This window comes from Suncus etruscus, chromosome 12, assembly GCF_024139225.1.
Source record: "Suncus etruscus isolate mSunEtr1 chromosome 12, mSunEtr1.pri.cur, whole genome shotgun sequence".
NCBI lineage: Eukaryota > Metazoa > Chordata > Mammalia > Eulipotyphla > Soricidae > Suncus > Suncus etruscus.
In genome coordinates, this window is record NC_064859.1 from 50,086,826 (window position 1) to 50,158,914 (window position 72,089).

Here is a 72,089-nt window from a genome sequence, read left to right on the forward strand (position 1 = left end):
ACATGCAAGGCAAACGCCCTACTGCTTGCACCACCCCTCTGGCTCCATCTTTCTTATATTTTTATACTAGTTGTTTCCTGGTTTAGTTTTAAAATTCTTAATCTTAGATATTATTCCTTTGTCAGATATATTGTTCACAGTTAATTTCTCTCAGCAGGATGGCTTTTGATTTAGTTTATTTCTCTGTTAAGACATTTTTTAATTTAATGAAGTACTATTTGTTTATTATTGCTCTATTTTCCTTTGTGATTAAAATCAAATCTCCAAATATATCACAGAATCCAAAATATAGAGCACTCTGATAAGCTGTGGTAGAAAAATTGGAATGCTTCATTGCGTCTGGCAAAAATGGAAGTCCATTCTCTTCACTAGAATTTTCCTGACATGATTTGACTGTGATGATGACTTTTTTTTCCTTTCTGTAGTTTGATTAGAATAGCAGTTAAATTCTTTCTTTGGGAGGGGTTGGGCAACATGCAGAGATGCTCAGGAGTTACTCCTGGCTCTGTGTTCAGAAATTATCCTTGGCAGTGCTTGAGGGATCATATGGGATGCCGGGTAGCCGTGTGCAAGGCAAATGCTCTCCCCACTGTGTAATGGCTCTGGCCCCGAAGAATAGCAGTTAATTTTTAAAATATTCTTTCTGAATAGAATGCTCCTTTTCTGTTGTGTTTACACTGACTTCTATTGTTGATATAGAAAGTGTTTATAAAACATGTTTTGTGTTTTGTTTGCTTGGTCCACATCCAATAATGGTCAGAAACTGTTCCTGCCTCTGTGCCTATATATATATATATCCCTGCAATGGTCAAACACACTGTTCACTGTTATTTTTCCAGTTCCCAAGTGCATATATAACAGCTCTCTACAATTTTGGATTTCACATATTTCATCACTCTGTTAACTTATCATGTCCAAGGTTTACCTTATTAATTAACTCTTCACTACTTACAATCCTACTTATATTCTATTCATTTATGTGGTTTTAACTTCTCTACTTTTATGATGGATTGGATATAATATAAGGTTGCTTAAGAAATCGGTGGGCACTTCTCTTTCTTTTTTTTACTTGTGAATTTAGTGAATTTATTTATTTTAATTATTTTATTTCAAGAACTTGCATCACAGAGTTGACATGGTTGACAACAGTACATTTATTTCCAATAAGTGAGAGCAAAGTTACTTAAAAAAGGAAAAAGAATAAAAAGAATAAAAAAGAGAAAGGAGAGGCTGAGCTATATAGCACATCAGATAGGACCTGAGTGCCACCAGGAGTGTCCAATAAGCAAAAAGTAAATTAAAAAAATAATAGAAGTATAGTTACAAGCAAATTTGTGAAAATTATTATATCTCCAATGAGGTCAGTAAGACATAGGTAGAAGGTTTAGTAAGTTCATTCTTACTGCTAGCTGAACATACTGTTATTTCATTTGTTTCACACTGAGTGACCTCAGCTACACATTAACATCTAAACATCTAACTTCTCTGTGGGGATGACAGCATCAAATATAAAACTGTCCAGGAACTCAAAGCACTGTTACAATATTGCAGCCTTTGTGGGTGTGTTCTCAACTGCCAGGTCTCCCAGGAGTAAGAGAATGGGAAAAGCCCTGGTGATATCAGCTCAAATATTGGCAAACCTGGAGTTTGGTCAGATTGGCATTTCTATGAGAATTGTTGAGGAATAGTGAAATAAAGCCATAGGCAAAGTGGTGATTATAAATGATGGGTGCAGCAGGCATGAGAACATAACCACCCTCTACTCCAAATGATTGCCAGCTTTCAGTTATGTAGCGGGTGTACCCATTTTGAACAGCTTCGGTGACATCTCTTTTGAGAACAGAGAGAGTCTATGGAGCAAGCCAATACAAACAATTTTTGGGCCCTTTTCCATGGAGGAAGTGAGGTATCTGTGTTCATGAAAACCAGAAGTGTACAAAAATACTTTAAACATGTGACACAAACTACTCTATCTTTTTTAGGTTTATGAAGGGGATGGGCTAGGACTATTGGAGGGAACCTTGAGACATTAGGGAAAGGACACTGACACTGGTAGAAGGTGCAGATTTAAAACAGTTTTCTTGAAGCTTTGTTATTAGCAATATTGTAAGTTATACAACATAATACAATTTTTTAATTTTTTTTCTTTTTGGTTTTTGGGTCACACCGGCAACACTCAGGGGTTACTCTTGGCTCTACGCTCAGAAATCACTCCTGGCAGGCTCTGGGGACCATATGGGATGCTGGGTTTTGAACAACCGTCCGCCTGCATGCAAGGCATCTGCCCTACCTCCATAATATCTCTCTGGCCCCACAAATTCTCTTAATACAAATTAGAAAAGAGAATTAGTTAGCTTAATATGCAAGTAATTAAAATATATTATTAGTGCATTTCATTTCTTTTGTTTTTCTTATCTGCAATTGAAGTAATTGATGATATTATAAATTATACTTTTGAATAGTCAATGCCATGTTATAGTTTTCAAGTATATTACACTTTTACAGAAACTACAAACAAGAAACTAATATGTAAATAATTCTATGCCAGGATAAATTTTAGAAGGATAAATGTTGACAATATGATATACACGTTATGAATTGTAAAGAGAGTTAGATTAAGAGTAGTATTGTTTAAAAAGTATTTGCATATAATCTCACACCACAGAAACTACAGTTATCACAGAGAATAAGATCTTCATGTGCTGGCCCAGATTCAAAGAAAAGGGATTCTCATTTATTCCTGATGGAAATGCAGACTAATACAGCCTTTTTGGAAAACATATAAATATTCATCAATAACTAGAAATGGAGCTTTATTATGATTTAGCAATAGCAATTGTAGAAATATAACCTAGCAACTCCAAGAATGCCATGCAGAAAAGTCCTCTGCATTCCTATATTTGTCACAACACTATTTACAAAAGGTAAAAACTGGAAATAGCCTATGTTCTCAAGAACAAATGAGTAGCTAAAGAAACCATTATTTATCTATACTATAGAATATTACACAGCTGTTAGGAAAAATGAAGTTCTAAAATTTGCTTATATTTGGATAGATATGGAGATTATTATGCTGAGTGAAATGAGTCAAAAGGTGAGGTATAAACATAGAATAATATCACTTATTTGTGTGATATAAGAAAAAAATATCCTGAAGCAATAGAGATGAGGGCCAGAAGGACCAGTCCATGGTAGGAAGCTGGTCACAAATAGAGCAGTGCAATTAAGTTAGAGAAGGGACCACAATAACAAAGATAGTTAGAAGTGATATGAATAATACATACTCCTTCATTAACAGTAGTGCAAAACACAGTGACAAAAAAGGGAAAAACTGGAAGAGGGAGAAAGAGAAAAAGAGAAACTAGAGAGAAGTAAAATGTCAGCTTTGAGGCAGATGCGGGAGGGAGGAAAATGGGGATAGAGCTGGCGGGAAATATGTACTAGTGAAGAGTGATGTACATTGTATAAATAAAAGCCAATCCCAAATTATTTTTAATAGTTTTACCTTTTTCTTATAACAATTTAAAATATTTTTCTAAAGTAAATTATTTTATCCCTCATATGATAACCCACTAAGTCTAGAAAGACATGTGAATATATGCATAAGAAATGCAAAAAACAAACACTGGAGTAATAATCATGAAGTTTCCATTTTAATGCCATTAATTTGTATATGCCAACATATATTTTATAAAAACCACACATATAAATTTGAGCCCTCATTTAATATCCATGAGACTCAATTTTCCCAAGGCAGAAATAAGAACTTAGTAAATACAAACAAGTTTTTTTCTAACATTTTTCTAGTCGTTTTAGCCATTGTTCTCAAAATAATATATTTTAATTTTGAAATTACTATTTTAACATAGAAAAAAAGCAATGTATATTTTATTACTTTTACATATTTTGAAATAAAATTGTACTATGATAAATTATAATAAAATATGTAACAAAATATAAATTTACAATAAATATTTAATAGCAGCAATTAGTAGTTCCATATAGAGAGCTTATTTTTTTCTGTCACTTTTATTGCTATGTCTAACAATGTTAACTCTTCTGAACACGTTTTGAAATCTTCATCTCTATTAAATTATTCAGCTGTCAATCTTTTATAATATTTATTGTAGTTCAAGTAATATGGTTAATCATTTTTACCAAAAAACCTAAAGTCTGTTTGTTTTGAACCAACTAGACACACAAAATTTTTATATTTATTGTAGATTCAAATTTTATTGCAGTTCTAAATACATTAACATGTAATTTTGTTTCTGTATATTTATTAAAAATGAATATGAAAGCAGGTACATATACTGAGAGAAAAATTACTTTACTCCTGTAAAATTGTTTTCATTTCTCTTACTTCCCATTCTATCCTAATTTTTTTCATCTTACTTCCACCAAAAAATAATACTAGTAAGGTTTAGTGATTCCTAGTAGGAAAAAATGTAGTTGCACATTCAAAGTTCTCAAACTAAAAAGCTATCAATACACTATGGCAGGTAGGTTGTTCCAGAAGAAAATTGTTTGTGTGCCTCTTAAAAGAAGAACAATGAGCAACTGTGAAAAGAAAATTCTGTTCTTATAAGTAACCATATTTATCTTTCTTCAACAGAATTTTTAAAACTAACTTTAAAGCCAGGCTTAAATTTATTTCATGGGCTTTTGTATATTACATAATAAACAGAAATCTGTTATTATATGACAGAAAGGCTTGACAATATCATGCCAACTTCAAGAAAATGTGAAGTTTTTTTGCATTTAAATCACATCTTACTTGTTCTTCAACAACTTTATATGTCTATTTGCATTGTCTTTTAAAATCTTGCTAAATATACAATACCATATGTAGCTAATCAAAGCTAAATAATGAATTTAAGATGTTATAGTAAAGTATTTGTAAGACTAAAATGACTCTGGGAGGCCTTAACATAAAATGGGGTTGGACATAAGTTTATGATAAAGAACATCATTAGACATATATTGTCCTCTCTGATACTTACATATATATGATATATTTTAAAATTTATTAGATTAGTTTACATATAGATAAATTTAAAGATAAACCACTTTTTAGAAATATCTAATTGGCTCAGATAAAAAATTTAAGTTAATTTTGATATGAATGCCTCAAAACAAAGCAGAATTTACCCTAAGAAATTTCAATCTGAAAGTTTAGAAATAAAGCAATGGGGGGAAAATAAGAATGTGGTATACTGGAGTAGTATAAAGAAATGGAAAAATTGTATAGAACATAAAATCCAATATCCTGCATATTCTGCTGCTTACAGAAGACCCACATCAAAATCAGTGCTAAACACAGGTTTAAAATAAATTGTCAAAAATATTTGTATAATATAATAATTTATTCATAAAAAGCTTTTATTAGTTAAATGTTTTTTAAATTTTAGGTTACATTCTATAGTGTGGGGCTTCCCCTCTACGATGCTTGCTATTTATTCTAGGTGGTATTTAAGAATCATATGTTTGTCAGAACTTCAACCTGGGGGACAAGCAGTCCAGCTCTTTGTGCCCTTACTTTGTCCTCATCCTCTTCTTTGATTAAATAAATGTTTCAACCAAGGAGTCATAAAAAAAATTTACCTCATCATATTAAAAGACATACAAAATATATTCATGTATACGACAAATAGTCAATGTTATAGAACTGAAAGCTTTTTAAGATCAGTTATGAGACAAGGACACTACTCTCCTTGCTGTTGTTCAATATAGTAGTCTACGTCTTTTCCACACAATTAGACAGAAAAAGAAATAAAAAAGGTTCCATTTAGAGCCCAATAATTTAAAATATAAATTTGCAAACAATGATAACATAGAAAACCTGACTTTAATTAAAGATGATTAGATGATTAAAGATGACATAAACCAATAAATAGCATATTAGAAAGTTTATATATATATATAAATCTATATCATTTCTATATGTAAACTAGAAACTAGATTTAAAAAAGACCCATTTACAATGCTTCTAAACAAATCAAGTATTAGACTCAAGAAAATATAAATGGAAAAATATTCCATATTCATGGATTAGCAAAATTGGTATTACTAAAATAACCATTCTAATCCAAAACATTGAAAGTATTAAATTAATTCCAATCAAATCTCTAATGGCATTCTTTGAGTAGATCCTAAATGCAATACTAAAAGTTGTATAAAACCTCCTTCACAAAAATTAAAAACAACCAAATATTCAAAGCTATCTTGATAAAAAATAAATATGGCAGGGATTATATACCCCAACTTTAAATTATACTTCAATTTAATACCAATACAAATAATGTGTTATTAGAATAAAAACAGACATACCACTGAGATAAAATTGGGTGTCTAAAGATAAATACTCAAATATATAGATATATAATTTATTACAATGGAGCCAAAAGTATAAAATAGAGAAAGAAAATTGTCATCTACAAATGATTTTGAGAAAATCGCAAAAGCATGAAATTGGATCATTTTCTCACACTGTGCACAAGTTAACTCAAATGTATTAGAGATTTATGTGTTACACCTGTATCCATAAAATATTTTGGAAAAAAAAAAGAAACAGGAAAACACAACCATGATAGGGATTACTTTATTTGGTATCTTTGATAATTCAATTCCATTAGCAACAAAAACTAAAGCAAATTTCAACAAATGCAATGTATTAAACTAAAAGCTTCTGCTCTGTGAAACTCATAGGAATGAGAGGGAAATAGTTGCACAATATTCTGACAAAGAATTAATACCTAAGATTATTTTTAAAAATTCAACAGTATTTAAAATGTTTAAAAATGGGAGTGAACAAAATACTAATTTAAAAACTTTTAGATGATTAATTGGGAATTTGAAATTATAAAAAACTTATCACTTATTAACCAGGATAATGCGAATCTTAAGTACAAGATCTCACCTCATATTAGTGTGAATGGCTTAAAATAAAATGAAGTGACAACAACAAAATAAATCAGTGCTACTGTGACTATAAAGGAAATGGCAATCTCTTTTTCTGTTGATTTTATTTTCCATGAAAAAAATGTATTTGTTCTTGTCATACCAGGTGGTGCTCAGGAGTACTCCTGGCTCTGCTTTCAGGAATCACTCTTGGCATTGCTCAGGACCATATGGAATGCCAGGGATTGAACTCAAGTCAGCCACATGCGAGGAAAAAGCCAGCACTCTGGCCCCAACCTTAACATTTTTGAAATATGCCTTTTACAGTCTTAGGGATACACAATGGTTAGGGCATTTGCCTTGCATATATGGCCAGCCAGGGCTCAATCCCTGACTCAGTATGATTCCCAAGCATGCCAGGAATAATTGCTGAGTGCAGAGCCAGAAATAATCCCTGAGGGTAAACAGGTCTGGACCACAAACCAAAAACCAAAACATATATATTTATGTGTATATATTATAAATAATATATCTAATAGCAAAACTTAATACTGTGCCTTAACTTTATGAGTGAAAATTTATGAATTATTAATTATTCTCGGTCTTATAAAATTTCTTTAAATTATGTGCTTTGGTTTAGTAATTTCACATTTATTTTTAATAATTTTAAGGAACATAAAAGGCATATTTAATGAAATTGTATTGTGTATGCCATATAAAAATCTAACCCTATTAATCTATAATGAAATGGCATCAAGTGTATTTGTAACACTCTATTACAGTTTGTTGTATTGTAATTGTGTTAATCTTACATTATTTATTACCCTGTGACTAGTGAAAGTCACAAGTACAAATGTTTGACTTTAATAATTCATAAATCATTATTATATTTTCATATTTTCCACAGTTAAAAGAAACAGCTTGCTGAATATATGTGAAAGTATTTGCCAGTAGAGATTTAGAATTATTATTAACTCAAGAAAGCCTTTAAACGGAAATAGGAATCCTTTCATTTAACACCTAACTTTTGAGCTATGTGTCCTGGCAACCAGAGATTAAATGTGTAATTTTGAGGTTGCTAAGCAACATCTACTAATGAGCTTCTGATTCTCAAATTTCACAGCGAGGAACATGAACATATAAGATACGCACCTTTATTTTCAAATAAAGTATTAATTATCTCTAAATTAAAAACAAATATTTTTTTAACCAGGGAAGATACTTTAAATGTGATGTTTCCCCATGTAAATTGAAGAAGTTTGAATACTGTGTGAGTCTAGCGATCACATTATATTCTTGGCGAATACTTGATCAAAAAGTTCACTTGGATTCTTCCCACTATAGATGTGATTTACTTTGAAGCCACTTACATATTCAATAATGAGATGACCTTATTTCCCTGTTTTCAACGTATCTGTCAAAGGAAGAAACAGTGCCCATGCCTCAAATTTAATTTTGTTAAGTTTTTACCAACATTGGTAGTACTCACCTCATCAATCAAGCAAATTGGAATAGTTTTCCCAAGTTTTGTTACTTTCCCTCTATAGTTTATGCAGTGTTTGGGTATTGTGCCTGTGTATGTGTGTGTGTGTGTGTGTGTGTGCACGTGTGTGTGTTTATGGGTGCATTTATACCTTGTAACAAAGCTACAACTGTGTCTCTTCGTTCTAACAATTTTTACTCTAAAAATTAGCAACTTTGTATAATTCTTCATACAGGCAGTATCTCAGGAATCACCTGAACTCTGAATTTATTTGTTCGTTTGTTTTGGCAGTAAAAACAGATTTCATTCAACAGTACTGAGGAAAGGGAAGGAAGGAAAGAGCGTTAGGTGGTCAAGGGAGTTCAGGTTTCTGCAAAAATAAAGAGCCCCAGTGCACATCCCAAAATTAAAGCATTAAAGTCCATCTTTCATGATAGAAAAGAAGGACAACATGTGTTCCAGCACTGTGTTTCTAGGTAACACATGTGCCTGAATTCTGAATATCTTTATCAACTCATTTTATGGAATATTGTAAATAATACTTTAACTTATTTCTTTGATAAAACATGTTTTATAAGGGTGAAAATGTTTATATATTTGAGGGATACAAATATCAAAACTACATGAATTATAGAAGTGCATCTCTGCTTCTCAATACTAATACACAATGACTGTTTTTTACTTGTGATACCAAAATTATAAATATATTCTAGAGTTTTTGTAGGTTTTATAATGAGATATTTACTCACTTGAGAAATCCTTCTTGTCTTATGTAATAGTATATATAAATATACATAATATACAAATATAATATATATAATTAATATAATATATAATATAATATAATATAATATAATATAATATAATATAATATAATATAATATAATATAATATAATATAATATACATAAATATGAATATATCAATGCTACATTTTAAAGATATACATCCTTGTGAGAAAAATTGTAAAAGGAAAAAGAAATGATTCACTTACAAATATGCTTTCTCATTATAGGTGCTGTTTTTCGTTTGGTTGGTTGTTTTTTGGTTTGTGTCACACTTTGTATTACTTGGGTTTTACTCCTAGCCCTGTGCTCAGGGTCTATTCCTCATGGCATCAGGGAATCAAACTGAGGGCTGGAGATCAAACTCAGGTTGGCATTTGCAAGGCCAGTGCCCAACGTGCAATGCAATACCTTCAGTCACTTCAGTATCAGTGCTCCTCAAATAGAACAGCTTTCAATAGAAATACTGTGTCTAAAGTAATTGTTTTCTAGTCCAATTAGCATGTTAAATCAGTCACATTTTATTTTTCTTATGTAAGATGTAAGAATTAAAAGTGTCCAATTTACTAGCTTATATGCTATAATAGTACAGTAAAACAAAGTATACTATCCACAAACTGAAACAGGAAAGAAAATGAAACTCTTAGACCTGTTATGACTTTAAGATTCTTAGTGGAGGGCCCAGAGCAGTGGAGCAGCAGTAGCGTGCTTGCCTTGCAGGCAGCTGACCTAGGACAGACCACAGATTGATCCCTCGGTGTCCTATATGGTCCCCCAAGCCAGGAGCGATTTCTGAGCGCATAGCCAGGAGTAACCCCTGAGCGTCACCAGGTATGGCCAAAAAAGATTTTAGTGGAAAAAAGAGCATTTCTTAAGTGATCCATCATGTGTACACACAAGTTATTTGACTATCTAGTGAATTTTATTAGTTTACATGTCCAAGTATGTATATGCTTAATAGAGTAGTATACAGGCATCAAAAACTTACTAGTCTCATAATATTAAAGAAATAATGATAATGAATCATGATTTAAATATGAATGTTCTTATTTAAGAAAAACTACCGGTATGTTAATATTAGAAATATAAAAGGAAAAAGTTTAATTTGGAGTAGGAACATTATATACATAAAATTTTATATTGCATTGTAAATTAGTTTCTAAATAAAATGTATTTTAAAAATTATTTGACATATAATCAGCATGTCCAGTGAGATTTAAGAATTGAGGGGCCGGAGAGTTAGCATGGAGGTAAGGCGTTTGCCTCTCAAGCAGAAGGTCAGTGGTTCAAATCCTGGCATTCCATATGATCCACTGAGCCTGCCAGGAGCAACAACTGAGCACTGCTGGGTGTGACTCAAAAACAAAAAAAATAAAGAAAAATTGTTATCATTTGCATTATTATAACCTAGATTTCAGCACTATTAAATGAACTGTGAACATATGGCTTTAATACCAGGAAACAAAATTGCAAACTAATTAATTTATATACATTTCATATCTAAGTTTTATATCTAACATTTATATAGGAATATTTATGCAGATTACTGATCTGATACAACAATCTTTTGGAAAATAGCCCACTTGTAAAACAGTAAGTTTTTCAGGACTAACTTCTAGAACCTCTTCGTACTGTGTCCTCCTACCCCAAATTATTATATCTAGACTTTTGCTCAGTACCCAGCTTTTCTGCTCTTTGAAAATAATGTTATATTTAAAATATGAAATATTCTAAAACATTGGGTGGGGTAATTTCTTTCACATATCTGACAGGAATTCAATACATTGCACCTTTATAATCCCTTCAGAAGTAATCCTTGAGTGCAGAGTCAACCGCAACACCACAAGCTATAAACCAAAAAGAAGCAAAACAATTTTAAGATGAAAGTCAAATAACTTAAATTAGAAAAATACTTGAATTTTAATTCAATCATTATGCAATTTCTTACATTTTCCTAATATGTACCCATGAAACATTCGTGTTCCTATTATTTTGCTTTTTAATCTTCATACCAGAATAAAAATTGGTTTGCACACCTGCATTTTAGCAATACAATATTCTGAATTTGAATGTATGTCTTCACTATATACCTTTACTAGTTATTTCACATATATGTTTGGAGTTTGTTTCTAAGTATTTATTTCTTTATTTAGCAACTTAGATGTTCTCATTAACATGTCAGATTAGGCATATCTAGTGTTGATTAAATGCTTCAGTTTTTGTTTACCAGGGAAGATTTTATCACCCCATTTCTGAAAGACCATTTTGTAATCTAACCTATTTGTAGTTGACATATTTCTATTAATTTACAACAAAATATAAAGAAATGCTTCTGATTGACAGAAAATATTCACAAATTATATACTCAACAATAGATAAAAACCCTATATATGCAATTAACTCATAAACCTCTACAATAAGAACAAACAGCCTAAGTAGTAGATGTCTTCCAAAGAAGGCATCCAAGTATTGATAGGCACATAAAAAATTGTGTAGCACCTTTTTTTAGGAAAAATTAATTTGTTAAACATTTTTTATTCTAAAATAATCAATGATCACAGAAATAAAAAATTCACCATTGTGAAAATGACTAATTTCTAAAGACAATATTTAAAAAGTATAATACTAATAAATTATGGAATAAAAGAAAATAATTTGTACTTTTTCTGGGTATGAAATTGGTGTAGCAGTAAGTAGAGCAATCTTAAAAACCAAAAATATGAATTCCATAAAAAGTTACTATCTTACATTACAGTATTTATCCCTCAAAATACAAAAGTAGTATGTCAAAGAAACATAAATATACTTATATTTACTTATAATTATTTGAATATACATAAATAAAAACGTCCTAGTGTCCATTAACTATTTAATAAAAAAGATTTACACAATTGAATATGGCTTTCTTATTTTACAAAATTAAATTCTGACATTTTTAAGAACAAATATAAACCAGGAAGGTTAATTATTTCAATTAGTAAAATATTCCAGAAAATACAAACAAATGACATTATTTTATTCATTTGTGACATAAAATACATAAACTTTCAGAAAAATACAAAGGCTGGGAGATATTAGGAAGGGATAGAGGGAATGATAAATCAGGAACAAAGAAAAAGTAGTTGGTCAAGGACATTATAGGATTTATGTGGTGATACATTATATATACCCATGTTGATTTTGATAATACACTTAAAATATAAAACAATTGATTATTTTAATTTAAAGTCAAAAAATTTAATACAATATTCTAAAAATAATCATAATACATGATTTTTTACTTGAAGGTGATCAATTATTTCTACAGATAAAAGGTAGCATGTCTTGGAAACAAAATAATTTTCAGAAAAATTAACATTAAGAATAATTTAAACACAAGTTTTCTGGAAGTAATTATTTGTCTATTCTCTGAATAAAATGTATACCTAAACTTTGTTTAAGACATAAAACTGAATAATATGCCGAGCCATTGCTTTCAAAATTTCATTTAATAATGACTTAATGTAGAGCATAGAAGTTGGTCTTCTGGGCTGGAGCTTTAGCACAGCGATAGTGCGTTTGCTTTGCACTCGGCTGACCCAGGACAGACTTTGGTTCAATCAGAGCCCTATATGGTTCCCCAAGCCAGGAGTGATTTCTGAGCGCATAGGCAGGAGTAACCCATGAGCATCACTGAGTGTGGCCTACTCCTTCAAAAATAGGGGGAAAAAGAAAGAAAATTCCCATGACCAATATCCCAAGTGTCCTTCCTCCCCACCCCACACTGGCCTGTACTGTAGACAGGCTTTCTACTTCCCTCATTCAGTCATATTTTGTTATGATGGTTCTCAGTGTAATTATTTCTGTGACTGCACTAAACGATCCCTGTGGTGAATTTCATGGAAATTCATGAGGATGTTGCACTGGTGAAGGATATATATATTAAAAAATCAAAAAAGAAAAAAAAAGAAAGAAAAGATAAGGCCTCCCAATTCTTATCACAGGCTGTGTTCTTTACACTGACTGTATAGAAAGAGGAGGTACAGTAAATGCACCCCAAATACACCTCAACCCAGTCCCTTTGCCTGGTCTGTATTGTGAATTGGGGGAACAAAAAAAGAAAGAAAGAAAAAAGAAGTTGGTCTTCTCTATATTAAATTTTAGAATCAAATGTGATCATTAGTTTTTATTTCATTTTACTTTATTTGTTTATTTTTGAGGCCACTTCTAACAGTGCTCAGGTTTTTATCCTAGCTCTATATACTCAGTCTGCACTTATTTCTGGCAGGGTCAGGAGTCCATTTGGGATGACAGAGATCAATCTGAGGTCAGTTGTGTGCATGACCTACCTGCTGTACTATATCTTCCAAGGTTTGATGTTTATTAAATTTTATTGATAATTATAGTCTGACCCCAATTTTAATTTAGTTACCTGTTAATGTTTGGGATGAATATGCTTTTGTGTTTTGATGAATTCATATTGTATATTTGTTATAGTTGAAATTTAGAAAATAGATTGTCATTTATAGAGAAAATAAAAGAAAAATGTAGACATCATTTCTGGACAATCTGCACAAATTATTTGCTGAATGAGCTACATCAGTAAGTTTATAATTTAAAGTCAATTATGTCTGTTGAAAACATTTGATGTGAATTTTAGGAATTAAAAACATTCTGAACATTTATTTTTAATTAGGAGAGGAAATTAAAATAGCCTTTATCACAATGCTTCTCAACTTTTTCTGACCAGAGGTCCATTCCAACTTAGTTTTATTCCCATGAACTTCCAGACCTACAAGTTAATACTCTAGCCTAGCTGTATGGCCCCATTTAACTGATTTTTCACCTATGGCTACCTTATACTATCTTGTACTCTTACTAATGCCCTATGAAATACCTGGTATTCATCAAAGAAAATTAAAATAATTATGGATAATACATGTCATTATGTATTGCATGATGATTTTATGGCACTTTAATACTAACAATAAAATTAGTAAACACAGTATCATAAAGAACAAAAGCCTTACCTCATGGATAAATCAAAATTAAATATCAATCCTGAATTTCTTTATCAGTACCAGCATTGAATTTGTGTGTGTGTGTGTGTGTGTGTGTGAGAGTGAATTTTTGGGGGTGGGTAGGGTGTGTGTGTGTGTGTGTGTGTGTGTGTGTGTGTGTGTGTGTGTGTGTGTGTGAGTATTTCGTTGACTTTCAAACCATGATAAGCTCAGAGCTTATTTACATCTGGCTCCGTACAGGGAGGATTGCTCCTACTAGTGCTCTGGGAAACAAATGCAATGAAGGGATCATCTTGAGGTCACCACGTAAGGCAAACTCTTTACCTTGTGTATTGTCTTTCTGACCCCGAATTTAATTTCTAATTCCAGTACAATAAAGGTAACTAATACATTGGACTCTTATTAAATGAAAATTTGAGCTGCAAACTGAAGACAGACCTCAAAATTCCGATAAAAAATAAGATAGAAAAAAATAGCAAATTTGGAAAATAAATAAATAATAATTTCTTGTCCAATAATTCAAGTGGAAAATGTATTTAAATCAAGTTAGAATTCAAAATAGAGATATTCCCTCAACAGGATTTAGTGTTTCAACTTACAATACTTGAATGATCAGGAACATTTCAAGTCCATAAATAAGTTTAAAATGTGCTGAGCATAGTAAATTTTTGTCTGTGTCCCCCAAAAATGTAAATCATCTGTGGAGAAAATGACACTAAAATGGAATCCTCCAGGCACTAAGTTCATGCAAGCACAAATGCCTGTATGTGTTGTTATGTATGTTGAACATATTTGCATACATTACAACATGAATTAACTTATTATTTATTTGAAATTCATAGAAAATAAATGAATGAAGAAATGTGCTTCATATTTACAACCTTAAATCTGCACGATTTGAAATATAAAATTGTTAAGTTGAGGGCCAGAGAAATAGTACAAGTTTTAAAGCTTGTGCTTTAAACTCATTGAACCCCAGCTCAATTCATGGTGCAAAGCATGATCCCCTGAGCACTGCAAGGGATGATTTCTGAGCATAGAGTCAAAGGAAGTCATGCACACTGTCTTGGCTCCTCAAAATGCTTTGTTGAATATATTTTATTGAAAATCTGAGATTTAATATATGTGCAAAATAATAGGAATCACAACAAAGTGATGGACATGCTATTTTTTTTACCAGATAACAGTTATAATTTTAAATATTCCTCACCTTATTTAAAATTATAACTGTTATCTGGTAACACCACCAACCTCCATCCCACCTCTTCCCCCCTTCCAAACCACCCCTGCTACCTTGACAGGCACATTGCAAATTTCAGTGGTTGCAGCTTAGATTTCAGCTTTCAGATGGTTGAGTTTGTGATTTGTATGTAGACATATTGCTCTCCCACATCACTAGTACCTAACTTCTGTCCCTTCATTACTTGCATTTGTCATCTTTCTGCCTTGATTTCTTTTCTTCTCTGTTATTTTTCTAAAAATGGTACAGAGAACAGGTGTTTCTCTATGATGATGACCATCACAAACTTAGAAGACTTTGGGAAAAACAATTCATTTAGATTAAAATTATGAATACACATACTAAACACTATAAGGAAATATATTCTTTAAATATTTATCTTTATAATAGCAAAGTGAATATTTTATTGAGGATATAAATCTGTGTATACAAGCATTAATAATTGATTATAGTATATATTTGAAAGCACAGAAAATGTTGAACAAAAAAACAAGTAGTGAAAAATAGTCTCTAGTTTTGGAGATCTTTGGGGGTAATTTATTTTATATTAATAATAAAGGTATCTAGGGCCAGAGAGGTGGCACAAATGGTAAGGCTTTTTGGCTAGCACGTGCTAACCTACGTCAAACTGTGATTAGATCCTCCGGTGTCCCATATAGTCCCCCAGGGGAGATTTCTGAGCACGTAGCCAGGAGTAACTCCTGAGCATCACCGGGTGTGGCCCAAAAAGCAAAAAATAGTATAATAATAATAATAAAGTACTCACTACACAAGTTCAAAAATCCCTCCACCTCTACTTCCTCTGTAGTACACAAAATCTTTCTTCATACTGGCCCCAATTTCTATTTAGAAATTTTTGAAATGTTCTCATAGTGTCAGGTGTGTTATCAATAAACATTAACTATACTATTGCCCTATGACTTTTAATTTTTAGCTACTCTGTCTGGGAAAGTTTTAATAGCAACTAATATACGTAGTATCCTTATGCAGCTGGTACTGCCCAATACCAGGAGCTGCTGGAAAAATTTTAAAGGATGTTAATAGTTTTAGATATACTTATGCAACACTATCTTTTTGTTAAGAAAGGTAAATATCCAGGAAGAGAAAACAAGTGATTATTTATTTTCTGTAGAGCTAACAATAGTCAACACATTCGTGAACTTATGAGAGCAATAGAAACTTCTATGTTCCATCTGCTAGGCCATGTGCACTTTGAGGCACCCATAATAGTGAAATATTTGACAGTACATACTGTTATTACTATTATTATTTTAAAAAGTTTAAGATATATTATTAACAAAATAATTTACTTGTGTTGTTTTATGAATATGTAATTGCTTAATACTGGCAGGTGCTGAGTTTCTCCATTGTTTCCATAAGTAGGAGAGTGATGTTAGATAGGTTTAAGGGATTTAAAGAGACTGTAGTAAGCTAACAAAAATGTGCTTTCCATAATTACTATCTTTAAAGGCTACATAATTAAATATAAAAGCTTATTACTGAAAATAACTCTTCTTAGCATAAATCATTTTCTGAAATGAACACATATAATCTCTCATATTCCTGTTTCCCATATTCTTTCACTTATGATCTCTTTCAATTATTGACATGTTTGATGTTCTATGAATTTACTTAACCGGATAATCTTCTTGATTCTAAATTATTTAACCAATTCTGCATGCATAATATATATGTAGAATTAAGGAAATATTTAACTGTGTCTGTAAGTTTTTACACAAATGCCAAAATGTCATTTGTTCTTATTAATAAATTTTACTAACTTTTTTAAAACTTCTATATAATAAAAATATGCATAAGAAAACAATACAACAATAAATAACACATATAAGATAAATGTATACTTTTAAATCTGTGCACAACACTTTTTTTATAAAAACAGGGAAAATTAAGAAATCATAAAATATATAACCAATTCTATCAAACCCAAATATAATCATCTAATAGTAATAAATGCAGGGGACATCTTGTAAGTGTGAAGACTGCGATAAAGATAGTTGCAAGAAAATTATTTAGATAACAAAACTTGCTACAACCCCTAGAATCTACTTTGAAACATAAATCATCTCAAATTAAGTATTAATCTGGCATTGTATTGATTTTGGGGAAGGGATTTAATTGGAAAAGTATTTAGAAAATATTAAACAAAATTATAGTATTTCTAAGTATGTTTAACATTCTATTGCTGAATAAACATTTGTGTGAAAGTTAAACGCGTCAAGGACTATTAAATAGACATTGATAATATACATAATTTAGAGCTTTCTCAAATAAAGGGCTTGTGCTTATCCACTGATATAGCAGAACAATGATTTATACAGAACCTCAGATTAATTTATTTCTCTCAGCAGTGTCTCAATTGCTCACTCATGAAATTTTTTAAGCCTTTTTGGATTCATCAACTTCCCCTCCTCATAATAGTTCATGGAAAGAAGCTGATAGACTATTAGACTTATATTCATTAGAATAAAAATTTCTTCTTCAGATATTTCCATTTTCAATTGTCATACTTTCAATTTCAGGCTAACTTTATGTTTTAGTTGAGAATATCATTCTCTACCAATAGAACAAATAAGTATACTGTTTGAATTATAAAGAAACATTTAGTGGGAAAAATAATCAACACAAAAGTATAAGTAATCAATAAAGAAATTTTATATTTCACAGTTACTATGTGTCAATACTATTACAAATTCCTATAGCCATAAACTATCTCATAGATTAATAATACATTTTAAATATCTACCTTTAAGTTTTTATAGGTTTCTTAACAAGATATAAAGACAGTCAAAAAATATGAGTTTTAAAAAAACAAGCAGCTTATTTATGAACAAACACTTCTTTTATTGAGTTATGGTCAAGAACCATAGGGATATAAAGCTACTCCAAAGAAAAAGAATGAATAGAGCCATTCTGTAAAATGGGCAAACTACATAAAATAGATACTTTTTTGAGCTAATACAGGCATTAACACTTTTGCCTATCTTTATTGCAACCCACCTTAGTTTTGTCTCTGGCACTGAATTAGATACAAAAAATGTCTGCCAGGTGTTAAAAATTTTGGGCACAACCCAAAATTAGACTTGACTTATTTTGGGTTAGGCTAGAATTTTTCACCCAACCAAAAAATGAAAATTAGACAAAGATTTAGATGAAGGGAATCCAGAATTATTTAGATAAAGGGAATCCAGAATCCAATAACTAAAATAATTAAAGACCATTTTTGAACCCTTCTAAACACACTGAGATTATACCATATTACATAAATACTTTCATTAGAATAGTTGATATTTTGGTAAAAAATATATATATATTTTGCAATATGTCTTTTTCAAGTTATGGCCTATCCTCAACGCCATAAAATTAAATACCAAAACTTACCTATAACTGCTATTCTACTCCCATCATAATAGCATAGATTACAATATTTTATTACTTAGAGTTCAGTTTAATATGTATATTTTTAAATTGGATCAAATAGACCAAGTAGAAAAGGGAAATTATTTTGTAGAACTTAAGTCGAAATGAATATTTGTATACAATAGTGTTTAAATTAAATCTTCATTAAGGGGCTGGAGTGATAGCACAGCTGTAGGGCATTTGCCTTGCATGGGGCTGAACTAGGATGGTCCTGGGTTCAATCCCTGGCGTCCCATATGGTCCCCCAAGCCAGGAGCAATTTCTGAGCACACAGACAGGAGTAACTCCTGAGAGTCACCAAGTGTGGCCCAAAAGCAAAAAAAAAAAAAAAGTCTCCATTAACTCCAAATCTAATGAGGGAGGAAAGTTGGTTAAAGTTTTAGAATTTTAAGATTGATTATCAAATGTAGGGGGAAGTTATATTTTAGAAAACCCCAAACATTTAGAGGTTAAGGTGTCCAAGAGAAGGTAGGTAGTAAAGAAAGGGGCTTTTAATGCAATTTATGGGAACACTGATGCCTACTCAGGGAATACCCTGGAGTGGAAGCCCTGTATACAGTTTCCTATTTGTCACATTTCCTTGGTGATTTCTCTCCAATTACTGTCATGTTTTCTTTGTCCTCACTGTAACTCTGATTCAGGCCCATTTACTTGGAGCTGGACTCTGATAATCAACATTATTTACCTAATATGAAAAATAAGAAAATGTCTGTCTCATGATAGCTTTGAAAATTATACGATATTTTAAAAGAGTTTAGTAAGTTTTCCTCTCCTGTCCAACATAGTAATGAGGAAACTCAAGCCATTAGGTCAATATACATTCTCATAAATATAATTAATTAGAATCTGATGAACTTATCAGACCTGATATATATTGGACAATCCAAGGGATGTTCCACTTTTTAATGATATCTTTTATTTATATTATTCCCAAGATAATTTGAAGGAACTGAAAAATGAACAGTAAACACTGCTTGGGATAACTCTTCATGTGCTGCCATATTTTTTGGGGGGGCAATAATATATACTCCAATCAATGAGGACATGTGTTATAAAAAGACACACAGTGATAGTTTAGCTAATTTGGCATAAATATAACAAATCATAATGTATAGTTTAGAGATGTATATTAATCAGGCATTGCTGAACACTACACAGTCTGGTCTTTTTAAGAAAAGCAACCATAAACCTATAAAAACATATTTTGAGATTCATGGCTTCTGTTATGATTCCATTATTTCTCATGTCCAACAATGTCACTGAAAAATATTAAAATAATCTTTAGAAATAAGATTATTTCTGTCTAACTACATTTTATTCTTGAAAAGCTGCATTTTGTTAACAACAAAAAGTGAACTCTTAAAATTTACCTTAGTATAAATGAAGCTATATGCTCTGAGTCACCAACATTTCAAAGAAATGTTAAGTTCATTCCATCCTGTCATATAGAATCCAAAGTTTCGTTGCATTATATACTTGGTACTGTTTCATAGCTCTTTTGTTTGTTTTCGTTTTGTTTGTTTTTTTTTTGGTGGGGGTCACACCCGGCAGTGCTCAGGGATTACTCCTGGCTCTATGCTTAGAAATCTCCCCTGGCAGGCTTGGGGACCATATGGGATGCTCGGTTTTGAACCACCATCCTTTTGCATGCGAGGCAAACACCTTACCTCCATGCTATCTCTCCTGCCCCGTTCATAGCTTTTAATGAAATTTCAAAACAGTCTTTTTAGCTTGTCAATGTATATGAAAAAATGTTTCTTTTTTCTATATTTCTTTTGAAAAATGTTCAAATGCATTTAAAAATTGGACAAGTAAGAAATAATTTTAAAAATAAATAAAATTATGATTCATCAAGTGGAGCATACAAAAGCATAAGTATGCTTATAATTAATGACATGTTAAACATTTGGATAATGTTTAATAATAAACATTCAATAATCCTATAAAATATTATTTGTTTATCACCATACTTTTGATAGTGTCCTAAATCTTAAAAATCTTTTCACTAAAGCTCGTCATATATATAAATACAGAGGATCAATTTTTATTGCCCAAAAGAATGTCTGTCACCTTACTTACTGTATATCTTTTTGAAATATACCGTCCCACAAAAGGAGACTCTGTGTTCTCTATAGTTTACATTGCATGGCTTAGGGCCAGAAAACTAGTGTGTTCAAGTGATGAGGCTCCACCTCTGACCTGCCTTCTAGGCAGCTGCTCTTTGTATTGTCATTTTTCTTGTTTTACAACTCCCAGAAAAACCTTACTGACCAGACGAGGAGTTTTGACATTTCTCTGACAGCTTATATCATTTAATGTTCATATGAAAACTCTCCTATGAGTTGTTACGGTATTAATATATTTATTTCACATAGATCTTCTACATTATTAGTTTAAACTTATTAATCTTTGTGGATCCATATGCCATTTGTTTAAATGCCAATATTGAAAAATGGCAGTATTAGTAAACTTGTACATAAAGTAACTTTATAGTTTCTGAAGAAAAGCCACGAGGTGTCAGCTATGTCATGGAGTAGATTATTAATATAGGAGTAGTCGAGATAAAGTGCAATTTTTTTTCCTGCCAATGCCACTGATATCTAGTCTATAACTCTGAAATTTAGCAAAAGTGAGAAGAAGCAATTGGAAGAACAAAGAATTAAAAAGATTATACACCTCACAATTCACATCTTAAGACTACAAAGTTACAGGAGAAGGGACAAGTCATCTAAGAAAGTGTTTTTTGTTTGTTTGTTTGTTTGTTTTTGGGTCACACAGGCCAGCAGGGGTTACTCCTGGCTCTATGCTCAGAAATCACTCCTGGCAGGCTAAGAGGACCATATGGGATGCCGGGATTCATACCACCATGTTTCTGCATGCCTTACCTCCATGCTATCTCTCCGGCCCCTAAGGAAGTATGTTTAAAAAATAATTCTACCTCAACCTGATAAATGGAATCTGTTTGGAGATATACTTGTGGTTCTCATTCTCTTTCTTAGAAAAAGCTATTTTGTTTTGCTTTACAAATTATTAAGAATACTATATTTTTATTTTATGAATTTTTGTTATATATATTGACATTAGAAAATGAAAATCATTTCTACAACACATAAATACTTAACCATACACAAGCAATAGGCAACAAAGTGATGTCATTTGCTCCATCAACCTCACGAACAGGCAAGAGTTCAAATAATTTGAGGTCTGTGTAATAACAGAAAGTACGTGGCCACTATTTCCTTCATTTAAAGCAATTATAGCTGATCAATATTCATAGGATTGGGAAAGTCAAAACAATCAGAATAAGAGTTACATTTACCTGTGAATTTTCTTCTAGTCTTTAGAGGTTAATTCCTTATGTGTTGAGTGGCATGTGGTGGGCATGTGTGCATTTGAATGGCTACCTAGAAGACAGAAAACACAAAGGATTTCACCATGCACATATCGCAATTCATAGATCAGAGCAAATTTGGAGTGAATTTCCAGATGGAATCATAAAGGGTAACATTGGTGTGTTATGTAACAGCAAATGTAGAATATTTAGGCAGAGAGCTAAGTTGGAAAGGGAATTTTAAACATCAGGGGCCCCTGATATCCCTCTATAAAGTACAGGGAAAAACAACCCTCAAGCTCATTAGCTTCATTAATTACAAGGAAGCAACCTTAGGTGTTATCTCTTTTGCTGTGAAGCTGCTTAATTTCACTTGAGTGCAAAAGTCACCTTTGTAGAGGAGAGAGGGAAGAAAGGATTTATTATTTTGCACGGCATGCAAGTGACTTAAAATGAAAACATGCCCAAAAGACTGAGAAGAATTAAGCAGTTATACTTCCCATTTAAAAAATGCATTATTAAAATTATTAAATAAGTATAAAAAATACAATTATAAATACCTAAATTAACCACCTGGGAATTCAGCTTAAAATATCAGGACAACATAGCATCTACAATTGAAGTCTAATTTCTCAGTCATTTAAGAATAAATTAAAATTCTTTATAAATTTTGTATTAAAGGCAAGAGAAGCAAAAATGAAAATAAGAAATAAGTTTTGCAATCAGCAGAAACAATTTTCTGTTTATTGATTTTGCATTAATGTTGACTTTATTCTCTGGGAAATGGGAGCTTACTGTTGAACATATATTTTCTTAAAGAACAAATTAGCTTACCTACTCCTTTCCAGTTACTATTAAAACCAAAGCATGGTTGAAAATTAGAAGCAAACCCTTTTGAATAGTACCTAATTCATAAGTACTGAGCTATTTAATTATTTACAGACTAAGTAAATTCCTCTAAATGACTAGAAACACTTTTCTTAATCTAGCAAAACTCTAATCATTCTTTCCTCTCCCAAAATTAATTCCACTTAGATAATTACTTTATAAAATATTTGTGTTGTTTTGTTTTAGAGTCACACCCAACAATGCTCAAAGCTTACTCCTTACTTTGTGCTTAGCATCAGTCCTGATGATGGATATATGGACTCAGGACACCATAATGGTTTGCCAGGGGTTGAACCTAGCTTTATCGCTACAAAGGAAGCACACTACCCACTGAACTATCACTATGGCTGGATTAACTGTTTTGTAGATTTCAGGAGAGGATCGCATTTTTCTTTCCTGATATTCAGAAAAACAGTACCTATATCTACTTAAAAAATATTTATTCAAGTCTTTTTTCCAAATGTTTTAAGTGTCTAGTAATTGTCTTGAAACCTTTGTCAATTTCTCAAAGTAAATGTTCAGTTAAGTTTTCTGAACAAATATAGTGGATATATTTTCTTTTACTTTAATAAAAGTTTCTCAGAGAATTATAACTTCTAGTTTAGTATTACAATAATACCATTATTCTATTTAAATCTGTCCAGAAAATTGTATTGACTTTAGGACTTTAAGTTTCTTTTTAATTTAGTGAGTTGCCATATCAATATAGAAATATGTGCTTGCAGTTTTGAGGCCAGAGAGTTGTTTCAAGGTGTAAGGTGTCTGCCTTGTGCGGTCTAGCCTAGGAGGAACAGTGGTTTGATCTCCCAGCATCCCATATGATCCCGAAAGCCAGAAGCGATTTCTGAGTGCTTAGCTAGGAGTAACCCCTGAGCGTCACCGGTTGTGACCCAAAAACCAGAAAAAAACAGAAATATGTGCTTGCAGTGTTGCCATATTTTTTCTACTCGCTCTCAATAATAATAATCATATCATATTACATAGTAACAGTAATCTCAGATATTTTTATTTAATTATTTTTATAAGTTATCTGTGTTTGAGGAATTCTCTTCTTTCATCATCATAAAATACTTAGAGTTCAGATATTAGATATGAAATTTTGGTTATTTTGCCATTTCTCCTGTGTTTTATTCTTAGTGCTTCTTTGGTCTTATACAATGTTATCATTAGGAAAGTCCTAAGTTACTACTATTTTAAATATCACTTTATTTCTTTTTAGTTTCTTTTCTTTATTCTTAAATTTATATGCGTTTTAATTTGAAATGTTCTAAAGTTCTTAAATATTATTAATATATGTAATTATTTTTTACTTTTATTTAAACATTTTTAAATTTTATTTAAACATAGTGTGTACTTAAACATTTGTTGATGTTTGAGTTTCAATCATACAATATTCCAAAACCTGTCCCTTCCATACCACCAATTTCCCCAGTTTCACTTGTAAATTTTATTTTGACTAATGTATAATAACATATTCCAATTTGTGTCTTCTCCTTTCTAGAAACATTATTCTAATATTCTGAAATCTCTATTATAATAATCAACTGTTTCTTTGAACTAAAATCCATGAAGCTAATGGTAACTCCTAAGAATATAGTCACCATTCTCATGGATCTCTTAGATTGGCTTCCAGTAATCAAAATTGTCTTCTAAAGTTCCTGTAAATTTATGACTTCAACAGTTTTTTGACTCAGGTGAGCATATCTAAGTTGGTATTCTCTATATACATGTCATCTGATTTGACAGTGTTGTAAATAGCTCTTTAAATAGCTCAGATCCCCTGTGGATCAAAAAACTTTTCTTCAATACATATAAAATACTATTTTAAAACAAGAAATTTCCTACCAATATTTTTACTTTTTTTTATATTTCTAACTATTCACTTTTTGTAAGATTTATTCCTTTCCTATGTTCAAATTTTACTTTTTTAGCTGTTGGTATTATTCTACATCTAAACTACATTTTACCTCTACCTTATTAGCTTATAAATATCTGAACAGTGAAAGTAGCCAATATCTCATTTACAATGGTCAAAAAAGACAACAACCATGTTCATAATTGTATAAGTATTTTATTGTTACTTTTATAACATCATATATATATCTGAGAGTAGCAATTATTTCTAAAAATTCAAAAATGTTTAAAATTCACAATTAGAATAAAATATTTTTGTGGAATGATGAAAATCTTGGAGTGAAGACAAGCCTTAAAAATTATGCCTCGGATGCTTTTTCAGTTCATAAGCATGATGATCGGGTTTCCACACTCCTCTGTGATATGTGCCTCCCTTCAACCTTGTTATAACGTCGGCACATGGCCCTTCTGCCATATAAAAAATTATGCCTTATTTCATAAACCTATAGGAATGACATAGAATGAACACTATATAAAAATTATAAAGTATAAGATGAAGAAAACTTGAAAACCCAAAAGAAAAGAGTATCATCATAAAATTCTAAAGTAAAAAGGTATTGTTGATCAATGGGTAGGTAAGTAGGTACACAGGTAGGTAGGTAGGTAGGTAGGTAGGTAGGTAGGTAGGTAGGTAGGTAGGTAGGTAGGTAAGTAGATAGGTAATTAGGGAGAGAGGGAGATAGATAGACAAACAGACCGAAAGACAGAGAGACAAGTAGATATAAATGTATAGACAGACCTGATAAATAGATAATAGATAGAGAGATAGATAAAGATACACAAATAACCACCACCAATATTATTATATATGCTGATATGCTGAATGGTGAGCTTTACTATTGGAACAGGAAAAATTATGCACAATTGAACTTTTATTTTTGCAAATACTGCATATTATATATTCTGTGTAAAAAAAGTATATATATATATTGATTTAAATATAGAGGAACCAGTTATTATTCATGTAGAAATAGAAAATTAGTTTTAGCAATTTGTTTATGGGTATGTGTTTAATTTGGATTTGAAATTTAAATTGTGTACAAATAAACACACATTTCAAAATTCTATTTCCACATTTAAATTGCTTGGTAGCATTCAATAGACTTGTGGTTGGACCATTAGTGCTGCTTATTAAACGAGAGCAATTGAAAAAAAAAAAAGGAACTTCTGTTTAGAAAGGCAAGCAAGAAATTGGAGTAGGAATTCATGTAAAATGTGGATACTTTAAAAATAAGTGTGTGATATCAAAGAGGCACAATTTAAAAATTAATTAAAAATAACGTACAGACCTTATTAAACTCATATATACTGAATCAATAATGAACAAATGCATTAGCCTCTCCAAATACAATTGAAATTTGCAGAATGCTATGCATGCTATTCATTATAATCTCTATCCCATTGTTAGGTAAAAAAGTAACTACACTTCAAAAATCAGTGCTTTGAAAATTCTGAGTCAGTAGAATCATCAATACCTGATTCCTGACTTAAAGAAAATCTTGCTTAAGGAAGTCTATGCTATGTTGATATGTGGCAGGACAGTAGTAAATCTAGTGCATTAATTGATTTTAGACTCCAGGCAGAACATTTGCTTTTGCTGTGTCTGTGCTACCTTAATATAACATAAAAATATATTCTTATTTAAAATTTTTATAATTTAAATTAAATTATCTTTTTCAACATGTTAAGAGAGTGCAATTTTAGTTTGATTTTTATAATTAAATTTATTTATTTTAAACAGTGGTTTACAGAAATGCTCATAATAGAGTTGGTGTAATTTTTATTAAACAAAATAAGTAAACTGATTTAATTTTCCTCAAGGAACAGATGTCCATGAAAAATTATTTTAACATTTCAACAGATACTGGTGTCATGATAAGAATGCATCAATTGATGCTTTTTCATACTGGAGAGGGAGGCTGCAGCTGGACCCAGACGATCCCACATGCCAGGATTCCTGCTCCTCTCCTACGGGTATGGCTGGGAATCTGGGTAGACAGCTGGCTAATGGCCTCCTGGGCTGACCACTTAGTCCAGGAGACCGAGATCCCCCCATGCCAAACTGGTCTTCAGGGCCAGGTTTGGCAACTGGGCTCTGGGGGAGGGAGAAAGAGGGAAACACCAATCCCATGCTTTTTCAAACTGGAGAGGAAGGCTGCAGCTGGACCCAGAAGATCCCACATGCCAGGATTCTTGATCCTCTTCTACTGGCATGGCTGGGAATCTGGACGAACAGTTGGCCAAAGGCCTCCAGGACTGACCAGTTAGTCCTGGAGACCGAGAGCCCCCCACGCCAGGCTGGCTTTCAAGGCCAGGTTTGGCATCTGAGATCCTGGGGATGTGGAGGAGGCAAACTCCTCCCCCATGCTTTTTCATACTGGAGAGGGAGGCTGCAGCTGGACTCAGACGATTCCACATGCCAGGATTCCTGCTCCTCTCCTAGGAGTATGGCTGGGAATCTGGGCAGACAGCTGGCCAATGGCCTCCTGGGCTGATCATTTAGTCCAGGAGACCAAGATCCCCCCCATGCCAAACAGGTCTTCAGGGCCAGATTTGGCAACTGGGCTCTGGAGGGAGGGAAAAGGAGAAAAACTCCTCCCGTATTCATACTGGACCCCTGCAGTGGTGTCTTTTCTTACTAATACTCATTTTTATACCTGTGCGGGCATTATCTAAAAATGTTCTTCATTCTAGACGGTTCCTAGGAAAGGAAACGGAATACCAAAGATTTGGATGATAACACTCAAATAGATCTTTAAAGTCAGTCTTTATGGATGTGACTTTACGTACTGACTCCAAGCCAAAATCACAAATATGATTGTGATTAGGTTTCAGTCATGTAAAGAACACCCCCCTTCACCAGTGCAACCTGTCATCCTTACCCAGAATAGCACCAGCAGCACAGTATTACACCATACATTTTTGTATGGGTACAGTAAAAAAAGGGGAAAACCATAGACACAGAAACAAGATCTTATCTTCTAGGGATAAGAACTCACATTTTATAGCAGAAGGGTGTCTCCCATCCTGAACATGTGTCATGTGGATACAACCAGTCCCCAGGAGTTTGGACAGTGTTAGTTCAATCCATAACCCCAGATCTCTGACGTAGAAATGATACAGCTCCGGGCAACACCACCAGGAACTAAGCTCCATTGGGAGATTTATAACACTACTCTGGCACCAACTTGTGTCAGTTTTGATATGACAATGAGGAAAGGAAAACTTGACCTAAGACCAAGGTGTCCTATCACATTACCTAACACTAAATGGAAATCAGAAGGAATATCGTCCTTTGAACTGTGAAAAATAAGAGCACCAACAACAGAAAACTGACTTTGACAACTGTTACTGAACAGAGCCTACCTTGGGACTAATAAGGAAAACCCTACCCTAGGCTGTAGTCCAGGACACATAAAAAACAACAACAATAACAACAAGATGTTTTATTGCAGAGGTCCAACTTGGACAACAGAGACTGAGCAGAACCTCTGGATCCATAATACCCTAGGCTTTGGCTTAGGGACTGAACAAAAACAGGGAGCAAGTGTTACAGAAGACTGAACACCACAACAATGATGGATAGGAACCTCTAGAACCTAGAGACTCTATCCTAGTCCCTGTCCTATAACCTGTGCAAATACCAAGATCGCTAGCTACAGTGGCTTGATTTTCTCACACACAACTGAGAAGAAACTTTCCTGGCATCAAAACCTTTGGAATGGGGTAATGAGTATATATGGAGCTAGGGGTTGATCCCATGATGGTATGCTTCAAGGATGGAGAAACCCTGAATCTCTTAGGCCACTGGAATTCCCTTTCTTCCCTAATGTTTACTGTGCCTATGCAAAAAAAAAAAAAAAAACTGGGGGGAACGCCAAACCCTAACACTCCAGCACCCATACTTTTTCCTTTTTCTTGTTTTGTTTTGATTTGTTAGTTTTTTTTTTTTTTTTGGTTTTTGGGCCACACCCGGCGTTGCTCAGGGGTTACTCCTGGCTGTCTGCTCAGAAATAGCTCCTGGCAGGCACGGGGGACCATATGGGACACCGGATTCGAACCAGCCACCTTTGGTCCTGGATCGGCTGCTTGCAAGGCAAACGCCGATGTGCTATCTCTCCGGGCCCTGATTTGTTAGTTTTTACTTTATTTTTCTTCTCTTTTTTATTCCACTTTTCTCTTTCTTTTTCACTCTTGTAGTTATTATTTAGAGATTTATTGTTATTTTTATTTGCCGGGTCCATTTTTTTCTTCCATTTTCTTTCTTTTTTTTCTCTCTTCTTTCTTTCTTTCTTTCTTTCTTTCTTTCTTTCTTTCTTTCTTTCTTTCTTTCTTTCTTTCTTTCTTTCTTTCTTTCTTTCTTTCTCTCTTTCTTTCTCTCTTTTCTTTCTTCCTTCCTTCCTTCCTTCCTTCCTTCCTTCCTTCCTTCCTTCCTTCCTTCCTTCCTTTCTTTCTTTCTTTTTTTTTTTTGTAGTTGTCACCAAATTTTTTTCTCCCCTTTTTCTTATTCTTTTTATCTCCAGTGATGGCGGAATAGATGCTCAATCTACAACAAGCTGTAAAGTGGAGCCCAGTTGCACTAACATACTGGGGGGTAGAAGAGGGAGATATGGGATGCAAACTGGGAACAGGGGTAAAGGGAGGACAGCACTGGTGGTGGGAATGCCCCTCATTCATTGTCACTATCTACCATAAATGATGCAGTGAAAGATTTGTAATGCACTTTGGTCACAATAAAAATTAAAAAAAAAAAAGAATGCATCAACTGCAAGAGATAGCTACATAAATAAACAGAAATATTGACAAGTTTTATATTTAAGTATTCTGCTATTGTTTTTGCCTTTAGTTCTTAAATCTTAATATCCAGAAGAATGTGTTGATTTTTTTACATTTTCAACACCCTTAGTAACTTTTATCATTATCATATCAATATAATTCATTGAAATGGAGAAATAAGGGATAAATTTTCTTTGAAATGAATTAATGCAGTTTGACATGTCAGGCAGAAAATTTACTACACAGTAGGCACACCTGATGTAGAAACAATTTTAAATTAACTGTTGTCATGCTCTGGATTAAGCAAATTTGGTCCAATTAAAAGTCAGCAAATTTTTCATAATTTTCTCCAGAATAATAAAATGTGGTGTTTCACCTTTGATTTTATATAATGTTTCTATCATTTTATTAAACATAAATTTTACCTTGGTTGTTTGGTGTTGATGAAGTATACTTGACATCTCAACTTGAAGATGGGATGGTGTGAAATTCAAACTTCTGTGGATATCTGATTAAAACAGATAGAAAATTGTCTGAATATGTGACTAAAAATGGTTGAAAATATTTAATCCTAAAAAAAAATAACAGAAGCCTGAACAGTCATATATGATAACTTTTTACCATGTTTTTACTTTTTAAAATAATTTTGGAGGTGTTTTTGCCATGTTCCATAATAGTCAGTTGTAAGATGACACGTAGTTATTAACCCAAAACAAAGGTGATCTTCTATCTGTCTCTTTCCCTTACACCTCTCCTTTCATATGTAAAAGCCCACCTGGATGACTCAAACTTAGCCTCCTGGTGAATTTTTGATTTGGCGTGCTCTAAGACACCACAAGAGAGAAACCACCTACTCTGTGACTTTTGCCTAACTGGCTTGGCTTAATAATCCTTCCCTGCAACCCTACTTCTTCATACCCATCTGCCTAAGAGTAAAAATACAATGAATGAGGTTTATATGACATCTTGACCATTAAATATTAATTATAAAGTCCTTGATGGTGGTGGAGGATGGTGAGATGGAGGTATGGAGAGAGAGGCCACGTGCCTGCAACTCCCTCCAGCCAGCCGGAGGGTCTCAAGGTTCCGGGTAGGAAATCATCAACAGGCAGGCAGGTTTCAGGAGACATCAATTTTATTCAGGCCCTGGCCACCATGTGTGGCTCCTAAGCTTTTAACCTTTTAAGCCAGCTCCGTCAGTGCCCTGCATTCAAACCTGTCTCTACCAGCCACCTCTCTTGCTGAATACTCTCTCCATCTATCCTCCTGGTGAGCAAAACAGGAAGTCAAAGACCCCTCCCAGATGTGGGCAGGTATGCCTCTCAAGGAGAACAAAACAGGAAGTTGGGGGAGAGGAGAAACTCCTGACTATGAGAAAACAGCAACAACTTGCTCTAAGGTCAGGTTTCTCTACTTTTCCACCTAAGAGTGAGATGACAGAAGACACTATGTGACACCCAGCTTCGACCTAGAGATTGATCTGTACAAAAAACAAAGTTCTCAAATAACAGAAGAGTGACTATGACAGCTACGACTGAGTAGAACTTTTCCTGGAACCAGTTACTGGGAACTCTGGGGGAGGGATGTCAACACTGGTAGTAGGAATGTCCATAATTCACTGTCACTATACACCTGAAATATAGTTATGATAGACATGTAATTTACAATAGTCTTAATAAAATATTTAAAATTTGGGGCTGGAGTGATAGCACAGCTATAGGGCGTTTATCTTGCATGTGGCTGACACAGGATGGAACTTGGTTCAATCCCCCGACATCCCATATGCCCCTCAAGCCAGGAGTGATTTTGAGCTCATAACCAGGAGTAACTCCTGAGCATCACCGGGTGTGACCCAAAAACCAAAAAAAAAAAATTTTGAAAATTAAAATATAGTGCAAAGAGTTATCTCACAACGAGTGGATTTATTTTACAGTTAATGGATCATTCTCAATGTTGGATTGTTTTTTTGGGCACAACTGGCCGTCCAAAGGGTGTAAGCTGAACTCTATGCTCAAAGGTCATTTATGGTGATTTTCAAGGGCTTATACTGTGTCAGGGTTTGATCCTTGAGTTAAAAGAAAGCACTTAGCAGCTCTATTCTCTGGCCTAATCATTCAAAGAAATCATACCTTACTTTTCTTAACTATCTTCTCTTCACTATAAAACAAATAGTACTTGAATAATGCAATGACTTTATAATCTACCAAATATTTATCAATGACAGAACAAATTCTTAGCAGGGATATATCTGAAAATTCAAATTTTTAACTCATATTTTTAACTTTGAAAATAATATTATAGTAAAAATTATTAAAGTAGAAATATCCATTATTTTTCTTTATTATTTGGTTCTTTCACTTACTTATGTTAAGAATATAATTGGAATTTATTATATAGTTATAAGAAATTGAACTAGAATTACTTTTGCATTGTTGTGACTTAAAAAGAAAATAGTAGTGGATACAGGAAGCCTTCTCTAACATGAGTTAGTGTCAGTGAGTGTTCCCCAAAAGAGTGTGGCTCTGAAGCCACACATTAGTTATTGTCAATGAACTCTACCACTAAACATAAAACCACCACACTACAAAAGTCACAATGGGAAAACAATGCAGAACAACAACACAAGAAGTTCTTAATACCCAACTAGTATGAACTACCTATGTAGCCTCTCTTACGAAGACTTGAGAAAGGAAATGTTGAGGGTGTTTAATAAACTAAAGAAAATATGAAATGCTGAGCCAATTGGACTCAAGAGAATAAGAGAGTAAAAATGAGAAAACTTCAAAACAAACTATTAAAGCTTGTTAGGAGAAATGAAACACTGGAAGACCTCCCCAGCAACATAAAAGCTGCTGAAGACAGAATTAGTGAGATGGAAGATGAGCTTGAACACCTCCATACAACAGAAAAAGCTGGAACAGAGCCTTAAAACAAAGAGAAGATGGAAAAGATCCTCAAAATAAGTGAACAGACAATAATATACTTTCAGGATATATTAAACTGAAACAACATAAAATCCATTGAGGATATACAAAGCCAGGGGGAATAAAATACAAAGAAGCAACAGTCATTGCCATTGTAAATGTTATTGCTGATTATTTCCCAAACCTAAAGAGTGCATCACTTATATATAAAACTAGTAAAGAGTAGCAGTTGAAAGATACCCCAATAAAAGTACCCAACATAATCCTAGTCATAATGATAAAAATGATAGAGATAGAATACTGAAAGAAGCAAGCTGAAAAATGTAATTACATACAAAGAAGTATCTTAAGATTCACAGCATATTTATTGCAAACCCATCACACCCAAAGATAGTGATGGAATATGGTGAAAAAAATTCAATGAAATGAAACGTACCTCATCAAGAATATTTTACCCAGCCATACGTACATTCATATATAATGGAAGGACTTACACAGCTTCATGAATAAGCAACAGATCATAAAATTTACAGATTCAAAAACAACCTTAAATGAAAACTGAAGGGTCTATTATAAGGCAAGACAAAGATTACAAATACCAAACTTCAACGAAAATATAACACAAAATCCCATGACAATCACCTCTCTCAACGTCACCAGATTAAGTGCAATAATTAAGAGAAACAAATTGAAAAATAAACCAGAAATTTGAATAAAAAATTTTGCTGCCCGGAGCCAGAGCATTGGCGCAAGCAGTAAGGCATCTGCCTTGCACGTGCTAGCCTAGGATGAACCAAGGTTCTATCCTGCAGCATCCCATATGGTCCCCCAAGCCAGGAGCAATTTCTGAGCACATATCAGGAGTAACCCCTGAGAGACACTGAGGGTGGCCCCCTAAAAAAAACTTTGTTGCTTGCAAGAAGCATACTTCAAACAAGACTCAGAGTTAAAGTTAGAAGAAATCCTCCAAGCAAAGAACCTTCTTATAAAAACTGGAATAGCGGGCCTGGCGAGGTGGCACTAAAGGTAAGGTATCTGCCTTGCAAGCGCTAGCCAAGGAAGGACAGCAGTTCTATCCCCCAGCGTCCCATATGGTCCCCCCAAGCCAGGGGCAATTTCTGAGCACTTAGCCAGGAGTAACCCCTGAGCATCAAATGGGTGTGGCCCGAAAAAAAAAAAACTGGAATAGCCATACTGAAAACTGATAACATAGACTTCAGGCTTAAAACGTTTATAAGAAGAGACAAAGGGACATTTTTTAATAATCAAGTATATTTCCATCAGAAATAAATTACACTCTTAAATTTATATGCATTTAATGAGCAACCAGCAAAATATGTAAGACAACTGCTAAAAATTTGAAGAAAGACATCAATAGCAACACAATAGTAGACTTTGTTAAAACTTAAGCTTTGCTTAACCTAGTGTGGCGGCCATATTACAAGCCCAGCTCAGAGTGTGTGAACTGGAACAAGGCCTAAAATAACAAATCAGTCTCTGGTACCTGACCTTGCAAGCACATACTAGGTCCAGATGGCCGACCACAAAGTCAGAATGTCTTCAGATAGATAGCAGAACATCCAAACTAAACACTGTGCCTTGGAGTTTTTAAAGACAAGATTTTCTTTTTCCAAACATACAGCTTAACCTACACATTTATCTGATACAATATGAGAGTCAATAGTTTAACAGGTCAATCATGACTAAGGAAAACCCCTTTAAATATGGCTTTGAGCTATTGTCACAGTCATTGCTTAATGATGGGCGACCCCAACATGCAGTTAATAATAATAAATTTCCTTGCCTATTGCAGTGCTGTTCATCTTCTCTGTTCTTTGTGAAATGGATCTCAAATTCTTTGCTAACAACTTCAACACCGTTCTGTCATCTCTTGATAGATGAAACTGATAGGCTAAAACTGAAAAAGGATATACAGGCTTTGAAGGAGGAAATGAAAGAAAAGACAGTATATATGTATATATACTTATATGTTAATGTATATGTATATATAAATGTGTATATATGTATACATATGTATGTTATACAGCTCATTATATAAATTTAAATAAGTATATATTTACTTAGTATGTATGTCATATATATTTACTTAGTATATATGCCATATATATTTACTTAGTATATATACATATATATGTATATGTACGACTTTTCATCCCCAAAAGCTGAATACATATTATTCTCCAATGCACATGGGACATTATCCAATGTAAATTACATATTGGGCCATAAAACATACCTTCATAAAATTATTAAGATATAAATTGTAGAAACTATTTTATCACACCATGTTGTACTGACAATAGAAGTGAGTTGCAAACAGAAATAGAGAAATAACTTTAACTCTTGGAAATTAAATAACTCACTAATAAACAATTAGTGGATCAAAAATGAAATCAAAAGATTTGTAGAAAAAAATGAGATTGAAGACACCAATTATCAGCATTTTATCTCTTCAACGCCAGTTTTTGGAAAGTTATAAGCCCATGCATTAAACACATTTCCCAAATAAATCCACAATTGTATGTAAGCTGAATGGAAAAGAAGAAAAAAATGTCTTGCTAACATTTGGTTCTTCAAATTTTATCTCCCCTTTACTCCACAATCACCTTTTGTTACATAATTTACAAAGCCATCAAATCATTTACTTCTATAAATCTGTCAACACACTTCAATTTTAATTAGAAAAATGCAACAAAAAATCTTTAAAAGGGCATTATTCCATATTGACTGGTCTTTAAATATCCTTAACATGATCAAGTTTCTATATTAAAAACAAATGGCACATTTTTTAATTAGAAAATATAATTAAGGCACCCTGACACATACTTTATTCATGTTTTAATTATAAATATGGTCATCTGGGGGCCAGAGATAAGTACAGCAAGTAAGGCACTTGGCTTATACAAGGTTTGATTCCAGGCATGTAATATAGACCTTGATCCCAGACACAAGCAACCCCTTAATGCAGAGCCTGGAGTAAACCCTGAGTCCTGCTGTATATGATTCTAAAGCAAAATAAAATAAAATAAAACAAATGTAATCATTATTAATAAATTCATTACTATCTACAAGGGGAGAACAATAGCTATATAACAGTGAAGAATACTTTATTGTATTAAATTATAGTATGTAACCAAGTTATGCAGTCAAGTTTATACCTGACTACTGAATAAAACTTTAATATCTTGACCCTTCAAAATGTGTAGAGAAACGAAATATATTAATGTTAAGATGAACTGTGCTGAATATATATTACAGATATAGAATTTGTAATTATTTTTCTTTTTTGTATATTCTTTGCTCACTTTACTGGTGTTCTCTGACTTCCATATTTTGTTCATATTTTTATTCCTTTTTGCTTTAGCCTATAAGAATATTTTCTATTATATTAATAGCACAAATAGAGATATAGAGCTAAACATTTCTGCTATTTTCTTAGACAGATGTATGTTGTACTTTGAATGCTTTACTAATATTTTATTACAGCAAATAATGAACCTTTGGGGATTTAAAAGATAAAATGGTCTTTCCCACATGAGTATATATTACTATGACAACTGGAAGGTTAACTATATGTATTTTCTACTTAAAGGTATTTTATATTTTAACAAGTGGAATTTAGAAAGACATTTGTTATTTGTGGCATCATTAAGGCAGCTATGAAACACAGATTGGATCTTCTCCCATATATTTTCCTCGTAAAAATTCTCTAAAAAAATGCAAAGGAATGTGTTATTTAACCCTAACATTAGCATATATTTCAAAGTAATATTTTTCCATTTATTCATAACTGTTTTCCTCTGAAGTCTTGCTCAGAAAATTACAACCAACTCAAGGTTGTGAGTAATTAAAAGTATGGGTAAGCAGAGAGTGCCCAAGTAGTAAACTGAATAATGCATAAAAGTTTTTCAATGCTACCAAAGATGTGCATAATTCTGTGATTTATATATGGCAATGAATATGCCAGGCTCTAGCATTTTGCCCTTTATGAGCTGGTGTTTCTATACTTCAAAATTAGACACATAAGACAAAAAAAATCCAAGCATAAAGTCATTCAGTTTATACTTTATGTATACTTTATTTTGGGGTGGGGTCACACCGTGTGGCACTCAGGGTTACTCCTGGTTCTGCTCTCAGAAATCACATGTGGCAGACATGGGAACCGTATGGGATGCCGGGATTGGAACCATCCTGGATAAGTTAAAGCAACTTAATTGTCATAATAACTGTAAATCATTAGAGTAGACTATTTTCAATAAGTTCTGAAAGAATCACAATAAATTTTGAAAGAATCACAATGAATTCACTGTGGTTAAGTTTGTTTTTTTTTTTTATTGGTCCTGTGACTCTTGGCACTGCTGGCTTCAAATTTAGGAGATTTATCTCTCCTTTGATAATCAAAGAGACTAAAGTAAATCTACATGTGATTCTTTACCAAATAATCTCTAATTTTATAATCCAAGATATTTTATGTATCTTTGCAAGGGTGGAGAAGGATACCTAGTACTACTCAGGTTTTACTTATGCCTTTGTGTTCAGGGATCTTTCCTGTCAGGGATTTGGGTACCAAAGCTAGAACCTGGGTTGGCCATAGGCAAGATAATTATCTTACCTGCTACCTTTTCTCTATGTTTCTCTCAATCAAAATTTCTTTATGTCATTTACTGCATTTTTTATTCCTTAAATTCAGACAGTTGCCATTTTTATTTCTAACTATTTCTCTATCTCTTGATACAGATTTAATTAATTCTATCATTTGTGTACAATTGTGTGTTTATTAGTCAGTATTATTATTACTATCTTCTCACTCCTAGACATTGTACACAATTCTAAAATATTATTTAATTGTTAATTTAACTGCAGCCACTATTTTAAAATGTTTGATTTTCTGAGTATACACTTCCTTAAGAATATGTTTTAATGGTTTTGGTTTTGCTGTTATTATTGTTTTTACTGCAGATTTAATTAAAATCCATTAAACATGTAAAATGTTAAGTAGGGAAAAAAATAAAAGTCCTCCAATTTTCAAAAGTAGGATTATGTTTATCATTTCAGTTAATAGTCAGGCTCCGTAGAGATGGTTTCTTTCAAAAAATTATTCATCAATTCTTAAAACATGCTAAACACATAAAATGTCATTTCTTTTCAAGACCATGTTTTCTCTTGAACATGGATCTTGTTTGCTTATCTCCGTGTCTCTTTGTTTTGTTTTTTAAAGAATCCTGTGTTCTCTTCTGAACATGTAATTTATTTGTCTCCCTCCATTCTTCTAAATAAGTTCCAGTAAAACCTATCTTACAGCTCCCCAAAAATGAAAAAATGAAAATAAACACAGAGAGCTTACACAGTCATACATAAATACTTTCTCATATGCACGATATCAGCAGATATATTTGCATTTGGGTTTATAATAAAGATTAGCTGCAATATCAATATATATTTTGAAATATTTTCTAGTATAAAGCAAATAATTTCACAACAACTATTAATTCTAAGAAATAGATGCAACACTATGATACTAAAGTTGTTAATTTGTTTTTGAACAAATATTTGGAGGCCTTAGTAAGTACATATATATAATTCCTTCCAAATTATGTCATATATTTTTATGAAATTTTGCAAAAATGCTGTCTTTCATCATTTTTCCTATATTACACGTGCATAGTCTTTAACACAGATTGTTTGCTTATCTGTGAAACCATCCTTGCTTCACTAAGAGATGTTATCCTTTCTTTGTGATTTCCTTATCTCTATTGTAGTCATCATATTGTTACAAATCTGTGCTCTTTTCTGACATAAACAATGTATTGTGACTTCTTAATCATTTGTTCCCCAAGATTTATCAGATTTTCTGACACTTGGCAAGTTTTCAAAATATCTGTACAAAGATAATATGTAACTAAATAAATTGTATCATTTATCATTAGGAGATTTACACTTATTAAAATTTTACTTTAGGGGTCACAAGATAATACAGTAATAAAATTGCATGTCTTCCATGTAGTTAATACTGTATTTAATTCTGGCACCAATCCCTCAGTGCAGAGTCTGAGTCCTGCTTTATGTTATTCCAAAACAAAATAAAATTTAAAAAACGGTAGTCATTATTAAGAAATTCATTACTATTCACAAAAGGGACAACAACTATATATCAAAATTTTGAGATGCTATTAAATAGTAATATATTAAATATGGTTTAAAGAGGGATATACATGTGTGTTATAAGAATGATAAAAAATAGTATGTAATATCTAAAGACAAAAGAAATGAGGTTCAGGAAGATCAGTGCATGGTAGAAAGCTTTCCACAAATAGTGGGTCAGTTAGGGTAGAGAAGTACCACTATGACAACGAAAGTTGTAACACAGGACAAAAACGAGGTGCTAAAAAGAAATAAAGTTATATGCATAATACACACCCCTTCATTTACAGTAGTGTAAAGCAAAGTATCAAAATGGGGAGAATAAAAGGTTGGGATAGAAATAGAAAGATGGAAAGAGAGAGTGTGTTGAAATGACTGCCAATGGGCAATCAGAAGGGAAGGTGGGAGGGAAACAGGAAATTGGTGGCAGAAAAGTGCACTGATGAAGGGTGGTGTACATTATATGATTGAAACTCAATCATGAAAAATTTTGTAAACTCATTAACTAATTTTGTAGACTAATTATTATTAAAAATTTTGGATAAATACACATAAAAGATGAACTAAAATCCCAACAAATGGAACTTCTACATCATGAGTTTATAAAAGGATATAGAGAATTATGTAGGCAAATGACTCTAAAGTACAAACTGAAACTAAAATATCATTTATTTCTATTATTTTCATCTAATTTTGCTTATCTTTAAAAGTTTCCACAATAAATAAAATAAAGCAGTTTTTAAAATAAAGCAGTTAAAACAACAAACATTATACTCCCTGAGGGAAGAAATGAATATTTATGTGCCTCTAAAAAAAAAGGCAAACCAGCAGGCATTTTCCCTAGCATGGGGGGTGCTGGGAGGCTTAGCAGGCCTCCAGCCATTCCCCTATTTCCCCCTGGACTCTAGGCCTGGCCTGAGTGTCACCTCGGGTGGCCTGCTGTGGGTTCCAGGTGGACTCTATTAGGGGTCTCCAGGCTTCCCCGCTCCCTACCCTAGGGAGGAGGAGCAGAGGGAGGGGCCGAGCAGATAGCTGGCTTCCTGTGCTTTGATCCTGGAGGCCGGCTCTTCCCAGGCTTAGGGGACACCCCAGACCGCAGGCATTTTCCCTAGTTTGGGGGGGTGCTGGGAGGCTTGGCAGGCCCCCAGCCGTTCCCCCATTTCCTCCCCTACTCCAGGTCTTCCCTGGTTGCCGGCCCAGGTGGACTCTATCGTGGTCCTCAGGCTTTCCCCCTTTCTCTCCTGACACTAAGTGGGGGACACATGGGGTGGATGACGGGCTAATGCAGCACTGGTGTATGTCGGAACATTACATTGTGACATTCATTGGTATATTTTTTATTGGTCTCCATTTCAAAAACCACGTGGGGCGCTATATATTTAAAATAAAATGAAAGTATGGACTTTTAGTTTGGGAAGACACCATTTCAGGTGGGGGTACCATATATTTTCAAAATAAAAATGAGAGGATGGACTCTCAGGCTGAGAAGAGGCCAGTACTCTTTACCTGTTTACTCTCAGTGGCCTCTTGGCCTCTTCCTTCTTTTATTGTGTAACTGTGGTTGCTACCATACTAGGTTTCTGATTAGTTCCTATAAATGGTGACAATTGAGTCCACTGTCTTAAGCTAGAACGTTTATTTTCCCCACTTTTTATATCTTCTCCTCTTTGTGAACTGTTCAATAAGATATTTTGGTGAAGGAGTCCCTCTCCATCTTTCCTTCCCTTTGTTATTTGTTAAATAAGGAAGTTTGTAGACGTGTTCCTCCATTTAATTTTTATATAAGAACAAAATCAATTGGATTGTTGGACTTGTTCTAGCACCCCCATAGGCACCAATCTTGCCATGTGATACTGTTCTTTCTTTGTATAGGCACATTAAAATGGGAAATTATATACAAACACGTTCTTATAGAGATGGGAACACACAAATTTTCTTAAACGGTGACCATTGTGTCCATTGTCTTAAGTTAGATTGTTTATTTTCCCCACTTTTTATCTTTTTTCTCTTTGTGAACTTTTCAATAAGGAATGTTGGTGAAAGAGTCCCTCAGTTTAATGCTTATGTTTGAACCAGGTCACGGGGATTGTTGGGTTTGTTCCTGCGGCCCCCTTATGAGTTGATAACTCCAGGTGGCATTATTCCTTGTTTGCATGGGCACATTAAAATGGAAAATACTGGGCCTGGAGAGATAGCACAGCGGCGTTTTCCTTGCAAGCGGCCAATCCAGGACCAAAGGTGGTTGGTTCGAATCCAGGTGTCCCATATGGTCCCCCGTGCCTGCCAGGAGCTATTTCTAAGCAGACAGCCAGGAGTAACCCCTGAGCACCTCTGGGTGTGGCCCAAAAACCAAAAAAAAAAAAAAAGGAAAATTCTATACATACAAATAAGTTCTCATCTAATAGAGATAGAAACACACAAATCTTGTGGTGCAATGAAACCTTACACCCTGAACATTGACATGATGTCCTGGCACAAGCCTCAGAGGTTTGGGCATTTTCTAGTCACCCCTAAACCAGGGAAACCATCATCTACGAAACATCCAAAGTTGTCTATGACATCACCTGGAAGCAATTCTCTACCAGGGAAGACCCTATTGCTGCTCTGACATCGATTTACTCAAAAGAGTCTTCCATTAACACTGAGAAGATTTAAACAACATTAACGACCTACGTACTGGACAGGACTTTCTGCATTGCCCTTTAATTCTGAGTTGAAATTAGATGCTGCTCCGCACCATCCTGACTTTAATGTATGATACACAGATTCCAGGACCTTCAATACAGAAACATGATACCAACAACAGAGACTGTGAAAAATATAACTGTATGGGCACTACAGACAATGACCAGGATTGGACAAACTAGTTTGCCTGGAGCCTAAAAATGGTCTTATGTCAGGAAACTTCAGGGGTAAAGTCTCCTTGTACTTAGGCCAAAAGTTTTTCCTTTCCATGACCCCATACTTTGGTGGGCCCATGCAAATGATATTTGCCACTCTAACATTGTTTATACAGTGCTCCTTTGACTCTAAGCCTTTAAGAAACCACTAGTAAAATTATCTAGAACTGCAAAAAAAAAAAAAGGTTTATATTAGTGTTAACATATATGCTTTTAGTTAAACTAGCATTCCGGGGGATAAAGGAGGAAGAAAGGGATATATGCTTGGAAATAGGGATGAAGGGAGGACAACATTGGGGGTGATGGATACTCTCCCTATTCAATATTAATATGTACCTAAAATACTACTGTGAAAGAAATGTAAGTCATTATCATCAAAAAATTTGTGTTTTATTTAGAAATGTTCTTTGACTTACATGTATTATTATATTATATTAATTATATGCTATGTTATGTTACTATATTATGTTATGTCAGTTTACCTCAATATGTTAATCAATTTTGTCTCTTGAATAAATTCTTACAATAAAATAGGTAAATCAAATTTAAAGAGTGCAATGTAAATCAATATTTCTTTCAGATTGAATGGTTTATTTTGTTCTTTAATTTGTGTGTATGTGTGTAGTGACAGGTGGCAATTATTCCAGATCATCTCCAACTGTCCCTTTAATATTATGTCCCTTTAATATTATGTGTAGGAAAATTTATATAAATTTAATAATGTTCTTTATGTTGAGAACAAATAATCGCTGATATTAGTAAGACACAGATGGTGGATATGATGTAAGTCAAATTTGCTTATGTTTCATATTGTACCTATAAGTAATAGTACATAAATATCATTGAGATTGACATGTAACTGCTAAAATAAAATAAAATAATATATTATTTTTTAACCATACATGGCATTCTCAATACTTTGCCATGTTTCTTCACTCAGGAATCACTCCAGATGGTGCTTGAGTAGCCAAATAGAATTTTTTTTTTTTTTTGGTTTTTGGGTCACACCGCTCAGGGGTTATTCCTGTCTCTATGCTCAGAAATCGCTCCTGACTGGCTCAGGGATATGGGATGCTGAGATTTGAACCACCAACCTTCTGCATGCAAGTCAAATGCCTTGCCTCCATCCTATCTCTCCGGCCCCCATATAGGATTTTAAAGATTAACCTTGAGTCAATTTTGTATGCAAGACAAATGCTCTATACAATGTAATATATTTCTTATGGACTAAATCAACTTCTAAATATATCAACACTTTTCTGTATAAATAATTTTGCTTTCTTAGAATCTTAGTGATGCATGAAAAGAAGAAATAAAAATAAATGATTGACCTCAATTACTGTTCTCAAGAAAAGGTCTGGAAATAGAAAGAGATTGGTCATTTTTGTTTCTTCAATGAAAAAAACCTGGAATTTAAATACAAATCTACATACAAAAGAGATCCATTACATGTAGGCAAATTTTAAATGATGGCAGAGCTCTAAGAAATAAAACTTACTATATTTAGAAAAGAAAAAAAAGTAATTGTCACCCCTCCCAGGGCAAAATGCTATATTACCTGATGGTCAGATCCTCCCATCTCTGAAGGGGTCTATGGAAGATAAGAAAGCAGTTGCCTGAGGGGGTATAACGAGATTCTACAAGAAGCATCAGGAGAGGAGCAGGGATAAGAGACAGGTTTTATATACAGAGTAGCTTAAGAAAACTATAAAGCCCTGCTCCAAGAAATAAGAGAGGACACACAGAAATGGAAACACATACCCTGCTCATGGATTGGCAGAATTAACATCATTGAAATGGCAATACTCCTCAAAGCATTAGACAGACTTAATGCGATCCCCTTAAAAATACCCATGACATTCTTCAAAGTAGTGGATCAAACATTTATGAAATTCATCTGAAACAATAAACACCCTCGAATAGCTAAAGCACTCCTAGGGAAAAGGAAAATGGGAGGCATTACTTTCCCCAACTTTAAACTGTACTACAATGCAATAGTTACCAAAACAGCATGGTATTGGAATACAGACAGACCCTCAGATCAATGGAATAGGCTCGAGTTCTCAGACAATGTTCCCCAGACATATAATCACCTAATTTTTGACAAAGGAGCAAGAAATCCTAAGTGGAGCAGAAAAAACCTCTTTAACAAGTGGTGCTGGCAGAACTGGTTAGCCACTTGCACAAATGAGAACATAGACCCCCAGTTAACATCATGTACGAAGGTAAAATCCAAGTGAATTAAAGACCTTGATATCAGACCTGATACCATAAGGTATATAAAACAATATGTCGATAAAACACTCCATGACATTGAAACTAAAGGCATCTTCAAGGAGGAAACTTCACTTTCCAAACAAGTGGAAGCAGAGATCAACAGATGGGAATACATTAAGCTGAGAAGCTTCTGCACCTCAAAAGAAATAGTGCCCAGGATACAAGAGCCACCCACCATGTAGGAGAAACTATTCACCCAACACCCATCAGATAAGGGGCTAATATCCAAAATATACAGGGCACTGACAGAACTTTACAAGAAAAAAAATCTAATCCCATCAAAAAATGGGGAGAAGAAATGAACAGACACTTTGATAAAAAATAAATACAAATGGCCAAAAGGCACATGAAAAAATGCTCCTCATTACTAATCACAAGGGAGATGCAAATCAAAACAATGACGAGATACCATCTCACACCACAGAGATTGGCATACATCACAAAGAATGAGAACAATCAGTGCTGACAGGGAAGTGGAGAGAAAGGAACTCTTATCCACTGCTGGTGGGAATGCCATCTAGTTCATCCTCTATGGAAAGCGATATGGAGATTCTTCCAAAATCTGGCATTGAGCTCCCATTTGACCCAGCTATTCCACTCCTAGGGATATACCCTAAGAACATAGAATACAACACAAAAACCCCTTCCTCACACCTATATTTATTGCAGCACTATTCACAATAGCCAGGCTCTGGAAACAACCAGGATGCCCTTCAAGAGATGAATGGCTAAATAAATGGTGGTACATATACACAATGGAATATTATGCAGCCACCAGGAGAGATGAAGTCATGAAAATTTCCTATACATGGATGTACATGGAATCTATCATGCTGAGTGAATAAGTCAGAGGGAGAGAGAGATGCAGAATAGTCTCACTCATCTATGGGTTTTAAGAAAAATAAAAGTCATTTTTGCAACAATCTTCAGAGACATGACTGAAACGTAATCGCAATCATATTTGTTATCAAGATGTTTAAATAAATAAAAGAACATAAAAATTATTTAATGACTAAAAAATGAGTCTGCTTAAAGGTAGCTTGGAAGCCATGTTAGATATACACATGGTGGTTAGGCCTTATTAATACTAAAGCTTCATGTCTCCTGATTCTATTTACAGCTTCTGGATTATTTCCTTGCCACTACCCTGAACCTGCAGACCCACCAGTTGGAAGGGGATGCAGACACCCGGGCTGACAGAGAAAGGTCTCACCAAACATCCACTGTTGTCTTTCTCCATCCAGGACTCTTATTAATTTATTTATTACTGCAGTAATAATCAACCCAAATATCTGAGTTTAAATTATTGCTTTTAAATATTTGTCTTAATATTTTGTTCACAATATTTATAGCTGTTTTCTCTCTTTCTCTTTACATGTCACATATTTTAAAAAATCTTAAATATCATGAAGATGCTTCAATGATTTAGTATTCATTGATTTTATTTAGAGAATTAAAAAGATAGAATAGTTTATAATGACTTCTATAAGATTGGGACTTAAGCAAGAAATATATAAAGAAAGCATATATTTTATTTTTTTTGTCTTTACCAATTCAAGCAAAACAGGAAAATGTCATTGACAAATTCTTGAAAAAGGCATCAGCTACTACTATTTTCTTTATCTAAACATAATCTGTAAATGAGTTGACAATATGTAGTTAGCTGAGAAATCTGAATTCTAAAATATATATCCAAAAATATTAGATTCAGGAGATGGAGAGGATGGGAGGTATCTTGCCTAGAATGCAGTTGACCTCTATTAAATGCCTAAGCAATAGATGAGTAAACCCTGAGCATCAATGGTATATTAGATATTATTACAGTTGTCACTTGAATATTATTTTTCTTAATATCAAGAAAAAAACTGCAGTTAGCTTTATATCATAAAATAACACGTGTTCAAAAAGGAAATGCATAAAAAGCAACTTAAAGATATGCATTAAAATTTTTTCTGTGACTCTAAATATCCATCATTACATTATTTTCACATATGAAAGATACAGGTTTCCAATTATTTTATGTTTTAGAAAATAAGTTGTTTACATAAGTGTTTGTGAGTGTTTTAGTCTTTATTCATGAACAAAGGAAGGAATTATTCTTCACTTTACAACCAGACTATAAGTTTGCAAGTAAAAAAAAATCTGAAAGCTGTAATTTCATATCCTCTATGACACTTTTTCCTGTGATAAAGCATCTGAGGGGTCTGAGAACATGCACAATGCACACATTTATTGGGACTTTACTGGAAGATTACAAAAGCAAAAATAAAGCTCTAAAAAATGTAGGCTTAACAGCAACAGCTGGTAGATAGTGCAGACATTTTAAACAGAAATGCATTGAAGATGAGTCAGGCAAGGCTTGACAATTGGAGCCAATATAAAAATAGTTTTACAGAGCAACCGTTTTTGTTTTCTCCAGATTTCCAGAGGAGAGTATGTTGAGACTCTGCAACAGAGATATTATTCTTGCTTGCTTTACTGACTACTCTATTCGAAAATTCTTTGATTACATTTTTTGAAATAGTATTGAAAGCAGAATTGGACAATGTGTGACCTTATAATTTTTTTCTTTTCTTGTTGGAATGATTTGAAAGACACCTGGCAGTAAAGAAGGAGAGATAGTAGAGGGTGTATGTACTTGCCTGGCATGCAGCAGATCAAGGTTTGTTCTCTGGCATCATGTATGGTCCCCTGAGTATTGGCAAAGGTCATGCCTAAGCTTAAAAGAACTGAGCATGCCAGCTGTGGCTCAATCACCCTACCAAATATATGTATGACAATATATATGTTATATATATGACAATATATATAAAGTAGATATGTATAAAACCTTTGTAATTAGTGCTCACTAATGCAGTCAATTTCTAAAGGAGTAAGGCCTTATTGTTTTTAATTTATTTTTTAATAATCTCTAAATATTCTAAATATTTTATTATGTATCTAAAGAGTACTCAGGATATGCACCATGACAAAACACATCAGGTTTTTTAATTCATATTTTAGTAATGGTATACTTCCATTTACATAGCATTCAGTTGAATAAGTTCCTTAAACAAATGCTAATAAAAGAAAATTTAATACATGTGTTTTTGAAAATATAATAAGAAATAATCAACAAATTAAAATAAATTTTGAACAATTGAGGGCAATAACATTTACTATAAACATTTATTTAAGTGAATTAAAGGTAATTAATGATAACCAAAATTTCCAACTAGTCGGCACAGGTTTAAAATACCAAGATGGGAATGTTGCACTGGTGAAGGGGCTTTTTCTTTACATGACTGAAACCCAACTACAATCACGTTTGTAATCAAGGTGTTTAAATAAAGATATTATTTTAAAAAATTAAAATAAAATACCAAGAGATTAAGAAACATAAAAAATATTCAATGATCTATAGAATGTGAATAACACTTAAAAAAATCATAACCTCAGATCTTAGACTCTAATGATACAAAGATAATTGCCATAGGACTAAAGAAGGATGAAAGAAGTGGTTAAAGAAATCTAATAATTGTAATAATTGTGACTAGTGATTTTTTGGTTGGTATAGAGAGATATATACATACTGAGGTAAAAATAATGTACTCCTAAAAAAACATGGTATATTTGTATTTGTAACATAATTAAAAATATCATACAAAAAATTCTGGAACATACCTATCTTTATATTATATACTTAGGCTTGGTTTATAGATCAAATTTAACATATATTAAATGCTAAAATCTTTACTCTTGGGTAACTAGAATATGATGTTTATTGAAAAATATATTTCAGTAATCAAAAGTCATTAATAAATATAAAGGCATATCTAATCAGACTACTGGCTTTTTTCATTAAAGTTATACTGAATAATTTTGAGAAAAATAAAATGAATTCAGATATCTCTGTTTAGAAAGCTGTTTACTTTATAATAAATTAATTGTTATATTTGAGGAATGCAATAATCAAAAACTATTTTATTTAAATATCTATGCTGTTCATAGTTTAATAAAAAGAGAAATTTTATTCTTCTTTGTTTTTTTTTTCCTTTTGTTGTCACTGTGTTTCTGACATCCAAAGGAAGAATGGTCTTGCCCTTTGGAACCCTGTTGTGTGATGCTTTTTCAGAAATATGGCTTTGATCTGTATTCTAAATTGATTTCTGCACATAGTCTGTAAGACTGTAAATAAATGCTTCTTTTTAAATTAGTTCTAATGACTTCTAAAAAGTTGCAATTATTGTTTGTATTTTGTTGCGAATCAATTTACCAGTACAAAACTGTGTCTTAAAAGATTCTCTTACATGGGCAAATATATACACAATTTAAATATTGCTTGATTGTTACCTCCGCATCTAAAATGCTTACATTGTTTGTTTACAACATATCATAAATAATATTCGTAAAAATTTATGGGTAATAGATAGAGATTAGAATATAGCTCCTTGTAAATTATATTTTGATGATTTCTGAATGAAAGGCAATTCCTAAACTTCACACTGCCTAATCCAAAACGATAATCGGTAACATTTCAAAGATTAAACTATAATGACTTTAAAATAGCAGTGTAATGAGAAGTGTTAGCCATGAATTATAAGTCTGTGGGATTGTGTAACAAGGGTATCAAAAAATATAGGATTTTCTACTTCTTTAATAAGTAATATTTACTCAATAATGTTGGTTAGCAAGTGTATAGACTAAGCTTAATCTTTACTTTTTAGTAAATCTTTTTACTAAAAAGTAAAGATTAAGTTAATTAGTTAATTAATTCATACTAAAGTATTGAAAGTTAAATTTAAATGTGTTAAATGTATTAAAAAATAGCATTTTATTTTTTTAACATTTTTTTATTTAGTATTTTTTTATTTTTTAGATTACACCCAGTGAAGCTCAAGTATTACTCCTGTTTTTGCACTCAATAATTACTCCTGGTGGTACTTGGAGGACCATATAGAAGGCTGGGGAGATACCTTGCTGTCCAGATGCAACAATTGTATATTGCTTTGGCACCAATAACATAAATTTTAAAAGGTGAATTACTGCTACAATTAGTCTTAAAGTTCCAAAGCCAGGACATTGGAGAGACGTGGATCTGGAAGCAAAATTCAAAATAAGACGTTTACACAATACTTTACACAATAATCTACACACACACACACACACACACACACACACGTTGGAGAAAGGATTTAGGAATTCCAACACTTAAGCCTTCAGCTCCTAAGAAGGAGAATGATCAGTGAGAAGAGAAGTCCGGAAATGCAAGAGAGCATTTTCCTGCAACCCTTATTTATTAACCCTGCAAATGTATTAGGAAGGAGCAGATCACATCCAGAGGTGGGATTGAAGTGTCTAAATACCAATTAAGGTACTACATTCAAAATCATTTCCAACCCATGAGTACAATCCTACTTTAGTGCTCCTCCCTTGCAATTACCTTTTACCAAAGACATATTTGAAGGTGTCAATTTTTTGCTACCCTAAAGCAAGTATTATCAACATAATTTATCACTGTGGAGGCCAGACCTTGATCATCTGCAGTAAGTTTTTAGGGCTTATGTGTTACAAAAGCATGGTGATTTATACGATATTTTGGGAAGTAATTCACAAAACAAAAGTTTTACAGATAATACTGCAGAGATGTGATTGTATTCTTCTATGATATTGTGATTAAATAAAGGTTATATTTGGGACCTGCAGATATAATATAGCAGATATCTATAGCCCTGAGTGTGTGGTAGGTATGGTCCAAAAATATAAAATATAATTTGAAAATAAACTTTTTTGAGTTTAGGGTCATACCCTGTGACGTTCAGGGGTTACTCCTGGCTATGCACTCAGAAATCGCTCCTGGCTTGGGAGACCATATGGGACACTGGGGGTTTGACCACGGTCTGTCCTAGACTAGCACTGGCCATATCTGTTGAACTAAGATAGGACAGCTTGTAGGCTACAGTTAATTGTAGCCTGGCAGGGAAAAGAAATTCTTTCCTGAAAGGAGCTTTATTTTATTTTTCTATTCAGGCCTTTAATGGATTACACATACCACCTACATAGCAAAGATTAAACTTCTTTACTCAGTATATTCATTCAAATATTAATCTCACTTAATAAATATACCTGGAGTCAAATACCTAGTCATACTATAGCAAAATCAATATTAGACATAAAATTATACTGACTCACTTCTGATTTTTCTGTCACCCATTTAATAATCATCTCAGGGGCCAGTTTGAAAGTGCATAGGGGTGCACCGGAGATAACACAGTGGCAGGACATTTGTTTTGCATGTGGTGGTCTTGGGATGGATCTGGGTTTGATTCCCAGCATCCAATATGGTCCCATGAACTTTCCAGGAGTGATTTCTGAGGGCAGAGCCAGTGTAAAACCTGAGACTTCCGGGTTTGGCCCAACACAAACAAACAAACAAACAAAAGGAGAGTTCATAGGTAATGTTGCTTATCTTATATACAGCCAACACTGATTTAATCTTCATTACCCATATTGTCCTTGAACGTATTAAGAGTGATATCTAATAGCAGAGTCTGGAAGGATTCCTTAGCACAGCTGGATGTGACCAAAACAAACAAAAATGAACAAAGAAAATAAAATTATCTCAACTATGTTTTCAATATAACATGCTAAAAAACATTATATTTCAAATCAAAATTCTTTTATACTGTGTATAATTTACTATGTGTTCTCATTTTACTATTTTCTATAACATTCCCCCTTATTCAATAGTACCTATATTTTTGTGTCTTTTAATATATGCATTTGCCCTAATCATGAAAGTCTTTGTAATTTGAGATCTATTAAATAGCTATTATTTTATTTAGGAAAATGCTGATTAAAATATATAATAATTCAGAACAAAAACAAAAATAAAATGATCTTACTTATCAGTGGTATATAGAGGAAATGAGTGAGGAAATGTCATGTAGTAAGTGATGGGGGTGACTAAATCACAATGAATCTTAGAGCTTCTGTGGGGGATGATAGAAAAGGAAAGAAATCAAGGCAGGAAGGAATATGAGTAATAGAATCAGAAAACAGAGGTTAGCACCTGTGTTTTATTGTTGCTATTAAAGAGTGGTGTAGCTATACATTTAAAGTGCAGCCTGAACAATACTGAAAATATGAGATCAAAGATATGAGATCAAAAATATGAGATCCACTGCACTTTGTAATGTGCTGGTCAAGGTGACAAATAGAGGGTAGGGGAGAGGATGGGGGGGAAAAGGGAGTTTGGGAGCACTGATGGTGAGTTTGGTGTTAAAATATCACATGCTTAAAATTCAACTATCAATAACTTTGTAAATCATGCTTCTTTAATAAAATAAAATTATTTTTAAAATAAAAGAAAGGAAAAACAACTAGTATTGGCACTGATATGGGACATTGGTAGAGGAAAGTGAATTGGTCACTGGTGAAGGGATTGGTGTTGGGCCATTGCATATCTGAAATAGAATCATGAAAAAAGTGTAATTCATAATGTATCAATAAAATAAGTACATAAAAATAAAATTAATAAGCCAATGTTGAGTGAAATTGAGATTATTTTAAATTACTTGATGTGTAGCTGTATATATTATGTGGAAGTTTTCTAAATTATACTAGCTATATTCCAGGAATGAAGCTTCTACTACTCAGTGCTCTGATGTCATTTAATGTTTCTAGTGAACCTGTAAGGAATTAGCCTTCCCTGCAGATGTAATTGAAGCTACAGTGACCAATACCCTAGTTTCAATTCCCAGCAGCATATATTATCATCTGGGCACTAATAGAGATCAAACTGAGCACAGAGCAAGGAATAGCTGTGAGCTCTTCCAAAAGTGGACCACATTTCTTCTTCACAAATATACAGCTTAATGTCCCTTTCTTCCCTAAACAAAATATATGAAATTATATTTTCTTTAAAATGCCATTATATATATTTTTATAAATAGTTCTTCAATTAAATCATCAAAAGATACATAATTATAAAGTTGATCATGATTGGGTCACAGTCATAGAATATGACCTCACCAACACACATTTCCAATGTCTCCAATTTCCCTTTCACATTTCCCCATTCTTTCTTGCCTGCTTCACTTTTCTTCTCTCTCTCTCTCTCACCCTCTCTCACTCACTCTCACTCTCTCTGTCATCTTATTCTTTATCTCTTCCTTTTTTCCCATTATACACTGTGATTTGCAATATTATTACTGAAGTGGTATTGTACATATCACTTTATCTCCTTTGTGCACCCAAATTTTGTTGAGAGTGATCATTTCCAAGTGATCCCTTCTCTGCCCTAACTACACTCCCCTGCTCTGCCCTTTGTGGCAGGTTTCCTACCACGGTTTGATATTCTTGTCTCTCATATCTATTGTCTCTGGATATTAAAGATTTTTTTACCATATCCAGTAGTATCTGGGTCAGTGCGTGCAATGCAAACGCCCTACTGCTGCACCATCCCTCTGGCTCAGCATCTGAATTTTCTAGTAGTGTAGTCATAGCAACAATAACAGGTTTTCACATTGAAAATATGAAGTTTTGGAAGTTTTTTTTATCTAAAAAGTATAGTTTCTGATAAAATGGTTTCACTGCTATTAGTATAGCATTTGTTAGAGGAAAAGAAGATTTTGTAGTCTGGTGATTGACTCTGAATTACTAAATCAATGAAATGAGCATTAAACAGCTTTTCCAGCTAATTAATTAAAACTGTAAACATGACATATAATATAGACCTATATTTAAATTATGGAAATATGTTACCCTAAATATAGCAAAATAAACATTTTGTTTAGTAGGAATCTTCATTGTTTTATTTTAGGGTTTTTATGTTGTTCATTATAAGCTTAAAATGATTATCAAAAAAGTTCCCCTTGAGTATATTTTTATTAAGATACTCAATTTCATAAAATTATTGATATTTAATTTCTTTTGGGGCGTGGGACACACCCAGCAGTGCTCAGGGGTTACTCCTGGCTCTATGCTCAGAAATCACTCCTGGCAGGCTCCGGGGACCATATGGGATGCCGGTATTTGAGCCACCATCCTTCTGCATGCAAGGCAATGCCTTACCTCCATGCTATCTTTCTGGCCCCACTGTTTAATTTCTTGTTCTTAATTTCTTTCCACACATTAATAGATAGTATACAGGAAAATATACCACAAAAATATATAGAAAATGTTTTGGTACAATGCAAAATTGCACAATTCTGTAACTGTCTTCTCTATTTTCTGTCAACTGAATGTTTTCTACTACCTATCCATAGTCTTCACTTGTAAGTGAGATTGAAAGAGGGGGTCATATATTTTTAAAATTAATACAATCTAACATGTATATGTAAATTTTCAGAAAAATATACTTTTAAACATAAAGAGAGTTATTATTATTTGCTCTCAAAACAATTGTTTCCTTACCATAGGCATAGTTATTGACTATTGTGGAGTATCATTACACATATTTTTTCCCAATTTAACAAACCGCTGTCCCTATGAACTTTTCAAATTTATTTGAATTTGTGTGTATCATCAGATTCATTGGATCAATTAAAATCATTTCTTAATCTTTATTTTGTATTTTTTTCAAAATGTGAGAATAATATGGGCCAATTTGTAGATATTTCAGGAATTATCAAAAGATATGTTGACCTACATTTGAAACCTTTTATTAAACTCAGAAAGACAGACCTTGGTAAGAGAGGATGCATTCTCATAGTTATGCACAATAAATGAAGCAGTGATTAAGTGCCTTGAGCATAACATGTTGCCAAATGGTTTGACCAGGTGGTACCTAAAGTTCCTGAGGACAAAATATAAAAGCCTGAATTAGTTGAATGTCCCTGAACTGCTTGAGTGCAGAAATTATGCTTTAATCTTTACAGACTCGAAGCCTGTCACAAAATAGGCAATAAAAGTGGATTTTTCCAAGTTAGCTATTTTATCATTGGAAACTCAAAGTTTTAATATAATATCATACCAGGTTCTCATGAACAAAAATTTCAATACTTCTTTTTACATTATTGTATGACTGAATGAAAAACAGGTGCAGGAGAGAATGAAGCACATAAATAATACATTGAAATGCATCAACTCTGAACAACAAATATTTGGAAAATGCTGTCTCTCCATCATTGAAATGGAGATTTGCACAGATTATATAAGGAGAATCTGTCCTTTTTCACAGTAAAAATATCAATTAAAATGTCACTAACAAATGATAAACATTTTATAAATGTATTTATTAAGAAAATACATTTATAAAAGTATTTGCTAATGGAATACATTTATAAATGTATTTACTAATGGAAGTAGTTAAGTGTACTGACTGATGAATTAAGGATGTGTATATTAGAATATCCCTTATCTCCAATAATTCACACTAATAAATGTTAATTTTCCAACTTTATAATATAAAACTCACTCCTAGTTTAAATTATTTGCATTTAAATACTGCGAGCTCAACAACTTAAGAGACCTCTAAAGCCAATCATCATGTTAACAGAACCAAATAAATAATATACTGTGATAGGCAGAACCACACAACAAACCAAAACAGGTGGAGGACGGGGACTTTAGGAGAAACATTAATGTATTTCAGCAACTAGGTTAGGAGATTTAATATATTTAAGTGAACAATATAGATTTCATGATAAAAGGGTCTAGATAGTGTAATGTAAGAGTCCAGGATGATAGGAGAACCCTTGGGAAGTCTGAGCTCAAAAGAGTAACTCTTTTTTGAAAGGCTTACACTGAGGTAAGTCCTTTACCCTATTTACAGAAAATGATTGCAATCAAAAGATCATACTCTAACAAATCCCTGGTTGAAAACAAAGATTAAAATCCCATTACTCATGTGGCAGTCATAGATTCACTGTGTCTTTTGAAACTTTCTTTTATGAATCCTGCTTGTTGTAGTAATAGACACAAGTTCTATAAAAATTTATGGACTCCTCCCAGTTTTTTGTTTGTTGGATTTTTGCCCCTCATTTTTTCTTTCCTTCAAACAGTACCACATAACTTGAATCATCTTGTTCTGCCTCATAAATTGAAGGGGAAATAATGGATGGTACCAAGACCAAACAGGCATATGAACATTGAGTAAAAATTAAAAAATGATCAGACTTAAACACCAAATTCAAAGCCAAGGACAAAATAATTGATATTCAATCTAGAACAAGCTAGACACAGAGACCACTTATTCTAGCAGCCCAGGGGGCAAAGGAGGGGGATATGGGATGCATGTTGGGAACAAGGATGGAGAGAGGACAATGCTGGTGGTGTTGTCCCTGATTCTATATCACTATCTACCTAAAATATTACTGTGAAAGATTTGTAGTTCACTTTGGTCAAAATAAAAAATATTTTTTAAAAAAAGAAAATAAATATGTGAAGGCCAAGATATAATAACATAGTAGGCAGAGTGATTAATTTATATTGCCAATCTGGGCTTTCTTTCCCAGCACCATGTATGGTCCATCAAGTATGATCAGAGTCCTTCTATGTACAGAATCAGATTTATAGAGCCTTAGCATGTGTGATTCAAAAATAAAAACAAGCAAAAAAGCTAATCAAACAAATATCCATAAATATGCATGTTCTCATTCACAGAATTTCATGAAACCCAACATAATCATCTCTACTCCAGTATCTGACATGAGTATAAAGGCTTGCAACTGATTCAAACTACTAATTTTCCTTGACAAGTTACCTAACAAGAGAATTATACAATATGAGTCATTTTGAACTTGCTTTTAGATATTTTGTGCTTTGAAGCACAAAATATATACAAACTTTAAAAAAAAAATTCTTCCAAAATGGGGCCAGAGCAGTGGAGCAGCTGTAGGCTTTTTACCTTGCACTAGTTGACTTACGATGGAATGATGTTGATCCTTCTGCATCCCATATGGTCCCCCAAGCCAGGAGAGATTTCTGACGCATAGCCAGGAGTAACCTCAGAGTCCACCAGGTGTGGCCCAAAAAACAAAACAAAACTTTTTTCTTGCAAAATACCCAATATTCTCATTTTGGAAGTTCATTCCTCCTTCTCTCCCTTCCTTCTTCTCTCCCTTCTTCCTCCCTTCCTCTTTCCTCCCTCCCTTTTCCCCCTTCACTCCCTCTTTTCCTCCCTCCCTCCATCTCTTTCTCCCTCCATCCTTTCCTTCAACCCCCTTTCCCTTCCTCCCTCCCTCCTTTCCTCCTACCCTTTCTCGCCCCTTACCTCCCTTCCTTCATCTTTTCCTTCCCCTTTCCCTTCCTCACTCCCTCCTGTTTCCTCCCTCCATTCCATCCTCCCTCCCTTCTTTCCCCCTTCCCTCCATCCCTCCCGTCCTCTCTCCATCCATCCCTTCCTCCCTCTCTTCTTTCCCATTCCTTCCCTCCATTCTACCCTCCTTTCCCCTTTCCTTCATCTCTCTCTTCCTCTCTCTTTCCATTCCTTCCTCCCTCCCTTCCACCCTCCCTCTCTTCTTCTCTTCATTCCTTCATTTCTTCCTCACTCTCTTCATTCATTCCTTCATTTATTCATTCCTTCCTTTCTTCTGTCTGTGTTTCTGTCGTCTTTCTCTAGTCTACTGCATTTAGAGTTTACTTTTGGCAAGATTAAGAGGACTATAAATGGTTTCTAGTATAAACTCATCACCCAATTCGCTGTACTATTTTTTTTCAATTATGAGTCTGTTTTGTACTTTTGAAAATATTGTTTTATTTATGATTCACAAGCTTGAAAGCTGAACAGAAAAGTGCTGTATTTTGTAAAGCTTACCAAGGGTTTGTTTTTTAACCAACTCTTGCTAACACCTAATTCTTGGTTAGAGATTATGAAAAAGGTAAACAAGTCATAACACCAAACCATATTTTTATGAAGATATGAGTTGAACCAGAAACTAAGTCACTTGCCTTGTACAGGGCTGAATTTGGTTCCATTTTCAGCACTGCTTATGTTTCTCTGAGTACCACAAAGAGTTTTCTTTGAGAACAAATTAGAAGTAAGCTCTGAGTAAAGCTTCTTGTGACTGAAAAACCAAAACCAAAGAGATTAAAGTAATTAATTATGTTTTATTTCATATTTCTATTTTTGCTTTTCCTATTCATGAGTATTTAATTACTTATAGCATATAATATACTTATTTTCAAAAATAAGGGAAGTCTCATTTTTGAAAATGCTTTCTCCTAGCAACAAAAAAATGTTTTTCCCTCAATGGTGTTTTGTGATCTTGATCTATAATCACTGATGTCTATTGAGTCATTTGTATTTGTCAATCATGCTCTTAACAGGTACAACATGTTTATTTCCCTTGAAATGTTATTATTGTACATAAATTTTATTTAACTGGACTGTGACTTATCATCAGAGAGTATAGGAATCATATTCACTGCTTATAAAAAGTACCAAAATCGACTGAAATTGCTAACTACATTGAGCACAAATGGGACATCAATAAGTTTATAAAAGAAGTTATAATTTAGTCTTGTTGTTATAGATATTATAGCCTGCCACTTATTTTACTTCAACCTGTCACATATCAATCTCTCTTTATGGCCTTTGCTATTTAAAAAAAACAAAAAACAAAACAAAAAAAAAAACAAAAGAAAGATTGATTTCTTCTTTCTACCACTTGCTGCTTTGAATTGTTCCTAGAAGTTATGTAAAGTGAAATTTCCACTTTGGTAATTGTATGCATATGAAATTTTATAATTATATGGAAAAGAGGGATTGGGTAATTGTTATATGTTTCGTTTAACTATTTTGAATCCCCATTACATAACTTTATCAAGGAAATGAATAGAGAAAAACAAAAGGCAAAATGGGTATTTAACAAGCCCATTTGAGCTTTATTTTTCAAGAAGTGAAGTTGTTGCCAAAAGTCAAGAAACAATCTTAGAAGTTTAGTAAATACACATGAGGATGCTTTTATTTTCCTCATAAGGAAATGAGACATTTTGTTTGTAAAATCAAAATCATAATACCATGTAATGAACTATTACACAGGTGTAATTCCTTGCAACAAAATTATAATTATAGACAGACAGCTGCATACATTCTGCGTTTCTTCATTGTTTTCTTCTAGGAGATGTTTTAAGGAATACAAGATAAACAGTATTACTTTTCTTTACATCTTGCTCTACCATTTTTTTTAAATCTTGCTTAGGTTTTATTTGTTTTCATGATTCACACAGTCCTACATTCTTTCTGATCTTTTTCTAGAACACTAAATTATATATGTGTGTGTTCCAATTAAAATTTCTTCTAAAATAAAATTAATTGTGAATAGAGTGATAGTACAGCAATAGGGCATATGCCTTGAGTGCAGCTGACTTGGGTTTGATTCCCAGCATACAATATGGTACCCCATATTGCCATATTGTATCTGAGCCAGGAGTAACCCCCTGAGTGCCACTATATGTGCCTCCCCAAATTAAATTAAATTAGTTGAGCTATATCAAAAAATTGAATATTTCAACTGATAAAAAAAAACTCATTAACATCGTATTTAAAGCCAAGTTGTTCTATTTTACAAATTAAGAAGTAAGTTGATGCTGTAATTTATAAAATGGTATAAAGTATGGTATAAATGGTATAAATTATGTCCCACCAACCTCCCTTCCAAATTCCCATATAAATCTTAAACACTTACCTCCATATGACAAATTTATTGTAAAGACTTTTAGAAAGTAAACAAAATTAAGTAAGGTCATTTAGATTGGGAAGAGGTTCTACTCAAATTTAAGTGGAAGCCTGAGAAAGATAAATAATAGAGATCTCTCTCTTAGCCTAAGAAAAAGACAGTCCAGGATGAGATTTCTCACTGAGCCCAATCATATTCATTTGTTCCCTAATCTTGAACTGCTAGTCTCCAGAACTATGAAAGTATAAATATCTATTTGTAAAACTCCCAAATTATGGTTCTTTCCTTATGGCAGAAAGAAATAATATGTAAGTGGGGTTAGTCAGATATTGTGGACTTATGGGGATAACTAACCTATTTAAATTTCTTGAGGTTTTTATTGCTACCTCATTTCTTATTATCTCACACCTGGTAAATTCTTTTCAAGATAAAACTACTTTTATAAAAAGAATCTTTGATAATAGCCCATTTCTTACATTACAAAAATAAGTGCTGTTACTTTCACTAGAAAAAGCTCACCAGGGTGCTTTGCTCCAAGACTTAAAATCATGCAGGACAACAAAGAAAATTTTCAGCATTTAATAAACACACTATGATCAATAAGTATAACCAGGCTTCCAAGCCTTACTCAAGCTACATTATAATTAAAGCTATTTGTGACTTTTTCAATATGATAGGATTTCAAATGAGATTTTAAGAGAGGGTACTGCATTTACATATTAGCTTGAAGATTATTGTCACATACAGGCATTATTTTTAAAGCAATTTTGCACATTTGTATGTGAGTATAGACCACCTAAAGATCTTCTCAAAATAAAGGTTTTATTTCATTTTTTGATCTAACCTAAAATTCAACATTTTTAGCAACTTCCCAGGGAAAGCATATGTTGCTACTCTGAGAAACATACTTTGAACAGAAGAGTCTTTTGTTTATTGCAAGAAGTTTTATGCATGCATATTTCTCCCTGAGAAGGCAGGAAAATAAAATCCACAGTTGCTTTTGTTCAGAGCATATGGTCCAAAGTACTCAAAGTAAAGCTATAGACCAAGTTCCTCAGATAGCAGTATCCTTTGTTCTTTGTCGTCAGTGAAAAACATTTGGAAAATTCATTGTTTATATATTGAGTTAAAAGTCATTGAGCTAAGATCAAGAGATGAGTCTCTGCTTATTCGGAATCACTGGGAAGTGAGAAAAGTTCACTTCTAGCCCAGAAAGATACAGTTACCACCCACTAGACGTTGGAATTAGACAAGAATGTTCTTTTTACCACACAGGTAGATGGACTCCATGCTTTCTTTAGTAGCAATTAAAGAATGTTTTTAGAGAAATAAGGTCTAGCAAAAAAATGAATGGACATTGAAAGTGTTCGAATTATAGCAATTCACTATTGAGACCAATGATCTGGGGGCCTTTTTGAATTTGTGTTCTAGATACAACAGTCTGGAGTCTGGGTTTGGATCTGAGGTAGAGCAATAAGTAGAACATGCGGAAAGTTTACAAAAAGCTAAGACCACAGATGTTCTAGTCAAATGCACCTCATTTCTTCAGATAAGCTGAAATCTGACAGCAGGTTACACTCCTGACATATGGTTCATGAATGCTGATGAAAATACTATAAGCGATAGTCTTCACAACCCAAAATTAGTGGTTTTGAGGTTGAAAAACATTATTCTACCAAAAAGTGAGGGGAGCAGAGTGGTGATGCAAGAGTTAGGGTGTTAGCCTTGCACATGCTAACCTAGGATTGACCTCAGTTTGATCCCCTGGCGTTCCATATGGTCCCCTAAGGCAGGAGCGATTTCTGAGAGCAGAGCCAGGAGTAACACCTAAGTGTCACTGAGTGTGGCCCTCCCCAAAAAGTGAAAAATATTATTCTTTAATTGGGAGATGAAATTGCACAGTTAAAAAGGGTGGATGATAAAACCTCAAAAGAGGTGGGGGTTATTTGAGTGAAGCATGTAGAAGCCTCACCTATCATTGTAAAACACTTTTCAAATTTTTTTTCCATGTCTGTTATACAATATGGAATTAAAGTCATTGGAATTAATTTTCAGTAAACAAGCAAAATACAACAACAACAAATAAGTGGTTAAAATCCACTAATAGATATAAAACAAGTAAGTATTGACAGGAAAATATATCATAAGTTGTTGGGAAGTGCAGCATTCACATATAGCAATTTATGCATTCAGGGACATATATATATATATATATATAATACAATAAATAGGTGTCACTTAGAGAGTTTCTAAATCTTGACAAGTTTCAAAATATTAACTCATATGCAAAACTTTCTATCCTTATAGATTGTGGATCACATACAAAGTAAATGTATTACAGATTTTCTATAAACAATTTAAATGTGAGTCATATATATGTTTATATATAAAACTGTATCTTCTAGCAGTTACTACTAATAAAATCATATTATGACTGTACAATACTACTTAAAGTATACACTCATTATAAATAAATTTTCATATAATTTTCATAAAAACAGAGGAACTGGGGGTCAGAGCAATAGCACAGCAAATAGGACTGCTGACCTGCATTCCACCTCCAACATTCTATATGGTCTCCTGAGGAATGATTTCTGAGTAGAGAGCCAGGAGAAATCCATGAGCATCACAGAGTGTGGCCCAAAGCCCAAAACAAAAAAAACAAACAAGTAAGAACCAAAAAAACAGGTATTAAATCAGAAATTCATAAAGTATATGTATTCTATTGAATTACCTGTATTGTTTAGTAAATAACATGTTAATAATGAACATTAAATAAAATTAAACTAGCTTAAAACACTACTTGATTTTGTTGTTGATGTACTTTCTAAATTATTTATTGAAAATAGATTTTATTGTTTTATTTTATTATATATTTATTGGCTTTGGGGTCACACCCGGTAGCTCTAAGGGGTTACTCCTGGCTCTGTGCTCAGAAATTGCTCCTGGCAGGCTCAGGGGACCATATGGGAAGCTAGGATTCAAAGCACAGGTCTGTCTTCGATTGACTATGTACAAGGTAAATACCCTACTGCTGTGCTATCTCTCCGAACCCTATTGTATAATTTTATATAAAAATATTTGTGCCTAATTTTAAGCAGGAAACAAAATCCATTTTGTTAATTTTATTACTATATTTGCTTTTTTGTATTTTGCCTCCTTATATTTTTTTGGGGGGGTCACACCCCCGGCGGTGCTCAGGGGCTACTCCTGGCTGTCTGCTCAGAAATAGCTCCTGGCAGGCACGGGGGACCATATGGGACACCGGGATTCGAACCAATCACCTTTGGTCCTGGATCTGCTGCTTGCAAGACAAACGCCGCTGTGCTATCTCTCCGGGCCCGCCTCCTTATATTTTTAATTAGATTCTATAATTTTTTTCTCTCTTGTATTCTTATTTGCTTTTAATTTTTATTGTCACCATGATTTACAAATTTGTTCATTATAGATTGGTTTCAGGCATACAATGACCAGCAACTGTTTCACTGCCAATACCTCCTTCCCTCCACTATTTTCCCTAAGTACACTCCCACTACCAGCCTGCCTCCTAGGCAGGTATATAACAAATGTATTTCATAGTACTTGCTATGAAAATAAATATCAATGGAATTGTCAGAAAATAAATCAATGTTTTGTGATGAAATACTGCTAAGACATGTTGACCAATATAAAAATATGTTAATTCATCATTAAAAATGTAAAAAAAACATTTTAGCAAGCTAAAGATAACCTTATCTTTCTTTTTTTCTTTATTTAAACATCTTGATTACAAATATGAATGTGATTAGGTTTCAGTCATGTAAAGAACACCCACCTTCACCAGTGCAACATTCCAACCACCTATGTCCCAAATCTCCCTCCATCCCATCACATCACCACCTGTACTCCAGACAGGCTTTCCAGTTCCCTCATTCATTCACATGATTATGGTAGTTCTCTGTGTAGTTACTTCTATAACTGCACTCACCACTCTTTGTGGTGAGTGAGCTTCATGAAGTGAGCTGGAAGTTCCAGCCCTCCTGTCATTGTCTCTGAAGATTGTTGCAAAAATGACTTTTATTTTTCTTAAAACCCATAGATGAGTGAGACTATTCTGCATCTCTCTCTCCCTCTGACTTATTCACTCAGCATGATAGATTCCATGTACATCCATGTATAAGAAAATTTCATGACTTCATCTCTCCTGATGGCTGCATAATATTCCATTGTGTATTTCTTTAGCCATTCGTCTGTTGAAGGGCATCTTGGTTGTTTCCAGAGCCTGGCTATTGTGAATAGTGCTGCAATAAATATAGGTGTGAGGAAGGGGTTTTTGTGTTGTATTCTTGTGTTCATAGGGTATATCCCTAGGAGTGGAATAGCTGGGTCGAATGAGAGCTCAATGCCAGATTTTGGAAGAATCTCCATATCGCTTTCCATAGAGAATGAACTAGATGGCATTCCCACCAGCAGTGGATAAGAGTTCCTTTCTCTCCACATCCCCACCAGCACTGATTGTTCTCATTCTTTGTGATGTATGCCAATCTCTGTGGTGTGAGATGGTATCTCATCATTGTTTTGATTTGCATCTCCCTTATGATTAGTAATGAGGAGCATTTTTTCATGTGCCTTTTGGCCATTTGTATTTCTTTTTTATCAAAGCATCTATTCATTTCTTCTCCCCATTTTTTGATGGGATTAGATGTTTTTTTTTCTTGTAAACTTCTGTCAGTGCCCTGTATATTTTGGATATTAGCCCCTTATCTGATGGGTGTTGGATGAATAGTTTCTCCCACACAGTGGGTGGCTCTTGTATCCTGGGCACTATTCTTTTGAGGTGCAGAAGCTTCTCAGCTTAATGTATTCCCATTTGTTGATCTCTGCTTTCATTTGTTTGGAAAGTGCAGTTTCCTCCTTGAAGATGCCTTTATTCTCAATGTCATGGAGTGTTTTACCAACGTGTTATCTTATGTACCTTATGGTATCAGGTCTGATATCAAGGTCTTTAATCCATTTGGATTTTACATTCCTACATGATGTTAACTGGGGGGTCTATGTTCGCTTTTTTGCAAGTGGCTTACCAGTTCTGCCAGCACCACTTATTAAAGAGGTTTTTCCTGCTCCACTTAGGATTTCTTGCTCCTTTGTCAAAAATTAGGTGATTGTATGTCTGGGGAACATTGTCTGAGAACTCAAGCCTATTGCACTGATCTGAGGTTCTGTCAGTATTCCAATACAATGCTGTTTTGATAACTATTGAATTGTAGTACAGTTTAAAATTGGAGAAAGTAATGCCTACCATGTTCCTTTTTCCCTAGGAGTGCTTTAGCTATTCTAGGCTGTTTATTGTTCCAGATAAATTTCATAAGTGTTTGATCCACTTTTTTGAAGAATGTCATGGGTATTTTTAAGGAGATCACATTAAATTTGTATAATGCTTTGGGGAGTATTGCCATTTTAATTATGTTAATCCTGCCAATCCATGAACAGGGTATGTGTTTCCATTTCTGTGTATCCTCTCTTATTTCTTGGAGCAGGACTTTATAGTTTTCTTTGTATAGGCCCTTCACGTCTTTGGTTAAGTTGACTCCAAGGTATTTGAGTTTGTGTGGCACTAATGTGAATGGGATTGTCTTCTTGACATCCATCCCTTTTCTATCATTATTGATGTATAAAAAGGCCATTGATTTCTGTGTGCTAATTTTGTAGCCTGCCACCTTGCTATATAAGTCTATTATTTCTAGAAATGTTTTGATAGAATCTTTAGGGATTTCTAGTAGAGTATCATGTCAAAGAGATCTTGACTTCTTCCTTTCCTATCTGAATTCCCTTGATACCTTTTTCTTGCCTGATTGCTATAGCAAGCACTTCCAGTACTATGTTGAAGAGGAGTGGTGAGAGAGGACAGCCTTGTCTTGTACCAGAATTTAGAGTAAAGGATTGAGTTTTTCTCCATTGAGGATAATATTTGCCATTGGCTTGTGGTAGATGTCTTCAGCTAGGTTGAGAAAGGTTCCTTTTATTCTCATCTTGCTGAGAGTTTTGATTAAGAATAGGTGTTGGACCTTATCAAATGCTTTCTCTGCGTCTATTGATATGATCATGTGACTTTTATTTTTCTTCCTGTTGATATTGTGTATGATGTTGATAGATTTACGGATGTTAAACCATCCTTGCATTCCTGGGATGAAACTTACTTGGTTGTAGTGTATGATCTTCTGATGCATTGGATTCTATTTGCCAGGATTTTGTTGAAGATTTTTGCATCTGCATTTGTCAGGGATATTTGTCTGTAATTTTATTTTTTGGCAGCATCTCTGTCTGGTTTTGGTATCAAGGTGATGTTGGCTTCATAAAAAGTGTTTGGGAGTTTTCCCGTTTTTTCAATTTTATGGAAGAGCCTGGCTAGGATTGGTAGTAGCTTCTCTTGAAAGATTTGAAAAAAATTTATTAGGAAATCCTGGCCTGGGCTTTTTTTGGGGGGCAGATGTTTGATTACAGTTTTAATTTCCTCAGTAGTGATGGGGGTGTTTAGATATGCTACATCCGCCTTACTTAACTGTGGAAGTAAGTGTCCAAGAATTTTTCCATGTCTTCTAGGTTCTCATGTTTAGTAGCATAAAGTTTCTCAAAGTAGTCTCTGATTACACTTTGGATATCTGCAATATCTATCGTGATATCCCCCTTTTCATTTCTAATACGGGTTATCAGGTTTCTCTCTCTCTCTTTCTTTGTGAGTTTTGCCAATGGTCTATCAATCTTGTTTATTTTTTTCAAAGAACCAACTTCTGCTTTTGATGAACTTTCAGATTGTTTTTTGGTTTTCCACTTTATTGATTTCTGCTTTCATCTTTATTTCCTTTGTCTCCCTATTTTTGATTCTTTTTTTTTGGTTGTTTTCTAATTTTATGAGCTGTGTCATTAAGTTATTCGGGTATGCCCCTTCTTCCTGATGTGTGCTTGTAGAGCTATATATTTTCCTCTCACTTTTGCTGTGTCCCATAGATTCTGGCAGTTTGTGTCTTCATTGTCATTTTTTCCCAGGAAAATTTTGATTTCCTCTTTGATTTCATCTCGGACCCACTGTTTGTTCAGTAGCAGGATGTTTAATTTCCAACTGTTAAAGTTTTTCTTTTATGTGCCTTTGTAGTTCACATCTAGTTTCAGAGCTTTGTCGTCAGCAAAGGTAGTCTGCAAGATTTCAATCCTCTTGATTTTATGGAGGTGTGTTTTATGTGTTTTATGTGTCACCATGTAGTCTATCCTGGAGAATGACCCATGTACATCGGAGAAGAATGTGTATCCAGGATTTTTGGGATGTAGTGTCCTATATATATCTACTAGTCCTCTTTCTTCCATTACTCTTTTCAGGGCTAATATGTTTTTTTTTGTTTGTTTTTAGTCTGTTTGACCTATCAAGTGTTGAAAAGGCCGTGTTGAGGTCTCCCACAATTATTGTGTTATTAATGATGTCTTCTTTCAGATGTGTCAGTAACTGTATTAGGTAATTTGCTGGTCTCTCATTGGGTGCATGTATGTTTAATAGTTTGATTTCTTCCTGTTGCCCATATCCCTTAATTAGTACATAGTGTCCATCTTTGTCCCTTACCACTTTTCTGAGTATAAAATTGGTGTTATCAGATATTAATATGGCCACCCCAGCTTTTTTTTTTTGTGGTTTTTGGGTCACACCTGACACTGCTCAGGGGTTATTCCTGGCTCCAGGCTCAGAAATTGCTCCTGGCAGGCACGGGGGACCATATGGGATGCCGGGATTTGAACTGATGACCTCCTGCATGAAAGGCAAACACCTTACCTCCATTCTCTCTCTCCGGCCCACCCCAGCTTTTTTAAGGGTGTTGTTTGCTTAGATGATTTTTCTCCAGACTTTGATTTTGAGTCTATGTTTGTTCTGACTATTCAGGTGTGCTTCTTGTAGGCAGCAGAAGGTTGGAATCAACTTTTTTTTTTTTTTTTTTACCAATTTTGCCACTCTGTGTCTTTTTATTGGTGAATTTAGTCCATTGACATTGAGGGAGATGATTGTCATAGGATTTAATGTCATCTTTGTAGATAAGTTTGCTTTGTTTGTTGGTCTCTCTTGTCTTAGAGTAGACCTGTCAGTTTTTCTTTTAAGGCTGGTTTATCATCTGTGAATTTCTGAGCTGTTGTTTATCCATGAAGCTATGTATACTTCCTTCAAACCTGAACGTGAGTCAGGCTGGGTGCAGTATTATCGGTGAGGCATTTATTTCATTCAGTCTTGACACAATATCCCACCACTGTCTTCTGGCCTTGAGAGATTTTTTGTAACATGTCTGCTGTAAGTCTTAGGGATGCTCCTTTGAATGTAATTTCCCTTTTTGATCTTGCTGCTTTCACTATTCTACCTTTATCTGTGGGATTTATCACTGTATCGAGGATGTGTCTTGGAAAGTTTTTCTTTGGGTCACTTTTAGGTGGTACTCTTCAGGCATGCAGGATTTGATTGCATGTAGTCTTTAACTCTGGGAGTATCTATTTGATGATGTCTTTGACAGTTGATTCTTCCTGGAGATCTCCTACCTGGGTCTCTGGGACTCCAATGATTCATATACTCTTTCTGTTGAGTTTATCAAAGACTTCTATTTTCATCTGTTCGCATTCTTTGAGTACTTTTTCCATCGCCTGATCGCTTGTCCTAAGGTTCTTTTCCAATTTCTTCTGATGTATTGAGTTTTTCTGCATCTCATCTTCCAGTACTCCAATTCTCTCCTCAGCTGCTGTTATCCTGCTGTCGAGGCCATCCACTGAGGTTTTCATTTGAGCTACTGTGTTTTTCAGATCTGTTATTTCAGTTTGGAGTTTTCGGATTTCTGTCTTTGTGTTCTGTTCAGATCAATCTATGCTTTCTTTGAGTTCTACAAATATCTTCCATATTTCTATTTTAAGTTCCTTATCAGAGAGGTTAATCAGATGGTTGGAATTTTTTAGGTCATCCAAGCTATCATCTTCATTCTCTGTGCATGGTGTTTGCTTGGAGGTTTCCCCGTTGTTACGCTAATAGTGTGTTTTTTCCTGCGTGTTGTGGTGGGGTTCATTGGTTAGAAAGAGTGTGCAGCCACGAAGTGAAGTGCTCTTCTGCTGCCTCTAGTTGAAAGTTTTTTGGGGATGCGCTCCCTAGGCCTCTGAGGAGGCCTTCAGGTATTCAAGAAACAAAGACAGGCAAATGGAAGATATCCCTTGAAGTCCTCAAAGTGATCAAAAGCACAGCAGGGTGGAGCCTCTGCAGGCCAGAGAGCTCTGCTATTGGTTTTGCGACCCTCACAGCCAGGACTGTACTCAGTCTCTGGGCAGCTTCAGAATGCAGTTTTTTAGGGGTGCGCGCCCTAGCCCTCTGAGGAGACCTTCAGGTATTCAAGAAACAACATATCTTTCTTACTCTATAAAGAACAACCATGTGTGCCACTAGTGCTTGCCATACTCAAAGTTATGTGTTAAGTCAGACCTGTCATTTTGAGAAACTCTTTTCATGCTTCTTGCAAAACTAGTTTCAAGGCTATGAATTCCCTGAGCTGTTGACTGTTAGAAAGCTTTGTATTACTGTTCCTTCAAATATCAATGATAAAATAGCTGGTTATACTTGGTGAGGTGTTCCTTTCTTTAGGTTTTGTACTATAACCATCCATAATCTGTGCTCATAGCTTATAGATTCAGTGTACATCTTTTGAACTTTTATTTATAGTGAATTCCTTTTTTGATTTTAATGTTTTCAGTATCCTGTCTCTAATTTTTTATTTTATCATTTTGAATACAATGTATCTTAGTTTTCTTCATTGAATCTTTTCTAGTGGAATCTTCCAGGCCTCTTGTTTACTATATACTAACTCTGGAAAATCTTGTCATTGATTTCTTTAACTATTGTTTCTTCATCACTTTTCTGTTCTTTAAGAACTACTAGGATCCTTATATTCTTCTTTTGGTTTTTGGGTTACACCCGGCAGTGCTCAGGGGTTACTCCTGGCTCTATGCTCAGAAATCGCTCCTGGTAGGCTCAGGGGAACATATGGGATGCTGAGATTCGAACCACTGTCCTTCTCCATGAAAAGCAAATGCCTTACCTCCATGCTATCTCTCTGGCCCCATCCTTATATTCTTCCTGAACTCACTCCATAGTTCTCTGTTATGCTGATCATTTTCTCACTATTTTCCACATTCTCTTTTCCCCTAGAAGGTTCTTCACTCCTTGATCTTTCACTCAACTACTCTTATTCTCTTATTCAGAGCTTTTATTGCATTTTAAAATATCATTTGCAATGTTGTTGTTTCTGATTTATTTCTGACTCTAGTATATTATTTTTCTTTTGATTCATATTTTCTTGTGCTTTGCTGACTGTATCATTGTTTCTTTGATATTTTTGGAGAGTTTTGTTTGTTTGTTTGTTTGTTTTGTGAGTGCACACCCATTGACCTCAGGGGTTGATCCTGGCTCTGCGCTCAGAAATCACTCCTGGCTTGGGTACTGATGGGAGATCAAACTGCAGTCCATCCTAGGCTAGTGCTTGCAAGACTAGTACCTTACCTCTAGCTCCACCGTGCCGGCTCCTGTTTCTTTGATCTTATTAAACATCCTCATCATGGTGTCACTAAAAGACAATGTCTTTAGTGACACATTACTGGTGTCAATTTTGTCTTTAATGATATTGTTTTTGCTCATTAAATTTGGTGGACTTCTATGTGGCTTCTTCATTTGTTTTCTAGTATTGAGAGTGAGTCTTTATAATTAAACTTTATAAAAGATACTGAGGCTGTAATTTCACTTGTTCTTTAATTTTACCAAATGATAGGAAGAATAACTATAATCAGCAAATATTTTGTTAAGTAGACCAATGACACAGTCACATAAACCCATCTATATGGCACAAGAGGGGGTGATGGCTTATGGGATCTCCTAAAAATGGAAGCTCTCTTATGAAAACTATACTGTTTATCTAAAGTCATGCCTGCTAAAAATTTGTGTGTGTTTTGGCCATATTAGAGGTGCTTTTTTTTAACTTTTTTCTTTATTTAAACATCTTGATTACAAATATGATTGTGATTAGGTTTCAGTCATGTAAAGAACACCCCCTTCACCAGTGCAACATTCCACCACCAATGTCCTAAATCTCCCTCCATCTCACCCCACCCCCACCTGTACTATAGACAGGCTTTCCAGTTCCCTCATTCATTCACATGATTATGGTAGTTCGCAGTGTGGTTATTTTTATATTAGTGACTAAACCCATGTCAGTTTAAAAAAAAAAGCACATTGCCTACTATACTATCTCTTCAAATGCCTACTACTCTTATAACACAACTATTATTAAATGGGATGTTGCATTAAGAGAAAATGCACTTTATTAATTATACAAATTGGTATAGCTCTTAATAACTGTGGGACCATTATAGTAAACAAACACGTTTATTATTAAGAAAAAATTGTTGAAAGTAAAGTGTGCATATTATAATAATGAATGTCTGAACTATGTCTTTATTAATTTGTCATTAAATAACACAATACCAATAAAAATAATTTGCCAAAAGTTTTATAAAATGAACTTTGAAAACCAAAAGAATATTATTCAATTACATAAGAAACAATTGCATATAGTCAAATTAGCATTTGCTATTACCAAAACTATTTATGTAACAATAAAAATGCACTAAAATAATATATGAAATATAATATATTCCAACACCATAGGATATTCATTACTATTTATGTTATAATTTTAAGCAAACAAATGCAATATATCCCCTCTTCTTTTATCTTAGAATTCTTTTTGACTATTTTGAGAACTTTGTGGTCCATATATGTTTTTGAGCAATTGTACAAAATTTAAAAAATTAAAATGAATTAGAAAATCTACTGATAATCTTGATGGATATTATATTGAATCTATATACACTTTGGATAGGGTGGCCATTTTGACAATGTTAATTCTACACTTTCTGAATATGGGATAGCTTTTCATTCCTGGTTATCCTCTTCCAATTATTTGAGTATATTTTTACAGTTGTAAATATTTGAGTTTTTCACTTCCTTTGTTTATTTAATTCCTAGGTCTTCAAATTTTGGGACAGTTTTTTAAAAGGGAAATTTCCTTATGTCTTTAATAGTTTTCTTTTGCCCTACAGTTGGTGAAGATCAGGCTTTACTCCTACCTCTGCTTTTAGTGATCATTCCTTGTGTATTCAGGAGCAAGGATTGTACCTGAGTTGATCATGTAAAAATCAAGGACCTAACTGCTATAGTATTATCCCAGCCCCTTTTGTTTTCAGTTTATTATTTGCATTCTAGTTCAGAGAAATACAGCACATTTTTGTTTATTGATTCTGTGGTTTGCTAATTTGCTCTAGTGAATCATTGTTAAGAGGTTTTAGTTTGTTTCTGTTTTTATTTGTATTTTAGTCAATTCAACAATGCTCAGAGCTACTCCCCTGCTCCATGCTCAGGCATCAATTCTATTGCTCTTCAGAGAACAGTAATAGAAACCTGTTTTGCATATTTTAAACCAGTTGAGTTATTTTCCTGACTTCATTTTTCTGAGGCTTTGGTTTTTTATGTTTTTCTCTTTTTTTAATTTTTAGTATTTCTAGAGTTTTCTTTCTTGCTGCTGCTGCTGTTGTTTTTTGAATGGGTTTTTTTCTTGTTTGTTGTTTTGGTTTTTGGTTTTTGGTTTTGGGGTCACCCCTAGCTGCACTCAGGGGTTACTCCTGGCTCTGAGCTCAGAAATCTCACCTGACAGGCTTGTGGGACCATATGGAATGCCTGCGGATCAAAACAAGGTTGACTGTGTGCAAAGCAAATGCCCTACCCACTGTGTTATTGTTCTGAACCTTTAGGTTTTCTATGTATGTTCTATGTATGTATGTTCTATGTATGTTCTTAATATGTCATCTATGAACTATGATAGTGTAACTTCTTTTGTAGTCTGTGTTCCATTGTTTTCATTCTTTTAGGTATTACTTATTTCAATCGCCATGACTTATTGAGTTACAAAGTTATTCATTATTATTTTAGGCATACAATCTTCCAACACCATTTGTCCACTTTCCTCAAGCAACCTCCCCATTTTCCCTCCAGCAGCCCTCCAGAGCAAGCACTTTAACTCTTGTGATTGGCCCTTCCCTAGCCACTCTCACAACCCAAATCCACATATTTATACCTCTAATCCAGTGGCAAGCTTTGTATTGAACAGTTGTCCTGCTCTTCGTTTATATCGCCGTTTGGGGCTTTTTATTCCCTTATGATATGCCTTGATATCCCTTATATGATGGAGCTCATTCTGTGTCTGTAACCCTCTCTCTGGCTAACTTCATTCAGCATGAAGGTCTTCATATCTATCATATATTTGCAAATATCATGTTTCTATTTTCTTCTTGCTGAATAGTATTTTATTGTGTATATTATATATTCCATAGCTTCTTATCTAGTCATCTGGGTCATCTTGGGTTGCTTCCAAATTTTG

General features: G+C 33.7%; 2 non-coding genes across 2 annotated transcripts; both read left to right on the top strand.

Moving 5' to 3' along the window:
- The first annotated feature begins 13,128 nt into the window (after positions 1-13,128).
- LOC126024789 (small nucleolar RNA SNORA51) lies at positions 13,129-13,262 on the top strand. The gene has a single exon (XR_007500892.1). It is a non-coding gene; the product is annotated as a small nucleolar RNA SNORA51 (small nucleolar RNA).
- A 12,026-nt stretch (positions 13,263-25,288) lies between these two features.
- On the top strand, positions 25,289-25,392 carry LOC126024921 (small nucleolar RNA U13). The gene has a single exon (XR_007500998.1). It is a non-coding gene; the product is annotated as a small nucleolar RNA U13 (small nucleolar RNA).
- Positions 25,393-72,089: the final 46,697 nt, after the last annotated feature.